The sequence below is a fragment of the Muscardinus avellanarius genome, assembly GCF_963383645.1.
Source record: "Muscardinus avellanarius genome assembly, chromosome: 6".
NCBI classification, from domain to species: domain Eukaryota; kingdom Metazoa; phylum Chordata; class Mammalia; order Rodentia; family Gliridae; genus Muscardinus; species Muscardinus avellanarius.
This window is the reverse complement of record NC_137791.1, coordinates 2155537-2226619: the sequence shown is the minus strand read 5'-3', so window position 1 is coordinate 2226619 and position 71083 is coordinate 2155537. Positions and strand designations below refer to the sequence as shown.

Below are 71083 nucleotides of genomic sequence, written 5' to 3'. Positions count from 1 at the left end.
CAACACACACACACACACACACACACACACACTGCAGACTTCTGTACATGAGTAAGCATGATGCAATTCTGCACTGTGTGTGGAAGAGTGGCAGAGGTCAGCAGGGATGAGACAGAGGTTAAACACTGAGCACTGGCTGTCCGCTGCCTCTGGGCCCTCCAAATTTCTTTACAAATATCCGGCCGGCCAGTCTGGTTTCTAAGAACCACAGTCTATGGCTCGAGGGGCGGTGCCTCATGTTTTTCATCCCCTCCCAAGTTCCTGTCCCTATTAATAATCTAGTGTAGGGGGCTCCTTATCCACAAGAGAGAGAGAGAGAGAGAGAGAGAGAGAGAGAGAGAGAGAGAGAGAGAGAGAGAGAGAAAGATAAGCCAGAGCTGACCCTACGGAGGCTCTAGCAAGGAAGACTGAGACCATGGGGCCATGGTCGTTTTTTTCTAATGGTACCCCTCACGGTGTACATCAACAAGCACTATTCTGAATACTTTTGCAAGAAAACAAACATTAACTAGTTACAGAGTGCTGACAATAACATGACTTAAGTATAAGACCAGGTCCCTGGTTTCAGAGTACAGAAAATAATTGGCTCAAAACCAAAACAAAGTGCACTTGTTTGGACAGAAAATGCCACTGAGGTTAAGACTCATGCCCAAATGTGCACACTGGCCTGCTCCATTCTGTGGTCACAGACTCTTAGCCCAAGCCAGCCTTCTCAAAGATGGGCTGTCCTGGAATAAAGGGGCCCAAAGGGTGTTCGGAGGATCAGCAAACGCTAGAATTGGAAAAGTAGGCAAGGAGCCTGTGTCATTGCCATGTGGCTACAGGAGCCTCCTGTGGTCTGGAAGCAGGGCTTCCAACAAAGGCTTTGAGGGTCTCCTGGAGCGACTCCTCAGCGTCAGTCTACAGGGTGAACAGAGCCCAGTTCTGCTTATGATGTATCAAGAATGGTTCCTGTAAGCTGGGTGTGGTAGCACACACTTATAATCCCAGCATTTGGGAGGCTAAGATGGGAGGATTGTGGTTCACAGACAGCTTCAGCTACTTAGCAAGGCCCTTTGCAACTCAACGAGACTCTGTTTCAAAAAAAAAAAAAAAAAAAAAAAGACTAAAGAAATAGGGCTGGGGTGTAGCTCGGAGGTCCGCCGCCCCTGTGTTCCATCCCCAGCACCACACACACAAAAAGAATGGTTCTTGCTTGGTTGTATTACATCTGTAGCACTTTTTTTCAAACTGAAGTTTAAAAATAATTCATGTACCATGGCATCATAAATCCAAAAGAGAATACTTAGAAGCCGATTGTTCGGCCACGCCAAAGTCTCCTTACACAATGGCCGTCTCATGAACACCGCGAGCGCCCTGGGGCACGTCACCAGGGACCCTGCTGTTCTAGGCTGCAACCGCTTGGCAGCAGCTCCCTCTAGGGCTCCCAAGGTGTGGTAATATCTGTGACTCATGAATTGTCCTTTCATGGCTGTGCCGATTCCATGGATTCCAGCATGAAATAAACTCTTGGTTTCTGACTTCATGTGTTTACTGCTTACAAGTAGCATTACAGGAAATATCGTGTTTATTAAGGTAAATTAGTGGGGTTCCTTTGCCAGATATTACCAAAGAAGGTGAGGGCAGAGGATCTGGTATCACTAAAAGGCTCCATTGACATGAAGAAGAGGCCAGATGGTTTCACCCTGAGCCCAGGAACACAGCCTGAAGCAACCCTGACCTGCTACAAACCCCTCAGAGGGCAGGGCGGGCTAGCTCAGCCTCCAGGAGCTGGCAAGCCTAAGCAACAGGGGTCACAGGGCATGCTCTGGGACTGGACAGAATGGAGAAAGGGCAGCGTGGAGGCAGAACAAGGCAAAGGGCTGGTGGGCCAGAAGCCGAGCCAGGCCGGGTGTGGTAGTGCACTCCTGTAAGCCGAGACAGGAGGATCGCAGGTTCAAGGCCAGCCTCAGCAACTTCACAAGGTCCTCAGAAACTTAGCAAGGCTCTGTTTCACAATAAAAAATATAAATAAAGCCGGGTGTGGTGGTACATACTTGTAATTAAGCTCAGCTCCCAGTATTTGGAAGGCTGAGACAGGAGGATAGCAGGTTCATAGCCAGCCTCAACTACTTAGGGCCTCCACAACTTAGTGAGACTCTATTTTAAAATAAAGAATAAAAATGGGTCTGTGTGTGTAGCTCAGTTGTAGAATGTGCCTGGGTTCAACCCTCAATATCACAAAAATAAATAAATAAATAAAATGGGTATAGCATACCTCTGAGTTCAATCCCCAGTACAAAAACAAACAAACAAAACCCAAAACTCTGCCAGGAAGGTGAGTTCCCAGACAGACATCTACAGAATGAGATCAATGAACCAGGGTCTCAGTGTGAGCTTCATACATTTTTGTTTTTACGACTGATGTCGCACAGAACGCATAGGCATCTAGAAGCAGGAGCTGAGGCTGACTAGGTTCCCATCCTGTTTCACGCAGAGGAGCAGGATCCCGGCCTCTCCAAGGACCCTCCACCCACAGAAGTGTGCCCCACTGCATTTGGGAGTCTGAGACGGAGGATCGCGGTTTACCGACAGCCTGAGCTACTACTTAGGCCCTTTGCAACTCAGTGAGACCGTGTTTCAAAATAAAAAATAGGGCTGGGGGTGATGCTTGGAGGTAGAGTGCCCCTGGGTTCCATCCCCAGTACTGAAAAAAAAAAAAAAAAGTGTGACCAGTGGTCAGCCACCTCCCGCGAGGAGCCCGAGGGCAGAGGCAGCGCTTATAACCACCTTCCTCCTTCCCTCCGTAAGAACATCTGGAGCGGATTTGGGATTAGCGCGCCCCTCGGCAGCACACGCTTCACTTGGACTCCATCACGTGTGGGACGTGCTGCTGGGGATTTAATGTTCTGAGTTTTGCATGGCTCCCTGCTTCAGAGCCTGCGTGAAAACTGCATTCCCAGGCGTGCAGAGCAGGCAGCCAAGCTGAGGCAGGCAGCGTGCAGTGTGGGGGGACAGAGGTGGAAACACATCTTGCTTCTACCAAGATGCACATCACACAGAGACTGTTCCAGGACAGTGGGCCTTTTCGAGGTTACGCATCTCCAAGGAGCACCCAGGGACGGAGGCCGGCGGCCCCGGCAGCCCTGCGGAGCTGGAAGGGCGCTGTTACGTGGTCTCCGCTTACCTCCCTACCAGAAAGTAGCCCCTCTTCCCCCACTCCTGGACAGGCTGTCTCTCCTCTGCTACACCCCACCTACCCAGCACCCCGCCGTGTAAACCAGTCTCCAGAGCATCCCTCTCCAACTCCACTGAAACGACACACGTTATTTAATTCACGTGAACTGCTAATATGTGAAAGCGGCTGGGCTCTGCCACCCAGAGTTACTTGCATTCTAGAAGACGTTGGCAGAAAGCGTCCTGCCGAGGGGCTAAATCTCCAGGGGAAGCTTTCACATCACTCAGGCCGAAGAGTGCAAGGGCAAGGAGTGAGGCCACAGGCTCAAGGTCTCAAACAAGTTCAGGTGCTAAGCCACAGTTCAGGCAGCTGTGCTTAGTGGGCACTCGGTCTCCAGGCTGGCCGGGTGGTTTTGCTTGGGGAGCACTGTCCAGGGGATGCTGCTGGTCATTCCCTGTGTTCCCCTATCTTTCCCATCAGTCTCTTCCGCAGGTCAAGTTATCAATGTACGTTCCACAGTGAGGAAAACACTGTAAGCCTATGCCCCGCTAGGACTTCACAGACATGACCTAGGTATGCAGTCTTGCCAATCTATTACCTGGTCAAGGTACCCCTTAAAAAGTCTATATAAGTCGGGATGAATTGTCATGTTCTTAACTTTTAACGTCTTGTTCTTGGCTTGGCATAGAGTTGGCAGGGTTCTCAACCTCAGCCCTAATTACATTTGAGGCCAGACACTTTGGGGGGGCACCCCCCTGCCGGGGAAGCTTACCAGTACCCCTTGTCTCTCCTCCTTGCCAGGAGCACCCTTCCAGCTCATGACAATTAAAAATTGCCCCATGCCCCCTGGGGGTTGAAACCACTCTCCTTTCAGAACCACTGAGTTCAACCAAAATTATGAAAACCCGATCCACAGTTGGAAGGAAAGTCAACAGCTGTGTTCAGAAAGGCAGTGATGTGGTCCTCACTCAAGAACTGTCCCATCCCGAGCCTCTGAAGCCTGTATCCTCAAGGAAAATGATTCAGCAACTGATAGAAAAAAAGAAAAAAGAAAAACTCTCCCAATAAACCTCAAACAGGAACCTAACTGGAGAATTTTTCTGTTACCATGCTTTTTCAACAACAGTTTGTGGTACTGGAAAAAGATGAAATTAATGGACTCACAGATGCACCTGCCCTAGCCAGGAGCCAGCCTGGCAGACAGCTGTGAAGCACTTCAGAGATACATTTAGTGCAATGTTCTCAGACACCTGAACAGAGATGGCGCTAGCCCGTAGACTAGATTACAAGCCTCTTTTCAGCTTTACTGGGCAAAGTGGTTAAGCTTTTTAACTATGGCAGACCTTTACAAATTACAGACCTGCATCTTCTGCTGGCTGCTATTTGGAAGCAGTAAAGACTCAGCTATGCTAATTTGCAGTTGGATAGAAGCAGGAGGGAAGCTCTGGTGTGCTGGAATGCAGAAGTAACAATGGCAGAAAACAGTAACACTGTATAATGTACTGCTCATGCTCTGAGACACTGCACTAGTGTATTAATATGCATAATTTTGACAGTCCATGAGCTAATCATTTAATTATAAAGAAGGGCCAGCAATTGTAGAAGGGCAATTCCCATTCCCAGGTGAACTCCTATGGAGTGGAGCAGTTCCTGGCTTCCTCCTGCTCTGCAGAGTGAATAGAATACCCCTAGCATCCCAAGACTAGAGGGAACTCCTGGGGAGAGGAGGACCAGGTGCTCTTTGATCCAGACAAATAGAGGACCAGAGGGTCTACCAGAAGCCCATAAAGGAAGGGAGGCCAGAAACAGTTCTCAAAGTGATGTTTTACCCACTTCAGGGCGACAGACTAAAATATATTCTGGCCCTCTCTCTCTCACCCCACGCCAGCCAGCTTCCTGCCCTTTGCTGCCTCTTTCCTGTACACCCACAGCTCTCCAGTGGTGGTACCCAATTAGCATCACCTGGGAACTCCGAAAGGGCAAATGTTCAAAGCCGGCGCAGGCCAGCCGCTGCGAGAACAGGGTCCAGGCAGCGTTATAACAATGCCCCAGGTGATTCTGGTCGCATCCCCAAAGCTCACTGATTGAGGCCACAGCGTATTTTTTTTTTTTTAACAAAGCTAGGTGTAATTACTTCATTTCAAACTCCTGCAAGGCAGGCTTTGCCCCAGTTCAGGGAGGCAGCAACTGGCCTTGGAGTTAAGCACTGCCGGAGGTCCCAAAGCTGGGCGCTGCGAGTTGGGTTTGGCGCTTTGCACCACTGAACCAAAGCTCTGTGGCACCTCTTTTTACAAAGTCTGGGTTTGTTTTTTGTTGGTCTGTTTTTGTTTTTGGCTTTCGGCTTCCATCAATAGTAATTTTTTAAAAATCGCAGTGGGCTGGTGAGAGTCCAGTGCCAGATGCCTCGGGTCTTACGGAGTCAGAATTAAGGGCAGGATTGTGCAAAGGAGCTTTTCCAATAAAGAACTCTCAGTTCTGCGCGGGCCCCTGTCTTTGGGCACTGGGGACTCCGGAGCGCACCTGGGCGCATCTGCACCCCACACCCCTTATCCCGCACCCCTTACCCTGCATCCTGCACCCCACACCCCTTATCCCGCACCCCTTATCCGGCACCCCTTACCCTGCACCCCGCACCCCGCACCCCGCACCCGCCTTCCCTCCTCCCCGCGCCACAGGTGGCGGCCGCCGGGACCGACACTCACCGTGGGGGTCGCTCTTCTCGCGGACCCCGTCCACGCGGCCATCCGGGTGGATGCGCAGAAAGAAGCCCCCGTTCTTGCAGTAGAGCCTCTTGGGGTCCTTGAAGTGGCCGGGCGGGAAGGCGGCGCCGGCCTCGGGCAGCGCGGGCAGCGAGGTGATGCTGCCCGCGGCCATGGTCCCCCCGCGGCCCCGCCGGGGCGCCCGAGCCGCCGCGCCCCGGCCCCGGCCCCGCCCGCGGCCCCGGCCCTCCAGCCTCCCGGCGGCGGCGCCGGCCTCGGCCCCGGCCCGGCCTCCGCTCCCGGCCTCCGGGCCCCGCGCTGGGACGAAGGCTGCGGCCGCGTCTGCCCCGCGCCCGCCGAGGTCAACGCTGCATCCCCGGCCCCGCCCGCCCGGCCCGGCCCGGCCCAGCTCAGCTCAGCTCTGCTCTGCTCAGATCTGCTCGGCTCAGCCCAGCTCAGCTCAGCCCAGCTCAGCTCAGCCCAGCTCTGCTCGGCTTGGCTCGGCTCGGCTCGTCCCAGCCCAGCTCAGCCCAGCTCAGCTCAGCTCAGCTCAGCTCAGCGGCCCGGCCCGGCCCAGCGCGCTCGGCCAAGGCACGCACGCGCCCTGAGCTCGCCCCCACCCCGAGATCACCCCGCCCCGCACCCCGAGATCGCGCCGGCCCGGCCCAGGAACCAGCTCTGACCCGGCCCCTAAAAGTTTAAACGCAACTCTCCCCCCATCCCCTCCCGCCCGCGCCCTGCCGCGCAGAAGCTCCTTCCACCCGGAGGGCGGAGGGTCGGAAGGAGGGGAGGATTCTGGCCCGGTTCGGAAACTCCCCCATCTCCAGAAGAGGAGACGCGGGGAGAGCGGCGCAGACCCGGGCCGGGGGAGGGTCCGCTTCCCCTAAGCGCATCTCCCACTTGCCCCGCTGGCCTGTGCCTGGCTGAAGTTTTGTAGGCTAGAAAATGACTTTCTCAAAATCCCAGACTACGAAATGCCAGCTTAAGCACACCTTGGTGGTATTCAGTGGCATGGATCGGGTATTAGATACGCGTACCCGAAAACGTGCACACACGGGGTGTCTGCGGTGTGCAAAGCTCGGTGGACGCCATGGGCAAGGGCAGCTTGGCGGGTCTTCGCTGGCCGGGGGGGGAGCGGGACGGGCAGCGGGCACGACACGAAGCCGCGAAGACTGCGGCGCTGTCGGACAGGGCCACAGCTGGCAGGGTGTGGGCGCACAGCCTCGGCCCCTCCCTGCCTGCAGCCCCAGCCCTCCAAGAAGGCCTGCGGCCATGTGCATTTGTAGGACCTGAAGTCAGAGGGTGAGAGGAGCGGAGCATACTCTAGATAGATGGATGGACAGATACAGACATGTAGGTAGGTAGGTAGGTAGGTAGGTAGGTATTCATGCTATAGGTATATGCATACCTAGACATATATAGATAGCTAGTTAGGGATATACAGAGATAGATATTCATGCTATACGCATATGCGTAGACATAGATAGGCATAGATATGTAGATATTTATGCTAGGTTCATGTCTGAGGCCCCTAGAATCAACGACAGGTGAGCAAGAGAAAAATATACTAGTTTATTTAATACACATTTGATATATGTGGCACAGGACTTCTGGGAAATCCAGACCCAACTATCTGGGGCCACCTGTTTTATGCTAGGTTTGCTGGAGAGAGGGCAGACGTGGAGAGCCAGGCCTGTGCACTGTGAACTGGGGTGTGGACCCAGAGTCCTGTTCGCTTAGAGCGCTGGGCCCCGTGTCTTTGGAGAGAAGGCTGTTCCCCTGTGGGTGAAGGAGGGCATTTCTCCACAGAGGGTCTTCTGACTTGCTCGGGAGAAGGGTGGGGGCGAGGGTGATCTATCTCCTACCTCTGCTGTCTTCTCAGATGCCAAGGTGCCATGTTTGGGGGTGGAATATCCTGAACGCCATCCGTTTTCTGATTTCTGCCTCCAAATGGACTGCCTCCACCGGCACTGAAACTCCAAGGAGACAGCGCCCTCTGGCCAGCATCTGCAGGGTCCTGGGGGCTACTTGCTGTGTGGGACTGGCTTGTCCGCAGCACCCACGCAGCGCCTGCGTGCTCCCAAATCAAGGGACCAAGTCCAGGCACAGCGTGGCTTACAACTGGATTCGGAGTGGAGGGGGACAGCAGAAATGGGTCGTGTGCGTGGGCCAGGGGGTTATGGAACTCCATACCTCTTTTTATTTTTGTACTGAGGACTGACCCCAAGGACATTCGACCTCCAAACTACACTCCCAATCCTTTTTATTTATTCTTTTTATCTTGAAACACGATCTAAGTTGCTGAGGCTGAACTTGAACCTGCTAAACTCTTGTCTCAGCCTCCCAAGTACTGGATTACAAGCATGTACCACTGCGTCCGGCCTTTCCGCCTTACTTCCTCCTCTTTTTTTCCCTCTCTCTTTTTTCCTTTTTTCTTCATTTCCTCCTTTTCTCTCTTTCTCTCTCTCTCTCTCTCTCTCTCTCTCTCTCTCTCTCTCTCTCTCCTCTTTTTCCTGGAGATTGAATTCAAGGCCTTGTGTATGCTAGGCAAGTGCTCCTTCCCTGAGCTACACAAACCCCCAGCCCCCCCCCCTTTTTGAGAAGGGTCTCACTGAGTTGCCCAGGCTGGCCTCACACTTGTGACCCGCTGCCTCCTGAGTAGCTGGGACCACAGGTATGCAGCACTCTACTCAGCTATAGTGTGTGCTTTCAAAAGAACGAGAAAATCCACCCTGAGCACCGCATTGCCCACTCATGTGGAGCGCCCACGTTAGTTTCCTTTTCCTCTCTGTGTCTGTTCCCTCTGGGTCTTGTCTTTATTCCTTTCACCCTTCCTTGATCAGCTTAGGATCAGTCCCAGAGCGAAGCCAGCTCACTAGCAATGAGAACTATGAATGATATTGGAGCCCTGGCTGTAAGAGCCACACAGCAAACACGGACTCCTGCAAGGATGGGGTCAGCCACCATGCGTGCGGCCTGGTCTTCACTTAGATCTGTCTAATCAAAAAAGAGAAAAGGAACGAGGTGGTGTCGCTCTCTCAGAGCAGAAAGATGGAGTTCTTCATTTCTTCTTTGCATTTGTTAAGGAGAGTCATTTCTCCCCACAATCCACAATCCAATTCACGCCAATAATGGCGGCTCAGGGCTTCTAAGGGGCGCACGCGATCTGAGGCTTCTGCAAGTTCTTGTGTCACGATGAAACACTCAAGGGCTGAATAGAAGCCGACACTTCCAGAGGGCTGCCTCCCAGGGTACCTTCAACGTCCCTGTCTACCGTCAAAACAGAGGAGAGACAGCAATCCATCAACTCTATACTCCTAGACGGTTTGGCATCCCGACACTCTATTCTCCTTAAACTCCCAACAACCCCCACGTTCCAGCAGCCTCTGGCCGTGCTGATTTCACCGGGCTATTGGGTCAGAATAGAGTTTTCTGGCTGTTCTGCCCCCAGATGGCCACCACCCTCACCTACTCCCTCTCACTTTCCCCCTCCAGGGGAGATCTGCAGGCATCAAAGGCCAGCACCCTCCCTCTCTGGGGAGGTCAGGGAGAAGGGGTGGGGTCATTGCTCTGCCCACCCCATGACACCACCTGCTGCCACCTCTCCACTAAAGGTCTCTACCATCCGGGCTCCTCCCCAGGACTCTCCCCAGGTTCTGCATCCTCTGTCCCTCAGGGCCTAGGAGAGGCCGCAGCTCTACCTGCATCTGCCAAGGAGATACAGCGCTCCCTGAGAGAGGTTCTGCCCCAGTGAGCCTTCCCCAGCCAGCCTGCTGCCATGGACATCCTCTTTTTGAGACACTGTCTGCCTGTTATGGTGTCTGAGTGAATCTGATTTCCAAATTTTACCTGAGTATTTTTCCATTTTGACAGGAGAATTTCCCATTCATAGTAAAAATGTATGGATAGAACCCAGGGGCATTCTACCTCTGAGCTACATCCCCAGCCCTATTTTTTATTCTTTATTTTGAAACAGGGTCTCACTGAGTTGCAGAGGGCCTCAGTAAGTAGCTGAGGCTAGCTGTGAACTTTGATCCCTGTGCCTCAGCCTCCCAAGTACTTAAGAGTTGCATTTGTATTTAAAATATACCTAAAACCAGTGTGGTAGCACACACTTGTAATCCCAGCATTCGGGAGGCTGAGACAGGAAGATCGCAGTCTGAGACAAGAAGTTCGCAGACAGCCTCAGCTACTTAGTGAGGCCCTCTGCAACTCAGTGAGACCCTGTTTCAAAATAAAGAATAAAAAATAGGGCTGAGGGTGTAGCTCGGAGGTCGAATGCCCCTGGGTTCCACCCCCGGTACCACAAAAAACATAATAAATAAAATAAAATATGCCTAAGCATGGAAGTATAAGTGTAAACATCTGTATTAATATTCATAGTTATGTTTGTGCACATGCCTTTACACGTATGTACTTAATCATAACATGGAATCGGTCCACTCCATGGCACTGAAGTTCTACTAATGGTGGTCTTTCAGTTCCTACTTGCCATGATTAAATCTGTGTATTTCTATTGATGTATCTCAACTTCAGTAACAACGCTGACTTCCTGGACTTCTGACCAGATCACTAGTTTTCTGCTTCTTCCACTGAAACAAGACCTTTAGAACCCTTGACTGCCCACATTCTTCTTACCCCCGAATCTGGAGTCAGGACAACACAGTTACAGGATTTCAATCCAGCCGTCTCTCCTGTTTCGCAATCGTTAACAGATGTAATTCCTGGGTAATTACCCACCATCTGCTAGATTTAATCATAGATACTGTGGGGTTCCTTGCTCCTCACTGTTGGACTTTTCATCTTTCTTCTTGTGAGATTTAAATTTCGCCTGGTGAGAGGATTTTCTCGGGCACCTGGGCGCACGTTTGCAGAGAGAGACCTTGCAACCTGAAAAACGACCTTGCACTCACTTGTGAATGACGCTCTCCTGGGCCTAGGGATGCTCTCGGAACATAGGGACTCAGAATGTAAACACGATGGTCTGGCTCGAACAGACTCAAACGGGGTGCGGGTGAGGGGCCCCCGTAGTCCAGTCATCTTTCCTTTGTAATTACCTTTGAACGTCCTCTGCTCTTGGCCTTAAAATTGCATGAGCTTTTCTACTCTGGTGCCAAACGCTAGCTATCTTTTACTGTCATCGCTCCTGCTCTCGTTATTTGGAATTATACTGTAAGGAAAAGCCTTTTCTTTTCATTTATTTACTTAACGTCTATCGATATGGACCTGTGGATGATTATTTTATTCGGTTAGGCAATATCTGTTTCTACCACTTTTCTCTTTTTTTTTTCTTCTCTTTTTAGTATTGGGGCTGTGCCCCAGGGTCTTGGGCATGCTAGGTAAGTGTCCACCATCACATCTCCAGCTCCTTCTCAAAGTTGCATTTTGAGACGGGATCTCACTGAGTTGCCCAGGCTGGCCTTGAACCTGCGATCCTGCTGCCTGGTCCACCGGTATTTACCAGTAGTCACATCTTCCCAGATTTAGCTAGCTCTTTGGTTTTCACGTTCTTTTGACATGTCCCCATTATTTTTTAACACTTTTTTTTTAACTTTCTGATGCACACACAAATATTACAGGCTCATCTTATACTTTTCTGCCTCACCCTGAAAGTAGGTATTCTTAAAAAAATATTTTTCGGTACTGGGGATTGATCCCAGGGGCATTCTACCTTCGAGCTACACCCCCTGCCCTATTTTTGATTCTTTATTTTGAAACAGGTTCTCACTGAGTTGCAAAGGGCCTCACTAAGTAGCTGAAGCTGGCTGCGAACCCTGATCCTCCGGTCTCAGCCTCCTAAGTGCTGGGATGACAAGCGCGCGCCACCACGCCCGGCTCTCAAACTCACTTTGACCAGCTTTCACTACCTAGTCCAGTCCCGGGAGACCCAGCCCACCCCACTCCCTTCAAGGGTGGCGTCCCAGGGACCCTGCCTCTGCCCCAGGGCCCACCACCGCTCTTCAGCACCACACTGGGACCACGGCTCCAACACAGGTACCTCTGAGGGACAGACACATCCGAACCATCACAGGCAGGGAAGAGGAGGGAGACCGGCATGGAGAAGAGGTACCCAGCTGGACGCACTCCGTGGATGCAGCCTTCAGCTCGCGGCCTGCTTGACGCCCTCCTTGCTTACTTCACAGTTTTTCTTACCCCAGAGGCAAGACATCCAGGCAGCGTCACACTCCCAAGCAAAGGGAGGAGTGGGGGGGCCTGGGGTCCCAGCCCGGCTACAGGGTGGGGCCCTGGCAGTTGCGTGGGGCTCTGCCCTCAGAATGTCTAAGGTTTGCTGGCACCACCTTGAAATCAGAAAGAATTGTTGGACAAAGGTTCCTACATTTCTCATTTGCTTCTATATTCCTTGATAGGCATATGTTTATATTTTTATACTTCTTAAAATAAAGTCATGGCAGACTTGGTGGCACACACCTGTCATCCAGGACTGGGAGGATGAGACAGAAGATTTGTAGGTTCAGGCAAGGCTGCCTCGCCACAGAGTGGTCCTCAGCCGCCTAGTGGGACTGTTCCATAATATAAAGTAAAAAGGGCTGGCGGTGTAGCTTGGAGGTAGAATGTCCCGAGTTCAACCTCAGTGCCACAAAAACAAAGCAGCAAATTGACCTTGCTGAGTCTGTTTCCTCATCAACAAAATGATTAAAAAAAAAAAAAAAAAAAAAAACCTCATCTCGGGCTGTGCACATTGACACCATAGGCAACTTCTATTTTTTGAATTGGCCAAGGGCCCAGTTTGTGCTAGAAAAGCCCTCTACCACTGAGCTACATCCCCAGCCCTCCTGTGGGTATTTTTAAAAAGGTTTAAATGAGACACTACAATATAAAGTGCTTAGTACTTGGTATACAGTTCAATCCTATTTATTTTCCTTGGTTGTAAAATAGAAATAGTACATGTTACCACATGTACAATATATCTAATAAGCCCTCGGTAGATTTTAATATGATTACCAATTATAAACCAATTCAGTGCTAATTGATAATGAGTTGTCAATTAAAAGGTCAAAATGGGGAAAGATTAACTCAAAATTTATTTATAAACCACAAAAACGCAGCTTTTTTGTAAATTTCTAATGTTCATTTATAAATGAACCTGAGCTGAGGGAGGCTGTGAGCCCTCAGGGCTCTAGAACACACTGGACAGCTGCGCACTGCAGCGCCATTACGAAGGCTGTTTTTAATCAGGCAGTCAGGGCTACTGACTAGCGGGAAACCATCTTCATCTGAGCTTCCGGAGTGAAGAGAAGCCGCATTTTCCTTTAGCCAGTTTCGTATTCCTGGCTTTAAGTAGTTGACTGCCAGAGATATTCGAGCTGAATTCCTCTGCCTTTTAAATCGTGCTCTGCTGCGGGCCTCTGGGATGTTGGTTGAAGTATCTGGAACTGAGGCCAACGCGTTCACTGCTGCATAGTTTGAATATTTTGAATATTTTATTTCAAATGGTTTCTCTCCATCCTGGCGTCTCCCCCAAGGCCCAGGTGGACCAGCCTGGCCCGCCTTCAGATGGACATGAAGTGACCCAGGGATTTTCCAAGGGTCTCAGAAGCTGAAACTCGCAAAAGCCCACCCCACGAGTAGCCACGCCCATCTCACCCCAGAGTCGTCACGCCCACTCTCCCGAGTAGCCACGCCCCTTCCACCCCAGAGTCGCCACACCCAACCCCCGTCCCAGCCGCCACGCCCCTTTTGCCCCAGACTCGCCCCGCCCCTTCCCTGACGCCACGCCCACTTTACCCCAGAGTCGCCACGCCCCTTTCCTTGTGCCTTCCTGCACACCTGCTCTTCAGCGAGCTGAGTCTCTTAGGTCCGATCCTTACTTCAGAGGGCTTGACACCAGGCGGCTTCTTAGGCACTGCTGGCCCAGCCCTGCCCACGCTGCCCAGCTCGCCCGTCCTCGGCTGTGGCCAGCGCTGCTGGCCTCGCAGCCGGGAGCTGCCCACTTCCACCGTGCCACCAGGGCGCGCGCAGTCCATCAGCACTCCACCAGCCGCCCCATTTCTCCACTTCCTTCCAGGCCTGCACAGGAGCCCCTGCCTGGGCTGTGCGGTTAGACGTCTGACTCCAGGCACCCCAGCCCGGAGCTGCCTTGGAGAGCAGGGCGAGGGCTCCGCGCAAATTCTTGGACTGCCCGGGTGTAAATCAGAAATAAAGCCAGGCGTGGTGGCGCATGGTTGTAATCCCAGTGCTTGGGAAGTTGATACAGGCGGATCACGGTTTGCCGCCAGCCTCAGCTACCCCTCTCCAACTCAGTGAGACCCTGTTTCAAAATGAATAAAAATCAGGGCTGGGCATGTAGCTCGGAGGTAGATGCCCCTGGGCTCAATCACCAGTACTACAAAAAAAAAAAAAAAAAAAAAGCAACCTGAAAAGATTACACTGGAGCCAACGTACGCTTTAAGAGCCCCCGTGAAAGGCACACCTACGTCGTAGGAGGGTTTAGCTGCTGCTTTTCCCATCAGAGACATGGAGAGGAAGAGGAAGGAAGGTCAGACGTGCTACCCCGAACCCTCGCGCCTCCGTTTCCCCTAACTGAACTCTCCTGATTCAAAGCCAGCGTCCATTGGCCAAGAGACTACCAATCGAGGCTGAGGACTCCTTGCCCTGAGAGGGGCCCTGTGCCTGTGGGTGACTCAGCGGTCCCGAGGGGCCCGAGCTTGGTGTTGAGGATGGACTGCGGAATCTTCCAGAGCAAGCCAGGCTCTGGGCCGGCGCCGAGGCTGGCTCACCGGGGCCTGTGAGCTGACCTGCAGCCCGGAGGGAGGGCACGCTGGCAGGCGGGGGTGCGGGCATCCTGGCATTCTTGGGGCAGACATGGCGGGATGGCTGGGGACATGCTCCCTTGACTGTAACTCACAAAAGCATAGGCCAGCGTCCACTGGTCCAGAGCTCAGTGCAGCCGGTTCACAGAGAGCTGTGTGAGGGTCTCCATAAGGCCACTGAGGGGCCGGGCCTCTGTTCTCTAGGGTCAGAGGAAGGCTGTTAACCTCAGAGCATCATCAGGAGGTCACGTCGCCAAAGTGAGGCCCAGGACTGCTTCCCATGGGGGTGCAAGGAGGGGCGTCGGGGCCACTCCAGCGGGGCAAGGGGGAGAGGTGCACGGGGGCCTGTTTGTGTGGTGCCCTGGGCGCCCAGGCCCTGCAGCCTGTGGTCATCTGTGGTCACTGCCTATGACAGGCGTCTTAGGAATCTGGGCGATGGTGGGGATTGTGGAATCGGCCTTTCAAGAAATCTCTCTAGATTTGGAAAAATGACCCAATATGGAAAATGAACCAGCCAGGAAGCTAAAGGGCGGCTCTTCAGATAACTGATAAACATTTGAGCCACAGAGCTCTTTTGAAAATGTGTGATGTACTTTCTGCCTTTGAAGAGAAATTATGCCAAACATATGTGGCCTTTCCTTTCCTCCCTTCCATTTTAATTATTCATTCATTTATTCATTTCTTTATTCATTTATGTATTTATGTATAATGTATTTATACTGAGGATGGAACCCAGGTGATTCTGCCTCCGAGCTACACCCTAAGCCCTATTTTATTTTTTGAGACAGGGTCTCGCTAGGTTTCTGAGCGTCTCTCCCTACATGGCTGAGGCTTTCCTCCAACCTGGGATCCTCCTGCCTCAGTCTCCCCAGTTCTGGGCGTCCAGCTTGTAGCCTTTTCCTTGGTGACCTGGTGGATGGAGCCGCAGCCCTGCACCATGTCTGCCTCTGTTTCTGCAGATGCGGGCCTCGCTCATCCCTACACTTCTCTCTGGTGTCCTGCTGCCCCTGGCTGCCCCTGTGACTTCCCAGTGAGTCTACCTCTGGAAATGGCCTTCTGTTTGCTTTAAAACCTGTGGGTCTGAGCAAAAGATGCTCCTGATGGTTAAGACCCAGGACGAGCCGACACCTGGGGCGCTCCGCTCGCTGGCTGAGCCCCACGTGAGGCCCAGGATCACAAAAACTGCCCCAAGTCCAGCCCTCAGCAGATTAGAGTTGGCATTACGGGAGCTGAAACCATGGGGTCGCCCGAGCTGCCAGGCCCCGCAGGGGGAAGTGGCCCTCAAGCTAGGTAATTCGAAAAGAGTTGGAAAAGATTTTAGGCACAGAAGTCTGGCCTGGGCTTAAGGAAGCTGCATCCGCTTTCTGTGGCTGTGACAAAATGCCCGGGACAGTCAACTGGAAGGAGGAAAGGATTCTTTTGGCTCACGGTTTCAGAGGGTCTGCCGTGTGGGTCTGGGGTGCCTGGTTGAGCAAAGAGAGAGGGAGGGCAGGCTCCCGACACCCCTGCAGAGCACACCCCGCCCTGCCCTGTGACCTAACTCCCCTCCACTGGGCTCTACCTCTAAAGAGTGAGGACCAAACCTTTGGGTAACATTTAAGAGCCAGCTCAGACATAAACCTTGAAGTTAGGGACAGGGGTCATGATGACCTCTTCCCCCAAAGGAGCTGGAGAAAGAAGCAGTTGCCCCATTCTGGGTCTAACTGCTGTCAGGATCTGGGGTCCAGGAAGGAGCTCTGCAAACCAAACAGCCTGCAGGAGAGGGGCTGGAGACCACCCCGCCCCTCCTGCGCACCAGGTCCTAGGCGAGGTTGCCATGGTAACCCAGCCCCGCACCAGAGGCGAGACAGCCTTTGGGCAGAGTGCATACGCATCAGCCCACAGCACAGAGGAGGCAGAGGTGGACAGAGGCCACGGGAGGCTTCTAGGGCCTTGAAGACCCAGAGCAGAGGTCCCTTGGGGGTGCCTGGACCCCGCTGTGCATGGTGTCCAAGACCAGGGAGGCGGACGTCTTCCCCTAAACAGGTGGCGATAGAAGACCAAGGGAAAGGGGACGGGATCATAGCAAGAACCAAGTTCCCATAACCTAGGAAAATCCACCTTGTATGGCCAGTGCCAGCTCTAGCCACAAGCCCCTATCCAGGACTCTGGAGTCATGGGAGACCATGTATACTCAGAGACAGCTCAGCGCCATAAAACCCCTGGCTCCAACTCCTCCTCCTCGCTCTCCCCTGTTCTGTCCATCTGTCCGTCTTTCTGTCTGTCTGTCATCTATCTACCTACCTACCATCTATCCTTTCATCCTCTTGGTTCTGAATCCTAGAGACTAATGCAGATAAGACAGCCTTTTGGCGGCCTGTGACATTTTGCATTCTTGCCTAACTAAATCAAGACCTCACTGTGTGTGTGTGTGTGTGTGTGTGTGTGTGTGTGTGTGTGTGTGTGTATGGCTGGGAATGGAACCCAGGTGCTTTCTACCTCCAGGCTACACTCCCAGACCTATTTTATATTTTATTTGGAAACAGGGTCTCACTAAGTTGCTGAGAGCCTCACTATGTAGCTGAGACTGGCTTTCGAACCTGTGTGATCCTCCTGTCTCAGCCTCCCAAATACCAGGATTACAAGCGTGTGCTACCACGCCCGGCTGGATCCTGGCTCTGGGCCAATGGGTAGAGAGGCTGCCGCCAGGTTCCTGGGAGGCCTGTGCTACCAGACGCCCTTCCAGGCCCGCGTGGAGCTCCCACACTATAAAACAGCACCTTCCTGACTTTCCCACTCTATTTCCCGTCTTTCCTTGTCCACAGCTCCTCTTCAAAGACTTCCAACCCCTGTGACTCCACCCCCTGGCCTTTCCCCCAGAGTCCAGCTGTTCACCAAGTTCTAAAGAAAGACTCTGCTTCTGAACGGTCTCTGGCTCCAGGCCCCTCTTCTGCTTGCCCTCCGCTCTCCGGGCAATGCCCATGGCTGCGGATTGGTCCCAGCAGTCAGTGGAGCCTGCAGTCTCCTTGAAAATCATTTCCCCCAAGTGCTGCCTGAGCCCTGGCACTTGTCCTGCAGAGCCGCCAGCCACAGGCTGCAGGCTATGGGCAGAGGCTGGCCCCCGGGGGCTGTGCCACCTCCACAGCCTCCTCCTCCTCCTGCCCGCCCCGCAGCAGCCCCTGCAGGCTCCACGCCACGCCTCTCTCAAAACCCCACCATCCCGCGGAGCCCACAGGTAATGCTGCTGTGTGAGACCTTTCAGGTTCCCAACTGAAGAGCCATCTCTTAGACACTTCGCCGCTGGACTGCTCACCTAAGGGCTCACCCTGTTTCCCATTAGTTTGTCTTAAGCAAAATTTATTTCTCCTGCTAGACTGTAAGTTTCTGAGAAACCAGTCTTTTGTGTGTGTGTGGTACTGGGGATGGAACCCAGGGGGCGTTCTACCTGTGGGCTACACTGCCAGACCTATTTTATATTTTATTTGGAAGCAGGGTCTCACTAAGTTGCTAAGAGCCTCACTAAGTAGCTGAGGCTGGCTTTGAACCTGGGCAATCCTCCTGTCTCAGCCTCCCAAGTACTGGGATTACAAGCGTGTACTACTATGCTTAGCTAAGACCAGTGTCTTTTTTTTTCCTTTTTTTTTTTTATTGGTGCACTGTATTCATACATAATAGTGGGATACAAACTTTTGTAGACATACATGCACACATCGCCCAGTCAGCCCCCACCCGATCCCCACCCCATTCTCTCCCCATCCCTCCCTCCCATGTTTGGCTTAGTGGTTGACATCTAGTATTATAGCCATTTATCTAAAATTAAAAATGATAATCTCACATAACAGTTTCTGATACCAAGCTTTTGATGACTTAAAGATAACATTTCAATATTTCTTTTTGCTTTCTTTCATACCAGAGAATATTTTTTTTCTATTTTTTAGGTGAAACTATCATATATTTATATATTTATTTTTCAGAAAAAAAATCTATCCTAATATGGAATATGAACTCTAGATACCCAAAACAATCTTGAAAAAGAACAAAGCTAGAAGATGTATATTTTCTGATTTCAAACCATATAAAGCTACAATAATTGAAACAGTGTAGTACTATTCTAAAGGCAGATATATAAACCATTGGAGTTAAATAAAAGCCTAGAGCTAAATTCTTCCCTATATTGTCAAGTTATTTTTGACAAGGTTTCCACGAACATTTGGTGGGGGAAATAATAATCTTTTAACTAAATATTGTTGAAAAATAATAATTACATGGAAAAGAATAAAATTGGACCCTTACCTAATCCCATATACAAATATTAACTCAAAATAGATAAAAGACCTAAATATAAATCTTAAGACTATAAACTTTTAGGAGATAATCTGGGTCATAAAACCTCACAACATTGAAATTGGCAGTGATTTCTTGGATATGATTTCAATGGCACAGGCAACAGAAGAGTATACAAACTCCCTATAAAAAAAAATTGTATATCCAAAGATGATGTAAACAGAGTTAAAAGTTACTAATAAAATGGGATAAAATATTTCCAAATGCTATATCTGAAGGTATATTAATATTCCAACTAGAAATCCTAAAAATTAACAACAATAAAGGCAAACAATACCATTTAGAGATAGGTAAAAGACTAACATAAATAATGAATCTCCACAGATAACCAATCTTAGTTGTTTGTTGGGTGGAAAATCTTGTTTCTCTGGTTCTGGTGTGTGTTACCTATTTCTTCTTTGTAGTTAATCTCTTTGAGTATTTTCTCTAGTGCTGGTTTTGAAGACATAAATTCCTTCAGTTTCTGTTTGTCATGGAAGCTTCTTATTTCTCCATCTAATTTGATAGAAAGTTTTGCTGGGTAGGAAAATTTTGGCTAGAAGTTGTTTTCTTTCAGAGTTTGGAATATGTTACTCCAAGCCCTTCTGGCTCTCATGACTTGGTTTGGGAAGTCTGGAGTGATTCTAATTGGTTTGCCTCTGAATGTCACTTGGCCCTTTGCTTTTGTTGCCTTTAAGATTCTCTGCTTGGCTTCCACATTGGTCATTTTGACAATTATGTGGCGTGGGGATCCTCTTCTCCGATCCTGTCTAAAGGGAGTTCTATAAGTTTCCTGGACCTGTCTATCAACCTCTTGCTCTATGTTTGGAAAATTTTCTGCTATTACTTCCTTGAAGAGATTGTTGATCCCTTTGGTTTCACTTTCTTTTCCCTCCTCTATTCCAATTATTCTTAGGTTAGCTCTCTTAAAATGGGCCCATATTTCTTCAATATCAGATTCCTGCTGTTGGATATTTTTTTCTAGATTAGAAACTATGCGTTCATTTTTGGAATGATCATCTTCTAAGAGCGAGATTCTGTTCTCCATGTGGTCTAATCAGTTGTTTGTGCTTTGAATTGAGGCCTTTACTTTATTAATTGCATCCTTTATCTCTTTTTGTCTCTCTCTGAGTTCTTTTAGAAGCACCTCTATTATTTCTACAGTTATTTTCCTGATTTGATCTTCTAGAAATCTCTGATTTTCTGTTTTATCGGGTTCTGATGTTGTGGGGTTGTGGGCATTCATTGCTCCATTGTTATTCCTCTTTCCCATGATTTCGTAAGTTTGTGCCTTCTCTGGGTTCTTCCCTTGGGTCACTATGACTTCGCTTAAGGTGCTCTGGATCTCGAGTCTAGTATCTCTGACCCCACTACTCCTTTACTGGGTTGTATCACAGAGTCTCCGACCCAGGGAGTCGATAGAGGCTGCTTTAGACTATGGGGGGTGCCAGGTTGGGCGTTCTCCTATGGTGTGATATCTCTGCCACCGCCCCTCCCCCACTGGGTCAAGTCCCAGGGAGTACAGTACTGGGATTTCTCCTCTGTGGCCCACAATTTGACTCACTGTTCTTGAGTATGCAGATGTAGCTGTACTGGACTCGGTGAATTCGCTGCTGCCGCCGCCGGTGGCAATATGGCACCGCTGCTATGCCCTCGGCCGTGATGCCGGCGTATTTCTTCTTGGTTTTGAGTTCCACTCTGAATCCCTGCAGCGTGTGCTGAGCTCAGCCACTGGGAGCTTTAGATGCTCCCTGCACCGAGAAATCCCGCCTGGCTGTTCCGCAGTGGCTCACCTCGGCTTCCTGTAGCCGTCCCGTGAATTTGCCGCTGCCGCCGGCAGTATGGCGCTGCTGTCGCGTCCTCGGCCGTGAGGCCGGTGTCAAGACCAGTGTCTTAATGAACTTAACTCCCCGTGTGACTAACTACTCATAGAGGCCATTCAACTAGTATTTGTTAGCTGGGTGTAGTAGAGGGTAATGCATGCCTGTAATCCCAGTACCTTGGGCAGCTAAGAAAGGAGGATCACAGTCGGGCGTGGTAGCACATGCTTGTAATCCCAGCATTTGGGAGGCTGAGACAGGAGGATCACAGTTTGTGGACAGCCTTGGCTACTTAGTGAAGCCCTCTGCAACTCAGTGAGACCTGATTTCAAAATAAAGAATAAAAAGAAAAATATATGGCAGGGGTGTACCTCGGAGGTCAAATGTCCCTGGGTTCCATCCCCAAACCCGCAAAAAAACAGAAAACAAAAAACAAAAAAGAAAAGAAAAAAAAGAAAGGAGGATCACAGGACAAAGGCCAGCCCCAGCAACTTAGCAAGATCCTGTTTCAAAACAAACAAACAAACAAACAGGCTGTGGTTGTAGTTTAGAGGTAGAATGTTCCTGGGCTCAATCCCCAGTACTACAAACAATAAAACACACATTTGCAAAAGATAATTGACTCAAGAGATAACATCCTCTGGTGGGTAGGCTGAGCACAGAGAAGCTGAGCGTGTATTTGTAGGGAGGAGAGTCACACTCACAAACATATGTGAAGAGTCAACTTCCACGTCACAAATTAATTCAAGATGTGATTTGACCAGTGATGCTAATTTAGCCTAGAATTACTCCTTTTTTGGTCACACTGACAAATCTGATTTAGTACTAATCTACTTTAATTCATATTTCATTTACTTTTCTTCCAAGTTTCCATGTGTTTTAATTTCATTGTGTTACAATTTTATAATTAAATTTCCAACTTTCAAAAGTAATCTAGAGGACATTTTTCTGGTTTATTACATATGTTCCTTACAAGTATAATAGAAGTAAACTGTGCTCTTAACAAAAAGTTCCAAACCAAGTATTTTCTATTAACTCACCAGATTGCAGATTCGGTTTCCTATAACAAGTCTAGAATAGGGATGAGAGCTTTTGTATAACACACACAAGTTGCTGAGAGCCTCACCAAGTAGCTGAGGCTGGCTTCGAACCTATGTGATCCTCCTGTCTCAGCCTCCAAGTACTGGGATTACAAGCGTGTGCCACCATGCCTGGCTTTTATTCTTTATTTTGAAACAGGGTCTCACTGAGTTGCAAAGGGCCTCACTAAGTAGCTGAGGCTGTCCGCAAACCGCAATCCTCCCATCTCCGCCTTCGAATGCTGGGATTACAAGCGTGCAGCACCACGCCCAGGTTACTAATAGTAATTTTGACTATCAGAGCACATGGTCTCTATCTGGGAAGATGTGAGAGCGTTTCACTGGGTAGTGGGGTGCCCTTCAGTAGTCTTTATCTCATTTCCTGGTCCAGTGCCTCCCTCCTGACCCCTGTCCAAGGCAGGCAGTGAGACAGAAAGCAAGAGGCCAGCAGGTCAGTGGAACCGTTTGGAAGGCGAGCTGTGGGATACTGTGACTCTGGTCTTCAGAATAATCTTCCAGATGGGTCAGAGAGACAGAAAAAAACTAGTTTAAAAGAATCACTATAGCTGGTCTTGGTGGCCCAAAACCGTAACAGCAATACTTGGTAGGCTGAGACAGGAGGATCACAGATATTCACAGCCAGCCTCAGTAGTGATACGAGATTCTCAGCAACTTAGTGAAGACCTTGCTTCAAAAAAAAGCGGGGTCTGGGGATGTAGCTCAGAGGTAGAGAGTCCCTAGGTTTAATCCCAGGCACCAAATAATAATAATAATAATAATAATAATAATAATAATAATAATACCAGAGAGGAGCCATTACATCATGCCAACATTTGGCCTCAATGTGAACTCTAGAGTACGTTGTTCATCCTGATGGGCTTTTAAGATTGAGGAACAACATGACCAACAATAGGAAACAAAAACAGACCTTCAGAGGAAGAAATACTGTTAGGAATGCAGAACACTTTTATTGGCTCTCCCATGCTGGTCTCCTCCAGATGAGCCCACACTGAGCAATGAGGAACCCAGGCCAAAACCTTAAGACAGGTCTGTTCCACGTGGTATCTTTATTCTATTTCATAGTCTCTGATTTCAGCACCTCTTGTAATTGTGCACCTAGAAACATGAACGACAGCTACACTCAGCCCTTTCATTTTTTATTTTGAAGCAGGGTCTTGCTAAATTGCTGAGACTGTCCTTAAACCTGCCATCTTCCTGTCTCAGCCTCACAAGTACTGGGATTACAAAATGTGTGCCACCACACCCAGCCCAGCCAGCAGTTTTGATTATTAAGAAATTAAGAAGCCAGGCATGGTGGTGCATGCTTGTAATCCCAGTACTTGGAAGGTCAAGACAAAAGGGTGGCAGGTTTGTGGCCAGTCTCAACTAAGTGTTGAGATTGCAACTTAGTGAGACTCTGTTTCGGAAAAAAATAAATAAATAAAAGAATGAAAAATAGGGCTGGAGTGTAGCTCGGAAATAGAATTCCTCTGAGTTCAATCCCCAGTACTGCAAAATTAGTTAATTAATTAATTAATGATGAGGTAGGAGAAAAATCAGAACAAAGGGGAAAAAGATCTACACATCACAAAGTAATTTTGATAATGATATTTCACTTGTATTGGTATGATTCATTTTATATTTTAAATTAAAATTAATCACTTTCATATACAATGTCCTTTTTCTCTTTTGGTCTGTTGGGGATTGAGCCAAGGGGCATTCTACCTTTAAGGTATATCCTCAGCTCTTTTTATTTTTTGAAACAGGGTCTTACTAAGTTCCCTGTACTGGCCTAAAACCTATGATTCTCCTATCCCGGTCTCCCAAGAATTAGAATTAAAGATGTGCCATCATGATTGGCGTACAGTATCCTTTTAATCTTTTTAACAATCCTATATGTAGAAAAGGGTTTCACACATGGAATCTAGAAGAAGTAACTTCTTTATCTTTGTAACTGGGCAAGAAGAAAAACTTGGCTAAGACATACTACCTCTAGTCAAGGTACACGTGTTGGGTCTTTACTGTGCTGTGTTGTGTTATGGGGGTCACTCGGGAAAAGACAGAGTCCAACTTGAACTGGGATGAGCCGAGTTGGCCGGGGCTTGGCAAGCCTTTGCTTCGGTGCAAATGCCGGGATGGCGCTGGTCTTTGCTGCAGCAGTGGTCTCACGGAAATTCCGCTTGTTGGCTAACATTTAAGATTGCTTTTAATTCCCACATTCTCTTAAATGGTGTGCCTTACAGCTTCACCAAAGTTGAGTCTTCACCAAAGTTGAGTTTGAAAGCCATTCTTTTCTTTTTATTCACGTTCTCTTTCCTTTCTTTTTTCTCTTTTCTTTCTTTTTTGTTCCATAGTCGTTATCAATGGGGGCGGGAGTATGGATGTTTTTTCTCAATATTTGTTTTCTTTGAATTTCTGCACTTAAGCTATCACAACCTTAATCAGACCAAAAGCTATCACATAAGAATTCTTGGGGAAGGTACAAAAGATTATTTGTGCTCTAGAGAAAAAGAGCCAGGCATGAAAGTTTCGGTACTGTGAGTGCTCTGAGAGTCAGAGCTTTTCTGGCTCCACACACAAGAACGCCAGAAAACAGGAGCCGAGGGCGCCCGCTCGAGGCTGGCGAGAGGGGAAGTCATGGCCATTTATTGTTTTAGTGACTTTCGTGCACGTTTATTTTTTTTTTAAATGGTGGTAGAACAGAGTAGGATTGAAGCTACAAGGAAAGAGAGTGGGCTCTACCCTACTGGGTAATTTAACAAGATGCCATTTAAAACATTGGCATCACAATACTGAATTTTGGACTTTTCCCCTGGTGCTGGGGACCCAACCTGGGACTCACCTTTGGATAAAATAGAATCTCTGTGATGATGTACAACCCATCGCTTCTCTTGCAGTGGACACGGATGACTGCATTGGCCTGGCTTGGTATCTTAGTGTGGGCATGTACTGGGAAGTCCTCTGCTGTGTCCGATGCGGAAGGCACCCATTTGTCTGGCTCTTTCAGTGAGGCTGCTGTGTGTAGATGTTCTATTCTCTCCCATTAATCATTTAATCAGGCTCCTACCATGCTTTGCCAATTTATAAACAGGAAATCGTGTGTGTAATGCATTCCTTGGTCTGTGACTTCTTGTAATATTATACTTTGAAAGTGCTTCCTAGTAGGCGGATAGCTAAAAAAGCACCAGATAGAATAAATTCAAAGGATGGAGTACAAGATTACATCGTTAAGTAAAATACTCAGGAAACCAAGCCACCTTCGATTTATGTATGCCCCGGGCCTTTAGGAATTTCTAATCTTTTGGCAGTATGAAGAGACCAGCATGCCAGTGAAGGTTGTCCAAAGAAAGTAGAGACAACCTTTTGCTTTCATACCTACGTCACGTAGCCCCACACCATTAACTGTGGTAGACCATATGCCGCGGGACAGCAGTCATGCGACTGTGGCGGGCGTGTTGGAGGAGGCAGGTGCTCCCTTGGACTAATGGTGGGAGAGGGTGGTGACTGTCATAAACCCATGGATGCCCGCAACACACACGTCTGTGGAAGCTGCCCTCACACCAAGGTCAAGTACAGCTACATCTTACATGATAGCCTCACAGCGTGCACACACATAGAAGCCCTCGTGGGGCTGGGAGTTGACTCAGGGGTACAGTGTGACCTTTGCCTGCACCAAGCCCTGGGTTCAAGCCTCAACACCAAGAAAAGAAAGTAATCATATCTAAATAAATCTGGCTGAGCCGGGCATGGTGGCGCACGCTTGTAATCCCAGCATTTGGGAGGCTGAGACCTGGAGGATCGCGGTTTGCAGACAGCCTCAGCTACTTACTGAGGCTTCTGCAACTCAGTGAGACCCGGTTTCAAAATAAAGAAAAAATAGGGCAGGGGGTGTAGCTCGGAGGTCAAATGCCCCTGGGTTCCATCCCCAGACCCGCAAAAATAAATAAATAAATAAATAAATAAATAAATAAATAAATCTGGCTGAACAATGTTAACTGAGTTTGTTATGCAATGGAGGCTCTGGACAGTTTTAGGATCCTGAGAAGAAAAGGAATTCTTAAGATTCTTAAATTTGCTTGTTCTTTATAATTTTATGTGCTGCATTTAGCACTGATATTTTACCAAATGACACTCCATGCATGAAAGAATAGACACCATTATCATTAGCAGTCTTGGGATCTAGGGAATGCAGTCTCTCAATGTCCCATAAAAAGCTTAAGTTGAACACAGACTTCAATTATCTGTGTCCCTCATCATTAAGATGGTAAATACCTGTAATTCTAATACTCGAGAAGCTGAGAAAGGAAGATTGCAAGCTCAAGGCAAGCCTGGGCAACTTAGTGAGACCTTGTTTTTAAAATAAAAAGATACAATATAAAGGGCTGGAGGTGTAGCTCAATGGTAGTGTGCCCTGGGTACAATCTCTAGGACCACACGCACACACTACATATATAAAATATATGTAATATAATGTTTGCTGTTGAATGAGGTGAATTCCAAGGTGAAGACTTGAATAATAAAATACCCACAGGTATAATTTTTTTCAGTGGCAAAGGTCAGCCAAGTATTACATTATTCACATTATATTAATTATCTCATTTAACTTCCATCAGTTATGCAAGGTAGATAATAAAAATGCAAATTCCTGCTCGTGAATGTTGGCCAAGCCCTGGTTACCTGGCATTAATTTGCAGATTCTTTTAAGTGGCGAATCCCTGGCAGGTCTCCATTCTGATATTAACTAAAGAGGCTTGGAATGGGGTGGGCGTGACTCTGAGGTCTGGCAAGCACTGCTGGGTCACTTGGCCTGGAGAGATGAGACTTAGTACTCTCACTTCCTCTTGTAATACTTTCTGGGGCAAGCTTTTAGTAGCTCCCTTCGTTTTCTCTCCTGTTGGCATTACTGTGATTTTGCCGTAGTAACTAGAAGTAAAGGTGTTTGGGCTATAAGAAATTCTAATCTGAATGAAAGGCTGAGTCTTTTTCAGGGATGGAACCCAGGGGCATTCAACCTCTGAGCTACACCCCAGCCCTATTTTTCATTCTTTATTTTGAAACAAGGTCTCACTGAGTTGCAGAGGCCCTTGCTAAGTAGCTGAGGCTGTCCTAGAACCACGATCCTCTCTCCCGTCTCCGCCTCCTGGATGCTGGGATGACAAGCGTGCGCCACCACACTTGGCTCCCAGCCCTATTTTGGGAGGTTCAATGACCCTCCCTCGAGGTACTTGGTCTATTCTGGTTTTCTTCTTTTTGTGTTAGCAGTGTTGTAGGTAGAAAATCCAGGGCACCTCTTCTGCAACTTACCCCATGCAGGACTCTCTTCCCCATACCTGGAACCTGGGCCACTGTGTGGGGCACTTTGAGGAGAAGACGCTCCAGAAGGGAGTTGTGCACAGTCTGATCTAGCTGGGAGAGGCCGTGGGCCCCCGCTCTGTTCTCTGGGAACGCTGCCCCAGGATGTCAGACGGCTAGGCAGCCTCTGAAGACGAGGGCAGGTGGGAGAGCCAGTGTGCTCAGGGTCGCCACACCCGTTGCCCGGTGTGTCCTGGAGACTTGGCCTCTCGCTCTGTGCCCAGGGCGGACGGGGGAGGCACCCAGCCCGCTTGGGAACCGCAGGACATGCCTGCCGGGTTAAGCCACCAAGCTTGCTTTCTACAGGTATAACAGAACACCGGACTGGGGCATGTATCAAGAAAAGAAGTGAATTCAGCTCCCCGTTCTGGAGGTTGGGGACTCCAGAGGCCACTCGGGTATCTGCGAGGCCTTCCTGCTGTGTTATCTTCTCAGGGAACACAAGAGCCAGCTAGCGGACCACCCTGTGATGGCTTCACCAGCCAGCCTGTCCCTGCAACAGTTAACGCACTCCCACGAGCAGGGGCACTAGTCCCTGAGGAGAAATGATTTCTTAAGGAGTTTTTAAGAAATTAAAAATGAAGCACAATTTAAATTGATCTTCCAGGTGTGTAATCAAGTATTTGGGAGGTTGTGATAGGAGGATTGCAGGTTTGAGGCCAGCCTCAGCAACGTACTGAGATCCTGGTTTTCACACACACACACACACACACACACACACACACACACACACACACACACACACAGAGCTCAGAGGGAGAATGCCTTTGGATTCAATCCCCAGCACCCCCCCACACCGCTTTATAAAGAAAACCTTGCTTGTAAGATTGTAAATACACAGTGTACTAGTGGTTAGGAGAGTAAGTGCTCTGGAAACTAATGAGAAGACTTCTACGGGCCAGGACTGTATGTAAAGACTATGGATCAGTGTCTGTCTGAAGATGAGACCAGAGGCAGGGAGACCGGGCAGACGGAGCAGGACTGAACCGCACTGTTCCAGCCCACGGCAGTGCAGGGAGCAGACACTGTTTAGGAGCTCATGATGCTGTGGTCGCATCTGGAAACAGAAGGTCTTAGAAACTGAACAGAGCTATGGATGTCTAAAGGAAGGTCATGAAGCCATGAAGCCCTGGAACATCCGAAGTAAGAAAATGGGAAAGGACCAAGCCGGGTGTGGTGGGCACGCTTGTGATCCCCGCACTCGGGAGGCTGAGGCAGGAGGATCGCACAGGTTCGAAGCCAGCCTCAGCTACTTAGTGAGGCTCTCAGCAACTTAGTGAGACCCTGTTTCCAAATAAAATATAAAATAGGTCTGGGAGTATAGGCTGGGTGTAGAAAGCCCCTGGGTTCCACCCCCAGTACCACCTAAAAAAAAAAAAAAAAAAAAAAAAAAACCAGAAAAGAAAATGAGAAAGAACCAAACTCATGGAGCCTAAAAAAAGCAGTAAGTCACGAAAGAAGGGAAGAAGAGTCCAAGACCACCAGTGTGTTAGCAGCAATGAAGAAAACATATTAGTAAAAATCTAAAAGAAACAAAAAAACATAAGTTGAGTTTATGAAAATTCTGCTTGGTGAATGGTATATTATTACATCATGACAAATTTTGTGGTAACTAAAAATAAATGAATTACCCCCAGTCTCTTTAGTAAGGGTGTGGGAATTCAAAGACCTATGGGATTTTGTTTTCTCTTGTCTTATTTTTTTCCAGAACAAAAAGTAGAAATTAATTAAAGGTGTACTGGATTAAGTTTCCAATGTAATTGACCAGTTACCACGGGATAGCTCCAAAAGAGACGATAGAATTCCAAAAAGACAGATTCTATTGTCACCTTCGTGAAACATTCCAATACGCAAGCTGTCAAACTTACTTCAGAGGCAAGCTTTAATCTTCAGTTAAGATAGAACGCTGGCCAGTCTTTCTCCCAGCCTCAAATGGAGGGGCATTTGTCTTCTCTTTTTATCTTTGCCTTCTCTTGGTGTCTTAGTCTTCCTAAGCACAAATCAGAAACATGCAGCTCAAGCATGCTGGCCTGGCGACCCGTGTTTGGCAGGACCCCGGTGGGGAGGAAGAGCGCTGCCCGGGGCTCGGCTCGCCTCGTGGCTGCTGCTCCTGCCGCCCCCAAAGACAGCACCAACCCCACCGCCAACACTGGGGCTTAGAGATGCCCGCTTTTGAAGTGGCCGAAAGGATCTTAATATTTAAGACCACTTGTCTTTGTCAAGACGTAAAATTCACCACTTTTAAATGTACAGCGTGATGGGTTTTTACCAGGGCCGCCATGTTGTCCAAGTCCAGAATGCTTCCATTGCCCCAAGGAGAAACCCCGTATCCATCAGCAGTTAGCCAGTGTCTTTTTCTCTTTCATGCTGGGCTCCTCTCGCTCATCCTCACTCTGGTGAGATGTGGATGTTGTGTCCAGCAGCCATCCTGTTTTAGGAACGCCCAGGAGCGGGGAACAGGCTTTCCTTGTAAGTTTTGGTTCCATGCACAGGAAGCGTTGTCGGCCCTGAGGTCGCGCACACACGCAGATCAGCCAGAGAGAAAGCACGCTGCCGCGCAGGCCCAGCCAGGGTAAGACATGAACGTCTGGGCCACGAAGGGGCCGGCGAGGCATTGGCAGCCCTCAAACCTTTAAGTAGCTTTTAAGAACTACTGCAAAAGATTTACCTGAGCACAAGAAGGCATTCACTGAAAAGGGAGGCCCTGAGTCTGGGAACCTGTGCTTTGACAAGTGGCCCACATGGTGTGTGTGTGTGTGTGTGTGTGTGTGTGTGTGTGTGTGTGTGTCTGGGGATTGAACCCCGAAGTGCTCTACCACTGAGCTACATACACCCCTGCCCCAGTCCTATCTTATTTATTATTTTGAAATAGGATCTCACTAAGTTACTGGGACTGGCCGTGAACCTGTGATCCTCCCGTCTCAGCCTCCCAGGTGCTGGGATTCCAGGCGTGCACCACCAGGCCTGGCTGGTAGTCTGGCCCATGTGATTCTTATAAGGTAGTTTCAGAAGTATGTCAGGAACTAATGATGAATTGTAGGAAAATAAATGGCTTCATCTATAGAAGTTCCCATTGCTTTTAAACAAGAAAACTCTAATACTAGGTTAAAACATTTAATATAAATTAACAAAAAACCTGTCTTAGTGCCCGGTTCCAATCAGCAGCAATGGCGAGAGGCCTGGCACCTGCTGGGTTCTCGGAGCCCAGGCTTAGCCCAAGGTGGATGCCGCTGGGCGAGGCCTCCCACCCCTGCGCTGAGGTCAGTGCAGGAAGCAGGTCTACTTTTCTTGGACGTCAAACCAGTGCTCAATATTGTCAACAGCCTCTGAACCTCCCAATTTCCTCTCCTTCACAGTGAACAGTGTACAAAGAGTTTTCTTCATGCCACCAGATAAACACATTGGAAAATTTTCTCCTGCAATTGCCAAGAAAAATGGCAAAATAAATTGGAAAAAAATAAAAAAATAAAATTCAAAATTATCCGAAATAGACTTCCTTACATATTATAAATCCTCCCGACTCCATATTGGTAGTAAGAACATTTGGTAGAAGCTAGAGCTGGCATTCTGCCTTTGGAGAATGTTCCGATCTCACTTCAGTTGGAGATTACCTACATATGCCCGGGGCAAAGTTAAACACTGGAGACTGGCCCTCAACTTACAGCAGGGTTGGCTGCATCTCAATAAACCCTTTGTGAACTGAAGATGTGTGCCATAAAAGTGCACTGAGCGTCCTTACCCTACAGAACATAGCCCAGCCTCCCTACCCTAAACATACTCAGCGTGAACCCACACTTGGGCAAAGTCATCTAACGCAGAGCCTGCTTTTTACCCCGTGCCGAGTATCTTATGAAATATAACGAGTTACCTGTATCAGAAACTGCTGCGACCAGTACACCGTGGAGCTTCAGCTAGGCACCAGGTGCTGAAATGAGAGGTTGGAGCAGTCGTAGACACAGCTGAGGAAACCAGGGTCGTGGTGCAAGGCACAGGCCCTGGGCTGGATCCACAGCACAGGGGAGAAGTAACATTGAAACCTGGATGGCAAGGAGAAGCAAAAGGCTGTGTGCCAGCACGTGTGTGTGTGTGTGTGTGTGTGTGTGTGTGTGTGCGTGCGTGAATAGTGCAGTGACGTTCTGAGCAGGGCCCCCACCCCCCGTGCTCCGATGGAACTTTGTGACTTTGACTTTGTGACTTAAGGTGAGGCAGCAGGCCAAGAGAGCCTTCAGCACCTTCCCATATCACCAGATAACTGCAGATTCAGGACTACTAGCCCTGCTCATGTGGATTCCTCAAAACATACGGTCTTCAAAGAGGAGGTGCCCAAAGAGTTCCCTTTATTCTAAATCCCTTACCTGCAGATTTATGCTAACCTGCACTTGAGCAATCTCTTTTATTTTGTGGACTTTAAACCTGTTGGTCAAAAATTTGAGAGCACAAGGGCAGAAGTCTGTCACCTACAGGTGAAAAAAAAAGAAGACATCTTTAGGTTTCTCAGCAGCTTGGATGAAGTGACGCAAATGTGTTTTAAAACACTTCTTGAAGACAAAAACTCAACACAGGAAGATGTTATAAAAAGGATACTGCCTTAGATAGAGACTTTTAGTGCAACAAGTTTCTTCTTTCCCGCTCTTTAGTACAGCTCTATCGTGATAGGAAAAAGTGATAGACTGCAGAAGAGTTCGACCCTGTAATTAGAGTGGGATGGAAATGTTCCTTAGCAACCGAGAACACAGCATCTCGGTTTCTGCTTCTGCCCCATTGCTGAGAATTATCTGGATGGGCACTGAAAACACACTAAGGATGTTGTGACAACTAGATAACCATTGGGGGGAACTTTAGGATCTTAACTCATATAGTTTACTAAGGTAAATTCCAGGCGGGTTAAATATTTAAATTTAAAAGATAAATAAGGCCATTGTAGTGGTTTGGATTTATAGAATGCCCTCCTAGCCCTCACGGGAACAAGGAAGCAACACTGGAAGCCAGCCTGGTTGCTTGGAGGGCTCCCTGGGGGTGGTACAAGGTCTCTGTTCTCCTGCTCTCTCTCTTGCCTATGGTCTCCATGATGTGAGAGCAGAGCCCTTGCTCTCCCCTCTCTGCTCCTGAGAGGAAGCCATGCCCTGAGCTCAGCAGACCCAGCCTCACATGGACTGAAACTTTAAAATCTCCAAACACTGTGAGCAAATAGATCTCCCTTCCCCTAAGTTGTGTGGTCAGCTGCTTTGGATCATGGCAGTGAGAATGATAGCCGAGACAGCCATAAAAGCACCAAGAGCCTGTCCAGATGACTTCAACAAAATCTTCAAAGTTTGGAAGACATTTCTAAACACAACATCAAAGGTAGAATATATAAACATTTTTGCTGTTTACTTCATCACTAATACTAAAATAATTTAATCAAAAACTTGATTAGAAGTGGAAACCCTAAGACATTGCTGGTGGGATTGCAAATTAGTGCAACCACTTTGGAAACCAGTATGGAGAATCCTCAGAAGAATGGGAACAAATCTACCATTTGATCCAGCAATACCACTTCTGGGTATCTACCCAAAAGAAAAGAAACCAAACTTCCAAACTAATGCATGTGTATCTATGTTCATAGCTGCACAATTCACCATAGCCAAACTATGGAACCAGCCAAGATGTCCATCAACAGATGAATGGATTACAAAACTGTGGGATATGTACACAATGGAATTTTACTCAGCCATAAAAAAAACTCAATTACATCATTTTCAGGGAAATGGATGGAACTGGAGGACATTATGCTAAGTGAGATTAGTCAGTCACAAAAAATAAGAAATCAGATGCTTTCCCTAATATGTGAGCGTTAGGGAGAATTGGGTCATAGGAGGAACTCTAGATGAAAAAGGAAATCCTATGGAGGAGCAAACAAGGCAACCTAAAGGAGGAGAAAGGAGGGAGGAAGAGGAAAATCTCTAAAACACACAATGTACTTAAACATATCGAAGTCAACCACTAAGCCGAGCAAGGGAGGGAGGGACGGGGAGGGAATGGGGTGGGAATTGGGTAGGGGTTAAATCAGTGATGTGTACATGTCTGTACACACAAGTTTTTTACCCCAATATGATGTATGAATATAATGCACCAATAAAAATAAAAAAAACCTGATTAGAATAAGGTAGAAGCTGGCCATGGTGGTACACACCTGTAATTTCAGTGATTGGGAGGCTGAGACAAGAGAATCACAGGTTCAAGGACAGCCTCAGTAACTTAGTAAAGCCCTCTACAACTGAGACTCTTTTTCATAAAATATTTAATAGAAAGAGAACCCTTACAAGCAAATAAGAAATCACTGAATAAAGAGTGCATGGTGGCACATGCCTGAATCCCAGTACTGAGGAGGCTGAGACAGGAAGATAGTCAGATAGGGGCCAGCCTGGGGTGTGTCTCAGTGGTAGAATGCCCTGGGTTCAATCCCTACTACCAACACACCACACACACACAAAAAGTGAAACGAAAATGAAGTTGCATTAGCTCTATCTTCTATAAGTAAAAAAAAAAACTTGAAATTTTAAAAATAAAATATATTTAAAAAATACTTTCAAAAGTTATGGCATACTTTTCAAGTGAGCATTTAAAAATTCAGTACCTGCTGGGCATGTCACACACCTGTAATTCCCGTACTTGGGAGGCTGAGACAGGAAGATTGCAGGTTCAAGCACAGCCTCAGCAACACAGAGAGACTCTGAGCAACCTAGGGAGACCCTATTTCAAAACAAAAATGGAAAAGGACTGGGGGGTAGCTTGGAGGTAGAATGCCCCTGGGTTCAATCCCCAATACTAAAAATAAAAACAACAAAACCTAGGGTTTCTTCATTATTATAAAATGAGTTTCACCACTTAATATTGTGAAGCTTCTTTTTTTTTTTTTTTTTTGGTGGTACTGGGATTCCTGGAAACCCTTCTATTCTACCTCTGGGCTACACTCCCAGACCTATTTTCTATTCTCTTTTTTAATTTGGAAACAGGGTCTCTTAAGCCAGAGAAGCTGGCTTCGAACCAGCGTGATCCTCCTGTCTCCGTCTCCCAAGTGCGGGGATTACAAGCATGCGCCACCATGCCCAGCCCTATTGTGGAGCCTTTTAAACAGCTTAGATCTTATTTAGAGTGGAGGAACAAGAACAGGATGCGTCTAAAGAGTCCAGCGAGGGTAGTGGGTTCCCAGAGGGCTTTGCAGAGGCAGGCCTGGAGGAGTCCTAGGGTTCAGTACACGACTGTCCTAGCTTGCCAGAGGCTTCCCTACACAGGAGAGACCCCTGGCCCAGTCCCTGGCGTGCCCTGGTCTTCGTGGTGGTTATTACAGATATGAACGCGGGATGAAGACCTCGGTCTGCAGTCCCGAGTCTGGTTCTCATGAGGATCACCTGCTTTCTGGACTCGCGTGTGCATCTGCAGAGCTGGGGTCATGGAAACTATGCTGTGTGTTGGTGGCACTCTCCCAGGACCCTGGTCTCTCGCTGCCTTCCCTGCACCAAGGGGAAGCTTTAGCATGCAGCCCTGGCATAAGCCCAGGAGCCCAGAACCAGCCTCCACTGGCGGCACTGAAAAGTATCAGAGGAGCCAGGTGTGGTGGCACACACTGGTAATCCCAGCATTCGGGAGGCTAAGACAGGAGGATCCAGGTTCACGGACAGCCTCAGCTACTTAAGTGAGGCCTTTTACAACTCAGTGAGACCCTGTTTCAAAATAAAGAATAAAAAATAGGGGCTGCGGGTATAGTTCAGAGGTAGAATGCCCCTGGGTTCCATCCCCAGTACTGGGGGAGGGGGGGAGTATCAGAGGGTGCCTAGAGGGCTGGATTGGCAGAGTTGTCCCATGGGAAAGTTATCCTTTGTAGTCTGGACATTTAATCATTTAAAAAGAAAAATGACACATGGCAAATCTGTTACAAATGTCTAGCAGTTTTGTAAGTGGAAATTCCTGTACCAAGTTCCAGGGAATTCTCTTGCAGAATTTCCCAGAGTCTATGTACGGCCTCTGCTATTTGCTATTTTGTCCAGTGTTTCTTGCCTACCCCCCAATCTTTTCTGAGTCATGTGAATTCTTCCTTTGTAATTTGCTGTTTGCCATCTAATTTCTGTCGTCTTCGTTTTTAGCTTGTGCTGTTCTTTCAGAAATGTTGATCTAAGATGATTCAATTTGTTTTAATTTTTTGATGGTACTGGGGGTGGAACCCAGGGGCTTTTCTACCTCTGGGCTATACTCCCAGACCTATTTTATAAGGTTGCTGAGAGCCTCACTAAGTAGCTGAGGCTGGCTTTGAACCCGTGTGATCCTCCTGTCTCAGCCTCCCAAGTGCTGGGATTACAAGCATGTACCACCATGCCCAGCTCAACTTGTTTTAAACATAATTTTCAGCTGCTGTGTGGCTTTTTTTTTTCCTGGTGAATTTTCATTCGCTGTTGGAATATTACTTGGTTAGTGCTCGAATTTTTTTTATCTCCTCCCCCAAATTCAAGTGTTGGAAACTTAATCCTCCGCGTTAGAGGGCTGGGGGCAGACCTGTGGGGACATGTTTAGGAGTGGACTGCTGCCATGCTAAAAAGGGCTTGCCGGAGGGAGACAGTTTGTTGGCTTGGCTCTCCACCTTCTGCCCGGAAGACCCGGGAGCTGGGGGCACATGGCTGGGGCCGGCCTCCAGAGCTGGGGGAGCACAGCTCTGACCTCTAAATCACCCGCTCCCATCAGAGGGTTCTCTTGTAGCAGCACAAAAGGACTGAGGCGGTCTGTTTGACCCCACACTGAGGTCATCTGACGTCACACGCTCCTCCGTCTTCACGAGCAGTCTTCTCGTTCAATCTGTGCTCGGGGAAGTTTTCCAAATCCTGTCCAAGGAGGGGACTCCCGTGAAGGAGGCGGGATGGGCCAGTGTCCATCCTCGGCTTCGACTCCAGGTCCCTCCTGTTATTAGTGAGGGAAGGAAAAGAAACCCCCCTTTCCGCGCAGCCCTTCTCGGTCAGAAGCAAACCTGGTTGGAACGATTTCTACTCCCAGCTGTTTCCTAGAGGTTGAGGGACTTTTTGTAAAGTTTGGGGAGATTACGAAGGAGGCAAAAGACCCAGCGAGGTACCAGAGCTACCTTTAATCAGAATCACCTTAGCACCTTTGGGGTTCGGTCAGCGGGTGGGAAGGGACCGACCAGCCATCCATTGCCTGCTGGGCCGCCCACATGGGGGAGGACAGGGTCCTGCATTTAGGCTGGTGTTCTTGGAGTGGGGCTAGGTGTGGAAACGCTGATTCTTGGACATCTGTAGTCTCGGATGTCAAGTGTGTCTCGAGGACCTGACTCTCGCCATATCTCCCTCCCAGGGTTCTACCTCCTGTCCCCACCGTGGTCACTTCGGGAGGACTCGACCCATCACTTGTCTCCAAGATTACCTTGGTTTTCAGTGGGCGTATTCTCCAACCTCCCGCCACAAGCCTAGTACAAGCCGACGGGCCACTGGAGAGACTGCCGGACCTGGGCTCTGGACAGCACGGGCGCTAGGACCTGCAGCCCCGCCAGAGGCCTTGACCACCCTGAGCAGCCCTGGAGAACGTGGGCCAAGGAGCAGGGCCGTTCCTGCTTATGAGGCCGTGGCTCGCTGAGCGCGGGTGCACGCCTGCGACCCCGGTGCTTGCAAGGCTGGGACAGAAGGATGCAGGCTTGCGGCCAGTCTCCATCACAGTGAGACCCCTGTTGCAAAATAAAATCGAGCCGGGGTGTGGCTCAGAGGCAGAATGCTCCTGTGTGCCACCCCCCAGCACCAAGAAAAATAAGTGAGTAAGTAAACAGCGGCGACAGCACCACGATCCAGGGTAGGGTGTGCAGGCCTGGCGGCGCTGGCACAGGCGCGCTTCGTCCCGGCCAGCACTTCGGTCCCGGCGGATGGAGGCTGCGAACACGTTTATGGTTACGACCCGGCACGGCGCCGTCACAGGCGCGCCAGCCCCTCCGGCCCCGGCCCGGTGAGCACCTCGCAGTCCGTCCGCAGCACCAGCAGCACGAGGTCCAGCGCGCGGCGCCAGGCCTCCAGCTTGGGCGCGGCGGGGTCGAGCACGGCGCCCGGCAGCTTGGCGTCCAGCAGCCCCAGCCCCTGCGGCCCGGGGGCGCCGGCGTCCAGCAGCCCCAGCCCCTGCGGCCCGGGGGCGCCGGCGTCCAGCAGCCCCAGCCCCTGCGGCCCGGGGGCCCCGGCGTCCAGCAGCCCCAGCCCCTGCGGCCCGGGGGCGCCGCCGCGGCCCGCGTTGCGGCGCAGCGCGCCCAGGAAGGCCCGCCAGCCGCCCGCCAGGCCCCGCAGCGCCGCCGCCCGGCCCGGCCGCCCCGCGCGCTCCGCCCGCCCCGCCGCGCCGCGCAGGAGGCCGACGCAGCGCAGCTCCACGGCGCCGCCGCCCGGCAGCACGCGGCGCTCGGCCAGCGCGCACTGCAGCCGCGCCAGCCCGGCCCGGAGCGCGTCGGCGCGCGCGGGCAGCAGCGCGGCCGGCCCGGCCAGCACGGCCGAGCTCAGCGCCAGCCCCGCCGCGCCCAGCCGCACGGCGCCCGCGCCCGGCCAGCGCGCCACCCAGGCGCCGCGCCCCACGCCGCCCGCGCCCAGCCGCGCCAGCCCCGCCGCCGGCGCCGCCCCGGTGGCCTCGGCGAAGGCGCGCAGCGCGCGGCCGTGCACGCCGCCCAGCAGCAGCCGGCCGGCCCCCGCCGCGCGCGCGGCCAGCAGGGGGCACACGGCGCCGCGGGCCAGCACCAGCGCCGCGCCCAGCCGCGCCAGCGCCCGCAGCGCGCCGTCCGCCCCGGCCGCCGGCCCCGCCAGCGCGCCGTCCAGCAGCACCACGCGCAGCCGCCGGCCCTGCAGCCGCCGCGCCAGCGCGCCCAGCGCCGCGGGCACGGCCGCCACGTAGCCCGCGCACACGCCCGACGCCGCCTCGGGCCGGCCGGCCAGCAGGCACAGGCACACGCGGCCGGGGTCGGGCGCCCGCGCGCCCTGCAGCCGCAAGGCCGCCTCCGCCAGCGCCATGGCGCGCGCCTGCCCGCGGCTCAGCCCGGCCGCCAGCCGGCCCAGCTCGCCGCAGCCCCGCGCCCGGCCCGCGCCCAGGTGCCGGCTGTGGCGCAGCGCCCGCGCCCCGGGGCCCGCGGCGCCCCCGGGCCGGTCCTCGCCCCAGGTGCAGCCCTCGGGCTCAGGGTCCTCGCTCCAGGTGCAGTCAGGGTCCTCTCCCCAAGTGCAGTCTGGGGCCGCAGGGTCCTCGCCCCAGGTGCAGTCAGGGTCCTCGCTCCAGGTGCAGTCAGGGTCCTCGCCCCAGGTGCAGTCTGGGGCCGCAGGGTCCTCGCCCCAGGTGCAGTCAGGGTCCTCGCTCCAGGTGCAGTCAGGGTCCTCTCCCCAAGTGCAGTCTGGGGCCGCAGGGTCCTCGCCCCAGGTGCAGTCAGGGTCCTCGCCCCAGGTGCAGTCAAGGTCCTCGCTCCAGGTGCAGCCCGGGGCCGCAGGGTCCTCGGTGGTGGGAGGCGGCAGGCCGGCCTCCCCGGGCCCCCAGGCCCTGCGGTCCACCGGGTCCAGCACCACGTGGACGGGCACATAGAGGGCCGCGGCCTCCGCGGTGCAGGCCTCCAGGCCCTCAGCCATCACCTCCGCGATGGTGGAGACCGGCACGCCCTGCTGCAGGCACTCGGCGGCCGCCCGGGCCCACGCGCCCGCCAGGAACAGCAGCGTGCTGGTGCCGCAGCCGTGGGCGCCGCTCTGGGCCTGCACCGCCTCGAGCAGCAGCTGCCCCACCGCGCTGCGCAGGTCCAGGCTCTCCAGGAGCCTCAGCGGGGAGCTGGTCAGCACGCTCTCGCCCTGCTCCTCGTCCACAACGAACTTGGTTGCTTTCGCCGGGCCCAGGAAAGATCTCCCCGTCTCTGCGAGCGCGGAAAGCTGCTGAAGGCCCAGGTGCCGTCTTTCGTTCAGCACGCTGCAAGCCATCACCAGGAGTCACCATCTGTGAACAAAGTATAAACACGCGACTTTATTCAGGGTGGCCCCGGGTGCGGACGAGATAAGGTCCTGCCCTGGAAGTAGCTTCCAGCAGAGGTGGTCGCGCGAGGACGCTGTACTAGTCATGAGGAAGGGCTGGGCGAGGGCACAGCATCCACGGGAATCGATCCGGGCACGCAGCCACCAGGGACCTTTGCAGAAGGCAATCCCTAGGCCAGCCCTGAGGGGCAACTTGGAAGAGCTGAAGGCGGCGCCGCAACCCACAAGCCAGGAGGGAGGCCACTGCCATCACGCGGTGTCTGGGTGAGGAGCTGCAGGGGAACCAGGAGGGGCCTCCAGGGAGCGCAGGCCCTGCAGGCCTGGCCAAGACGCTGGGCTGGACCCGGGAACAAGCCACTGCCGGATTACATAGAGGATGAAGAAAGAAAGAGCTGGGTGTGGTGTCTGAGAGCATCCTTCTGCGCTAGCCCTGGCTCGACCTTGGCTCTACCGCTCTGGGCTGGGTAGACTTCAGCAACTTGGATGTTTAACTACTCTGACCCTCAGTTACACGCCTGAAAATGGGGCCAGGATTAAGACCTACGGCATGGGGTTGTTATGAAGGGTGAATACGCTTGACGCACCGTTTTATGAAAGCTTGTGTTAGCAAGCTTTGGATATATTACTGTTCCGGTGACAAGTTCAGAGATTGACTGAGCAGAAGGGAGGTAGCCCAGCGTCACGCACACTTGTCATCTCAGCATTCAGGAGGCTGAGAGGAGGATCGTGGTTTGTGGACAGCCTCAGCTACTTAGTGAGGCCCTCTGCAACTCAGTGAGACCCTGTTTCAAAATAAAGAATAAAAAATAGGGCTGGGGTGTACCCCGGAGGTAGAATGCCCCTGGGTTCCTTTCGCAGTACGAGGCCATGTCAGAACCCAGCACCGTTACCCAGACGAGACCGTGGAAGAGGGAAGGTGGGTGGACCTGGGGAGGGTCACTCACATTACGGAGAGTGTCCCAGAGAGATTCCAGAGCAAGTGAGCTTACTGCACTTAACATACTGGGGCCACACCAGCATGAGCAGAAAGTCCCAAGAGCCAGCCCCATAAGGAGAACTGTAAAGAACCGACCCTAACTGCAGAGGCACTGCTGGTGACACTGCCGCGCCGTGAGGTCTGGGCGCCTGCTTCTTACAGCACGGAGGCTGAGAGTAGAGGCCACATAGCTTCTCTAAGCCCTAGTGATTCTTTGACTAGCACTTTTTAATCACCCTTTCACATCTCACACACTGAAAAGCCAACGGCTCAAGCTTCTGCCTTCCTCTATTCATGGCCGCAGCGCTGGTCCATCTGTTTCTGTATCACCTGAACTGCGGGTCCCAGAGCAAGATCGGTAGAGGCGCCGCTCCCCCAGGGCGGCTCCCCAGGGCATTCCCAGGAGAGGAAGGCTGCTGCGGGCGGCTAGAAGGTATGCAACAGGCTCTTCAAACTCACTTCCGGGTCCTAGACAGCATCAAGTGGCAACTTCAATACTTTCTAGGGCTCCAGCGCCAACACCTGAGCCCCATGGTGCCTGGCAGCTGTCTGACCCCACCTCTTCCTCTCTTGCCTACCATCCACCGTGGCCCACCGCCTTGAATGCTGCCCCCTTCACGCCAGGCTGCTCACCTCCGGGAGCTGCCCATCTCAAGAAAACCCAGCCGCTGCCGCACGCTCACCAGGCACAGCCAACACAAACGAGGGTGCTCACGGAGTCCCTGACCCCAGACCTCCAGTGGCCCCGGACTCTGCCGCAATCTGCTTCTCAAGTCCGTTTACCTTGTTTTATTTTATGGTTACTGCTTTTTATGTTCTACTTTAAGTTTTGCCTATCCCTAAGTAGAAAATCTATTCTTCTATCCTTCCTCTAAAAGCTTTATGGTTTAAACAAAATGGAGGTGAAATTCACTTAATGTAAACTCAATCATTTTAAGTGTACAGTGGAGTGGCATCTAATACATTGCCATGTTGTACAACTCCTACCTCTGAGTTTTAAAACATTTCACCAGCTCCAAGGAAAACCCTGTAGCTATTAAGCACCTGCCCCTTTGCTCCCAGCCTCTGGCAATCACCAATTTGCTTCTAGTTTTCTATTTCCTTCCTTCCCTCCTTCTCTCTCTCTCTCTCTCTCTCTCTCTCTCTCTCTCTCTTTACAGAGGATTGGGAATTGAATGCAGGGTGCTCTGCCTCTGAAATACACTCCCCCCTTTTTACTTCTTATTTTAAAACAGGATCTTGCTGATTGCTGGGGGCCTCACTGAGTTGAAGCTGACCTCAAACCTGCAATCCTCTGGTCTCAGCCTCCCGCGTACTGGCTCATAGGATGGGCCACTGTGTCTGGCAGCCTTTTTCTTGATATACTATGTAGATGGAGTCATACAACATGACCTTCTGTGCCTGAGCTAGAGGCTCAACCACACTGTAGCAGGTGGCATTTCATTCCTTGTTTGTGGCTGAGTAACAGTCCACTGTACGCAGGACATTTTGTATCCCCACTCATCGGCTGGTGGACAGTTAGATTCTTTCCACCTTTGGGCTACTGTGAATTGTGCTGCTATGCATTTATGTACAAGCATGTCTGAGTAAGTGTTTTCAGTTCTTTTAGGTGGAAACCCAGGAGTGAAACTGCTGGCTTGTTCTGTTTAACATCTTGGGAAACCACCAAACTGTTCCATAGCAGAACAATCCCACCAGGGTGGTACGAGGGTTTCAATGTCTCCACACACTCACTGCATTAGTTCCCTAGGGCAGCCATACCAAACCATCACCAAGTGCTGGAAGGCTTAAAACAATGCACATCTTTGCTCTTGTGAGTCTGGAGAGGAGAACCAAAATTAAGCTGTGGGCGGGACAGAGGAGCCCAGTGCCCTGGGGACTCTCTTCTTGGCCTTCCAGCGGCCAGTCACTGCGGGCGGTCCTGGCCTTCTCATGGCTCAACTTTAATCTCTGCCTCAGCTTCAAATGGCCTTGGATTTAGGGCCCACCCTAAAGAGGTATGACCTCATCTTAACTTCACTGTGTGTGTGTGTGCTGACAATATTCAGTCACTAGTACACTCAACAAGTTTTTGTAAACTTTAGACATCGTCAAGTGTAAGTCTTAATGGAGAAATATCTATTTAAGTTGTTTTACACATTTTAAAACTGGCTGCTAGTTTTTTAATTGCTGAGTTGTAAGAGTTTTTTTTTTTTTTTCTCTTCTGATACTGGGGATGGAACCCAGGAGCATACTACCTCCAAGCTACAGCCCCAGCCCTATTTTTTATTCTTTATTTTAAAAACAGGGTCTCACTGAGTTGCAAAGGGCCTCACTAAGTAGTAGCTGAGGCTGTCCTCAAACGGTGACCCTCCTGTCTCAGCCTCCCAAATGCTGGGATTACAAGCATGCACCACCATGCCTGGCTCAGTAAGAGTTCTTCATGTACGCTAGATACCCGTTTCGGTGGGTTCAACACGCATGGATTTAATCAACTATGGATAGAAAATATTTGGGGAGAAAACTTGCATCTGCAGTGACCATGTGCAGTCTCATCTTGCTCCTTAAACAAGACAGTAAAACAACTACATAGCACTTACATTTGATTAGCTATTATGTTAATTCCAGAGATGGCTTGCAGTGTATGGGAGGATTATAGAGGTAATACTGAGCACTTTCATAGCATTCACATTTGATTAGATGCTCTATGTTAATTCTAGAGGGGGTTTAAGTATATGGGAGGACTGTGTGGGTAACGCTGAGAAACCATGCCACTTCATATACGAAGCCAACGTAGGCACCCGTGCGTGCTGCTGTCCATGTCCATGAGATGTTCAAACTGCGTAAGTAATAGAACCAGAGCTCCTCCCTTAGCAGTATTTCCTGCACCCGGCACGCTGTTTACTCCCTCTTCAGAGACACAGAGCCAGACAGGGCAAAAAACACTGGCGGAAATACTATCTTCCTCAATCCACTGTTGGGGCGTCCAGTATGACTTGTAGAAAATTCAGCGTGTGCTTTCTTGAAGGCCGGGAGGAGGTACAGAAGGGCCCTGCCCCGCGAGCGTCAGGGTGACAGTCCGGGAGCCTCTCCGTCCCGGCCCACCCGGTCTCCATCCTCCCCGCCCTTTGGGCTGACCCCTGCCCGGGGTGAGGCCCCCGCGGGGTGGGCCCCCGCCACCTCTGACTCGGTTTTCACGGCCACGGGGCGTTTCTGGAGCCGCCCGGGCGGCAGCAGGGGAGGGCTGTCCCCCGGCCTCCCCAGCGGCCTGGCCGCGGAGCCCGCCCGGCCTCCCGGCCCACCACCGCCCCGGCCCGCTCCCCGCCGCCAGGGGCGCACGCCAGGGTGGCAGAGGGGTTGGAGCCGCCACTGACCTCGCCTCGCTCCACCTCGAGGGCTGGAAGCCGACGCGCGGCGCCGGGAACCGCGTCCCCTCGCCTCCGCCGGGTGCGCACGTGCACGTCTGCGCATGTGCACGGGGGCGTGTGGTCGCCCAGGAAACCTGCGGGAAGCCCCGGCCCGGGCGCCACGCTATTGGCTGAGAGCCGAGAGGGGGCGGGACTCGGGGCGCTGTCTTCTGACCAACGGCTGGAGCGCCCGTCAGTCAGCGCGCCGGGAGAGGCGGCCCTAGCAACGGCGGGCGCTGCAGGGCGCGGTGGGTCCGGCAGAGGGCGCTGCGGCGACATGGTGAGCGCGGAGCTGGCCCGCCCGCTTCGCCCAGCCAGGCTCTTAGGGAAGGCCTCTTTAGGAAATCTATTGTCGTCTTGAATTTCATGACCCTTGGGTGTCATAGCAGCCTCTGTCCTGTTGCCAAGTAGGACGCGTTTTGCGGCCCAGAGGAGAGAAGAGCGGGTCTCCAGTTCACCCTTGCGCACCCAAGCTCCCCGGTCTGCAGCCGGCGAGGTGGACGGACTCCTGGAGGAGGGGCTCGAACCTGCGGTCCCGGCCGAGGCTATGGGTCACCCGGTGCCTCTGCAGCCGGAGCCCGGAGTCCAGCCTGGAGCTGCGGCCAGTCCACGCCAGCGCGCAGTGTCCTTCCTGCCACACCTGCCTCTTAACCGGAGCTGGAGGCAGAGGCCCAAAGGAGGCTGCAGAACCCGAAATAGCAAATAGCCTCCGTGCTCCGTGGTGCCAAGCACTGGTCCAGCGCTGGTGTCCGGATCCTGGGGTGGTTTTACACCTGGAAGACGGGGTTCCCCCATGCTAGCATGAAGTGGGAAGGAACACTGCGCTGCACATACAGCAGATTTTGTTATAAAGCAGATGGTTGTATATGAAGTCAAAATCCCTCGATCAATGCTCTTCAGATATGCCAAGAATAAGGCTAATTGGATTCTGATCTGACTCCGTCCAACTGTTCCCGCGCACCTTCCTGGCTGCTTCTGCCTCTCCGAAGGCACCAGTTTAAGAGAAAATATAAGTAGTTTAAAAATAACTTTCCCCCGAGTTATGAACAACCCAAAGCACAAATGTTAGCAAGGGAGGGAGGGAGGGGGGAATGTTGAGGCCATTGTGTAGCAGAAGACAGGAGTCCTGCCTATGTTCTTTACAGATTTGATTGGTTCACTGCCAGTTACTCTATTGATAGTTTATCTTTCACCTGCACGCGTATTTATTTCAGGCAACCAACTACCACACAGCTCCAGGCCAGTGGAAGAAAAGAGCAGCCAAAATTGAACTAAATGAAACCCAAAAGCAAGAAATTAAAGAGGCCTTTGATTTATTCGATGTCGACGGGTCTGGAACCATAGATGTGAAAGAACTGAAGGTTCTAAAATCATTTCTAAGTCTACCACGTTTTAAAAGCAGTGTCATTTATTTGTGGGCAACTTCAAACCTTTCCGTAACGGTACTCTTCTGAAAGCCTGAGAGAAAGTCTCTTCAGGACACATACCTGCACGGCACTAACAAGACCCCGTCTTGTTGAACATGTAAATTGTGTTTTATATATGAGTTGCCCAAGTCCAGGGTGTAACAATGGAGGACCCTAAGTGTGGTAGACTTGGGACTGGAATCTAGGACTGGGGACCTCATTTTCTAGGCTGATGCTCAATGAGAGAGAGAGAGAGAGAGAGAGAGAGAGAGAGAGAGAGAGAGAGAGAGAGGGAGAGAGAGACTGACTATGACTTAGTACATATTTGAAAAGCTCATGTCAAGTTTCTTTCCTATTTCAGATTGCAATGCGGGCTTTGGGATTTGAACCAAGGAAAGAAGAAATTAAACAAATGATAGCTGAAATCGACAAAGAAGGAACTGGCACCATTAATTTTGAAGATTTTTTTGCCATCATGAGTGTAAAAATGGTAGAGTCATGATTTGATTTTTCACAGATATACAAGCCTTCGGCGTTTGGGGGCTGAAGAAATCAGAGGTCGGATAGAAAAAGGACTGGAGCTGGGTATTTAAGGATGGGTAGGATTTATTTATTTATTTATTTATGGTGGTACTGGGGTTCCTGGAAACCCTTCTACCTTTGGGCTACACTCCTAAACCTATTTTTTTTTAATATTTTTTAAAATCTGGAAACAGGATCTCTTAAGCCAGCGAGGCTGGCTTCGAACCTGCGCGTTCCTCCTGTCTCTGCTTCCCAAGCGCGGGGATCACAAGCGTGCGCCACCGTGCCGGGCATAAGGATGGATGGGATTTAGATAGACAGGAATTGCGATGAATCTCAGGTTGGCAATGGAAACAATAGGCGGAGAAGGGGGTTGTCAGTCTATGAGAAGGCTGTGTGAGCCTAGCGAGGGGAGACAGGCGCTGGGAACCTGGTATTTGGCAAACTATACTGAGCGCATCTTCCAGCAGGCACCATTCTAAGGACCCCTGAGTGAGACGGCCTGTGTGTGTGGAGCTCATGGTGGGGCATAGGTCTGCATGACTGGGTGGGGACGGGCTTTCTTTACCTGCCTCTGCCTCTTCCTGCTTCCGCGAGTGCTGGTCCTCAGTACCGCAAAGGCATCTGTGAGTTGAGTGGGGTAATGGTTATAAGTCACAGCCAGCTTCCTGATACACTGCCGTTCTAGAATCCACGATCTCCAAAGTCCAGCTTGATAGAATAAATAAATAAAGACTAGTGGTACTTCTTCTTTGTGGTACTGGGGATGGGACCCAGGGGCATTCTACCTCCGAGCTACACCCCAGCCCTGTGTTTTATTCTTTATTTTGAAACAGGGTCTCACTGAGTTGCGGAGGGCCTCACTAAGCAGCTGAGGCTGTCTGCAAACCGTCATCCTCCTGCCTCAGCCTCCCGAATGCTGGGATGACAAGCGTGTGTCACCACGCCCAGCTCTATTTTTTTTTTAAGGGAGAGAAAGATGAAAAAGAAGAAATATTGAAGGCTTTCAAACTATTTGATGATGATGATACCGGAAGCATATCACTAAATAACATCAAGAGAGTGGCCAAGGAACTGGGCGAGAATTTAACAGATGAGGAGCTTCAGGTAGATAATATAATTTTGATTCACGTATAACTGTAGTTGTATCTAGCACTGACATATTGTAATATACTCTAACTTCAGCTGCACTCATACATGAAAAATAAGACTTGATCTCGAGTCGGCTGTGGAACATTCCCTTAGGTCACCATCCATTTCTACAGGACGTCCTACATCACGTCACTTTACGTTGCATTTTCTAGGAAATGCTTGATGAAGCCGATCATGATGGGGACGGAGAAATCAACAAGGAAGAGTTTTTGAGAATAATGAAAAAGACCACGCTTCATTAATGCTTTCTTTTTCTGCGTTCTGGAAAATTTTTTAATAAATGTTTACTTGTTGTACGGTTCAATAATATGTCTGAATGTAATCATTTTTATTTATAGTTTATATACACAAATTGGGCTCTTGATGTCTAATCTGTGTGAGAAGTTACATATTACTAACCAATATGTTTTTAAATCTACAGCATAAGTCAAGCATGGTGGTGCCTGCTTGTAATCCCAATACTTGGGAGGCTGAGACAGGAGGATTGCAGGTTCGCGGCCAGCCTCGGCTACTTAGTGAGGTCCTACACAACTTATGGAGACCCTGTTTCAAAATAAGTAATAAAAAATAGGGTTGGGAGTGTAGCTTGGAGGTAGAATGTCCCTGGGTTCAAGTCCCAGTACCACACTCACACACACAAAAAATGACAGCATGAAGAACAGTATTAATTCCAAGTGCTATTCTTAAAGCACCAGGTTCCAAGGGCCTAGCATACCTTTTTAGGTTTAATAAAGTTGGCCCCACAGCCAAATAAATTTAGTAAAAAAAAATTACTTTCCCTATTATTTTCCTTTTGTGCAATATCATTGAATGAACCTTTTCTTTAAATTCTTAAAATATGTCAAAATATGTTAAACCGGCAGACAACTAGCACTGCTTGCCAGTCCTCTTTCAGTTGTTGCTACCGTTTGGATGTGCCCCGTCCGAGACTCAGGGGTTGTCAGTATTACAAGGGGGGCCTCTTTCCTCGGCGGGGCTAGGTCTTCCTTTTTTGCGGTACTGGGGATTAAACCCAGGGAGTTTCTATCACTGAGCTGCACCCCTAGCCATTTTTATAGTTTTATTTTGAAACAGGGTTTCTCTGAGTTGCCACACAGTGGCTGCCCTGGAATCTGAGAGCCTCCTGTCTCAAAGTTATTTTATATTCAGAATGTTTATATATGTGGGTGATAGTCCCCCATCTTGAAACTTGTGTGTTGACTTCTCGCTATTGAAGTGATACGTATGCAAGTAGCCGAGGAACAATTCCAGCTATCAGATACTAAACAAAGCGCTCGTGGATTTAGCACAGCAGTGCCGTTTATTAAGGCTCTACTCTTCTCTGACTGTCCCCCTTAGGACACTTATCTGAAACTCAGGGAGTTCTCTGCTTCTTTCTGTAGCTTAGATATGGTGACGACCTCAGTCCATCAATGAGGGTTTTAAGGACTAAAAACCCACAAAACCCTCCCTTTGCACTTCTGTAGTGCGGTGACTGCCTGTTTGATGGTCAGTGGTTGGGACAGATGCCCCAGAGTTCCAACTGGTATGTTTTTGCTAAAAGCAGACGGTTAAGGAACCCAGCTGCCTGCTGGGCTTCTGGACGCACCAGGAGATGGGGTGAGTTCAAAGCTGGTGAAAATTCTTCAATATCTTTCTCACCTACTCTGTCCAGCCCTTTAAGGCTGGCCTTTGGGCAAGATGGTAAACATGGTCATTTTCTCCAAAGAAAGTTTTTTTTTTCCCCAGCAACAAACACGATGCGAGAGGGTCATTTTTATTCTTTTGAGAGGTAGCTTTAGCCACCGATGAAGCTCCCAGGCATGTCCCTTCTCCCAGGACATAAGGCATCTCAGCCGGAAGCCCGGGTGCCCTGAGCTGCCGCCCGCTGTCCTCCCTCCTGGGCTGGGACTGAAGCGCCCCCCTTGTGGCACTGCCCAGCTGCTCCCGGCAGCGTTAGCTCAGCATTCACTCTCTCCTATTTTCTGGAGTTTTCTGGAATCTTGCTCAATGCATCTGTCACTAAGGAGTGTTCCAGAGTGTGGAAGGGGGAGGTTGGGCAACTTACCCGCTTCCCTTCACCTTCAGACCCTGCTCTCTGTACTCTTTAATTCAAGTCTCAGCTGCTTTGAACTCCAATCCCATAACCCTCATCCCAGCGTCTACTTCCCCATGCCGGGCCGGGGTGAAGATTGCTGGGAAAGGCCCGGTGATAGTCGGTCTCCCCTCCCGGGCATCTCCAGCCCCAGGACTGCACCCTTCCCATCCAAGCCAGACTGGAGAGGGTGCTCCCCGCCTGCCCCCAGCCACTCGGTAGATTAGACGTTATTGTTTTCAGCTGGAAGATTAGTTTATCATCCCTGAACCAGAAGGAAATGTCAACTGTATTCTTGGGAAGAAAGTCTGGTGGCTGGGGAGCCCTGGGAACTGTGCTATCCTTTAAGCAGGGATGGCAGAGGCCTAAGCTACACCTTGTTTGAAGGGAGGGGCTCCATCCAGGTTTTCATTCCTGGTGTGGCAATGTATATACGGACTTTTTGTGTGTGTGTGTGTGTGGTACTGCGGATTGAACCCAGGGGCATTCTACCTCTGAGTTACACCTCCAGCCCTATTTTATTTTTACTTTGAAACAGGGTCTTGCTAGGTTAACATGATCTCACCACTTGCTGAGGCTGTCCTCCAACCTGCAATCCTCCTGTCTCAGCCTCCCAGGTTACTGGGATCACAGGTGTGCGCCACCACACCCGGCTCTGGTGTGGTACCTTTATTGCTGAGTGTGCGTGTGTGTATTCCTGCCTCCTTCAGGTGGACCTTCATGCTGTCCTTCTCTACTACTGAATTTACAAAGACTTGAATCTATTCTTTCACTTAAAAAAAAAATACCTGTACTTTAGTTTCATTCTTCTATTCCATGGATCAGATGCTAACTTCATTGTTGCCATGAGAAAACCGAGGTGAGCTCTCCATCACGTGGACAGCCAGTGGTCAGCTGGACTCAGCCAGTGGTCAGCTGGACTCAGGGCCAGGCCCGGCAAGCACCCTCTAGGCTGGGAAGCCCTGGATCCCACGGGCCGCGGTGGAGCGCTCTTTTCCATGGGAGAGGCCAGAAGCTGCACACCAGGGGGAGGAAAACAGAACGGGGTGCTGCCCTTGGGAGAAGTGGGGAGAGCAGTGCTTCAGTGTGAAACAGAAGCATGAAACTAAAGCCTGGGTGTTTTTTTTAGTGAAAGAATAGATTCAAGTCTTTGTAAATTCAGTAGTAGAGCGCTGTAATGTGGCCAAGAATGGGTGGTGAGACAGATACTTGGGGTAGAATCACCATGATTCTGCACCGTGATAAGTGAGGCTGGTTACTTGATAGTGGACTTGTTTTCTTGTAAAGACAAGGTGAGTGTTTGTTCCGAGAGTGGAAGGGGAGCGGGGCTCTGGGGTGAAGGGCTGTGCTCTGCCTGGTGGTCCCCGGCGGGCTCCCCAGGACGCCCGCCAGAGGGCGCTGGGATCTCATCTGTCCTGGTGAGCCAGGGGGCCTTTGCTTTAAGCTCATATTGTCAGTTGGACCCAAGTTAGTGATGTTTTTAAAGGAAGGCCACAGGTAGAGCAGTGATTTACCTAGCACAAGGAGGGGAAGATATGGGGAAATGGAATTATTCTTTAACCCAATTCCTTGATAACTATTTATGTTAACGAAAAGTTGAGAGTTTCACTTAACACCATACTGGGCCCTATTTGAACTGGAATCATTGAGTGATCAGGGAAAAATATAGTATTTAAAAAAATTTTTTAAACCAATTTTTTCTTCTCAAAGCCAGGTGTGGTGGCACATGCTTGTAATCCCAACACATAGCAGGCTGAGACAGGGGGATTGTAGGTTTGAGGATAGCCTCAGCAACTTAGACCCTGTTTATAAATAAAAAACTAAATAGGACTGGGGGTATAGCCTGAAGGTGGAAGTCCCCTGGGTTTTACCCCGAGTACCACAAAAAAAGCTTTTTGCCTTCTTAACTTCAATTTTGAAGATGTTGGCTGTTTTCCTCTGTCTGAAGTAGGAGCTGAATTATTTCCTCTACAGTGACTTAAAAAGAGCCGCGGCCAACAGCCGATGACGGTGACTCTGTCTCTCTCCAGTGTGACTGGAGAGAAGGTGAGGATGTTGGCTCTTTGTTCACCGAGCCAATGTCTCCCTTGAATTCTTATGAACGTAAAAATTTTCTAAATTTAAGACAAAAGAAGTAAAAGAAATTAATCGCATATAAATATGAGATTAGGAACTGGGCGTGGTGACGCACACTTGTAATCCCAGCATTTGGGAGGCTGAGACCAGAGGATCATGGTTCGTGGCCAGCCTCAGCTACTTAGTGAGGCCCTCTGCAACTCAGTGAGACCCTGTTTCAAAATAAAGAATAAAAAATAGGGCTGGGGGTGTAGCTCAGAGATACAGTGCCCCTGGATTCCATCTCCAGTACACAGAAAAAAATAAATAAATAAAATGAGGTTAGGAAGCTAATTATAAAAATGAATTTGAAATGCAAGTCCAACTATACATAATTTACCTAAATATAAAAACTATTGTGCCCATAGGAGGTGAGGAGCCAGATGTGGTGGTGCGCGCTTGTCATCCCAGTACTTGGGAGGCTGAGACGGGAGGATCGCAGGTTCAGGGCCAGCCTCAGCTATTTAGTGAGGCCCTGTGAGACCCTGTTTCAGAATAAAGAATTAAAAACAGGGCTGGGGGTGTAGCTCAGAGGTAGACTGTCCCTGGATTCAATCCCCAGTGCTGCAAAGAAAGAAAGAAAGAAAGAAAGAAAGAAAGAAAGAAAGAAAAGAAAGGAGAATTCCACTTTCTTATCGGCTCTGGGAGTTTATGTAATGAACAGCCACACACGGGCTCTGAGAAAGTTTTTGAAAATAAAATTGATCTGATTTGGTTTAACCCCAAAATGCATCGTTTTTACCTGACAACGAAACAGAGTTTTCTGTTTTTGTTTTGTACTAGGGATTGAACTCAGGGGTGTGCTCCCTCTGAGCCACACCCTCAGTCCTATTCTTTCTTTATTTGGAAACAACTTGCTAAGTTGCTAAGGGCCTTGGTAAGTTGCTGAGGCTGGCCTTGAACCTGCGATCCTCCTGTCTCAGCCTCCTAAGTACTGGGATTACAAGCGTGCGCCACCGCACCTCACTTCTTTTTTTTTTTTTTGGTGGTTCTGGGGTTCCTGGAAGCCATTCTACCTCCGGGCTACGCTCCCAGACCTATTTTATATTTTTGAAACAGGGTCTCTTACGCCAGCGCGGCTGGCTTCGAACCTGCGCGATCCTCCTGTCTCCGCCTCCCAAGCGCGGGGATTACAAGCGTGCGCCACCACGCCCGGCGTCGCACCTCACTTCTTGATATTTTATTTCTGAGAGTTTATTACAGTGATAGATGTTACGGAGCTCATTCATTTTGAGGGCTGCACAGAATTCGGGTACATGAAAAAACCGCTTATTTACCGGCCTCTGATCCCCTCTCCCCCATCCACTCGCTGCCCTCCGCCCAAGGTTAGCTTCTGCATTCACGGCTCTGCAGGGTTCCAGAACCTTCTCTCCCTCTTGCTAATGTGATCCTCCCACCAGTCCAACATGAGAAATTTTATTTGCCCACATACCTACTTGTGAATGAAATGAGAAAGGTCCACTAGAGAAAGAGGATGTCTGCAGGTTTTGATCATGTAGACAGTCTGTGAATCAACAGGGATTTTTCTGGGTGAGTTGAACCATCTGTTTTCACTCCCGTACACATCACCATTGTCCTGGAAACTCTTACTTACCAGGTAGAACGCTATTCAGGGAGGCTCCCCGGGGCTCAGTCATGCTACGCCCTCAATCCCACAGCGAAGCCAGAAGCCGGACCTGCGGTGCTCGTTCTGTAGCAACTGTCTGAGGGCCCAAATACAGGACCACTGATTCACCGTGGGACGGCAGAGAAGAAGGAACGGATGGCAGGGGAAACCCAGCTTAGTCAGAAGTTTTTCTTTTGGAGGTCAAGACCTTCGAAAAATTAATGAAAAAGTACCAAACAATACCTTGACATTAACACACACACACACACACACACACACACACACACACACACACACACACTGTATTGTTCTTAATTAGAAAATGTTACATTTATTGTCCTGATAAACCCATTTCTCCTCTTTCCCAGCTGCTTTCTCTTTCCCCATCTGTCAGTCCACTCAAGCCTGTCTCCTTGCTCTGTGGCTGACGCCCTCGGATCCAGACAATCCGCAGGTGGTACCCGTTGTGAGTAATTCCCTGCAGATGCGTGGCTCTCTGAGTGGCGACCTGGCACTGGGCACTGTCCAAGCTCCGTGGTGCCGGGTCCCTGCACTAGCTGGGAAAGAATTTCCCAAGTTGATCAGCAAGGCGTTGAGTAGCCCCCGTTCCTGGCCTCCGTCCCTGGCCTCCGTTCCTGGCCTTCCATCTCTGCATTTAGCCTCGCTGACCTTATAATGCAGTTCTCTTAGAGTCAAATACAATCGTAAAACTGCCGCCGTCTACTGAGGTTTGGGGGGGCTAGCCTACCAGTATGTTTGGCATGGAAAGTTGAGTGCGCTACGGCGCCCCCTGTGGGAGGCAGGTGGCCCCACACTGTTGGGCAACAGTAACACCCATGCACAGTTTGAAGACTTCAAAGGAACATTCTGCAGAGTTTGAACCTTCACACTGCAGACTTGAAAGGAAAACAAAGACACACGTGAGTCTTTCTACGGATCAAGCTCTTTGCCTGCTGATGGCCACACCTGGTTTCTATTCCTTAGGATATAAGAAGGATCTTGGAGTTTTGAAAAAAATGTAAGTGGCAAATAAACTTCATTCTTAGAGCTGGGAATTGTGTCAAAACACTATTTTTACTATGACCACTATTAGGACGCTTCTTTGAAGTCACTGAATGAACCGTTAGAATCTGTGCTATTTATCAACCTCTTTATGGAGGTCAGAGAGAAACAGAGATTTGAGGTAGGTAGTTGTCCAATAAGAGTGAAACTAGCTGGCCGTGGTGGCGCTCGCTTGTAATCCCAGCATTCGGGAGGCTGAGACAGGAGGGTCGTGGTTCGCGGACAGCCTCAGTTACTTAGTGAGGCCCTTTGCAGTTCAGTGAGACCCTGTTTCAAAATAAAGAATAAAAAAAAAATAGGGCTGGGGGTGGAGCTCGGAGGTAGAATGCCCCTGGGCTTCATCCCAGTACTGCAAAAAAAAAAAAAAAAAAAAAAAAGAGTGAAACTTCTTATTAGTATTAGTGCACCACAGTTACCTTTAATCTATGTTCTTAGCTCCCATTTCGCATCTTAGTGCTCGTGTTTCTTTACTTCCTGTCTCACAATTTATAATAATTTTTTAGGAAACACTGAGTAAACTCTGCCATTATAATCCGAAAGGGAAGTTCCCACATGAATGGACCCAAAGTCCAAAACCTAGGAGGTCACGTGGCGAAATTCTTCCCAAAGGAATCTTCAACTGAGCAGAACCCGAAGGTCCATCTCTAAGAGCTCAAACCCTAGCGTGGAATTGTGCATTTGAGGTATCCTCCCTTGGTACCTTTGTATGGAATGTGTATGTTAGTGTATGTGTGTGTGTACACACGTGTATATTCAGGAAATAAATGCCTTTTTCTTCAGTTGTTTTGCTTTCTCGGGCACATGCCTCTTTGTGCTTGTGCGGTAGGAGAATGCTCCCAACAGCCTATCTGAGACAGAAAAACTCCACAGGCCAGAAGTAGGCTATGCAGGTTCTTCTTTCAATTGACAGCGGATGGCCCAGGCCTGCAATTAAAGAAGCTATATTAAAGAAAGGCTGGCAAATCTCAAGGTTTTAAAGATTTCATTAATATTTATGGTTAAATAGATATGGCTATCAATACCATGCTTTTTGGATATAAAATTTAGAACTAGTTAAATAATAATTTACATAATCGTTTTTTAGGATGTGAGACAGACTAGAGCAATCCCTTTCAGAATGAACTTAAGAAGAAAATTCTAGCTATAAACAGAGAAATCACCTCTGTACTAGTTATATTTTTAAAAATTTTGGAGACAAAATTAGTTAAGCCTTAATAGAGAAAACATTGTTAGTTAGTGTAGTGATATGATTGCAGAATATCAGAATTCTCTCAGAAAAGTATTGGCAGGAATTTAAATCAGAATAAGTTGGTATCCACCAAAACTAAGGATGAAGGGAAGTTTAACTTGAGTTCTGAACTGAGAGAAATCAACTAATGCGTTTTATGCAATTTTTAAAGAAATGGAATGTGAACCTAGTTTCTACTTCTTCTCTTAGTGTCTCCAAAATCAACTTCTCTTCTAGAAAGCATGAGCGTTGTTTCTCCATGGAAGACCTAGCGCTCTTTCTAACACCGAATGCTGGTGAAATGGAGGTCTCGCCTTCAAGATCCGAAGGAGGCTGCCTACAAGACACGTCCAGTCGACCCCAGTTGGGACATAGGAAGAACTTTTCCAAGGGCGTGGGAAACCAAAGAGGAAAAGGTCTTTGGAATTCAGATACCATTTATCCCTGGTCCTTCTGGAATTCCACCCAATAAGAGAACTTAAGCCCTGACTTTGGTCTCTGCATACGCACGTCTTAACCTCCTTAGATGGAGGCTGTTCAGTCTTCTGCGATGGAGAGCGCAGGGCCGAGCCTCTGGTGGGGTCCCTACTGTGAGCTCAAGTGGGTCTTGGAGGGAGGGGGAAGATCGCAGAGACGGCTCCGAGGTCATCGCCGCCCTGAGAGGCAGCGGCTGGATGCTCACCGGTTATCAGAGCCATAGCCCACATACGAAGAAACCCCCCAAATGGTAGATGTAGCCCAAGCAGGAGAGCGGGCCCAACAAGAGGAGGTAGGCTTGAGCGGAGCAATGCAAGCTGTTCTCTTTTGTGTGCGGAGGCGACATTAATAAATCCCACTATGTTATGGGGTTAAGAGGGTTTTCGTGCCTTTGCCTGGGAACGTTACACTATTTTTTCCTTTGAGGAGTTTGAGTCAGGGCTCAGGGCGGCTTCCCCCGCATTCGCTCTGCTGTCCAGGGAAAGCACAGTGAGGCAGGGGAGCTTGTCTCTCAGGGACAAGAGGCACCTTCAAGGTATCTCAGGCTCACCGTGACACACTGTCATTTTCAGTCAATCCTGCTGCTCAAAGGAAGTCATGGCTGAATCCAAAGGCATTTTGTGGACAGATATGTTCTTCTCTCTGCAGGTGGGAGGAGCTAACATGTCAGTGGCAAAGATCACGGGCCCAGGAAGGTGCTGACCGGCCGGGCCAGCTCCCGGCTGCCTGGGCCTGGAGCTCAGCATATAATCGACCACAATCACTGCTGACCAGGGGAACTTCAGTGAGGTCTCCTCCTTGAAGAGCCAGGGGTCTGTGCAGCCATGGCGGGCCTGGGGGTCAGGAAAGAGGCAGGACAAGCCAAACACAACACCTAAACCTGCCACGGGAAGATCCAAGCCTCCCGCATCTGAGAGACCTTATACTGCAGATGAGGGGCTGAGTCTCCGTCCCGGGGCTAGGGCAGGGAGAGAGCCAGCCAGGGACTGCCCTGTTCTCACGACTGCATCAGACCTCGTCTTCTTCCTCCAGCTCAGGCTGGGTCTGCCTGAGGGGCAGAACCCTTTCTCTTCTACCTGGAATTTGAGAGAGGAGGGGCAGACTCGCAGACCCTGACGTTGGCGTTTAGCCTGCAATGCATGCGCATCTTCTTTAACACACACACACACACACACACACACACACACACACACACACACAGCAGACATTGCCTGAGGTTCTAGTCTCCGGATGGTCTCATCCTTCAATGAACAGTTAGGTCGGCAGGAATACCAGGGACTCATCGTCTAACAAATGCTGGCAGACTAAAGGCAGAATGGTCCTGGACCTCCTGAGTCTTTTCTGTCCATAACTCTGCCCCTACTCCGGTCTCATGGGGCTAAGCAACATATCCACTCTTGAAGTAAGTCCCCTTCATGGGGACATAAATGTTGGCTTGTCTCCTCCTCTTGTCAGCACTCCAGTCTTGAGAGGAAATTCTTTTTCCCTTTCCTTTTGGGGAGGGGAAATGACATCTCTTCCTTCTACAGCCCTCTTGGGTAGGGAGGCAAAGGTGGAAGGAGCAGAGGATTCGTGGCAGGAGAAATTCTGCTAGTTTACTACTTCAGCTGAGGGAGGACGCAGTTGGCTTCAGGTTCTGGACAACTTCTGGTTTATTTATTTATTTATTTATTTACTTACTTACTTATTTAATTTTTTGCAGTACTGGGGATGGAACCCAGAGGCATTCTACCTCTGAGCTATATCCCCAGCCTTATTTATTTATTCTTTATTTTGAAACAGGGTCTCACTAAGTTGTGGAAAGCCTCACTAAGTAGCTGAGGCTTGCCGTGAACCCAGATCCTTCTGTCTCAGCCTCCCAAGAACTGAAATTACAAGTATGGGACACCACGCCCGGCTCAACTTCTGATTTTGAAATGTAGGAGTACTTGCTGGTTTAGTTCTTTAGTTTGGGGTCCTAGCTGTAGTTGAAGCATGATGGGAAAAGTCTCATGATCTGTCTTATTGGCTTTGTAGTCAAGCTAAACTTGGTTCAAAACTGGGCTCTGCTACTTAGGACCAAGTTTCCCCTTTCTTCGTCTGTGAAGTGTCATCTCTACAGCCACTGCACAGGCTGCTTCAGTGGCAAGGCGAGGAGCGCGTGCGTTTGGCTCCTGCCTGAGAGATGTTCATGGCTCTTTTCTGCCTCCTCCCACCTCCTGCACTTGCAGCCACCTCTGTGCACGTATCCACCCCGGTAACCTCCGGGCACACCTGTGTCTGTGGGAAACCTAGACCTCTGACACTTGCCCCCTTGAATCCATGGTATGCTCTTGTTGCAATAAATGTTTATTCGGGACTTAAATCCTTAGCATGCAGTAACAACCCTTTCTTCTGTGACTCTTCTATGACTCACCGGGCCATCAGCTACCAGAGCTAGTAGGGACTCTTTCCTGCAGCGCTTTGCGTAGGAGTGCTGTTACCAGAAACCCTCCACCACGCTACCCCGTCATCTCGGTCTGCTTCTACAGAAATGACTAGGATAAAAGAAAAGGAAGACCGAAACAAAGAAATGTGATTGTTTTTATGTCTTACCATCAAGAACACCCTTTTAGTTAAAATGAAATCGTCCAAGCGAGAATAAACAAATTTAAATAAAAAAAGTTTTGATGCTGATTTCTAAACTGAACTGGGTTTTACCTGATACAATCTACAAAGCACAGTATTTACCCTCAAAAACTGATCAGCCCCACTGCACCATTACTCAGGCTTTTACACCTCCCAATATGATAGATTTTCTAGATCTTTCATAGATTGATGACTTTTTGGGTTACACGAGCTCTATGTTTAGAGACGGAAGAGTTTCTCATTCATTCAACAAATAGGTATGAAGTTTAAATTCAGAGCTAAGGAGCTCTGCTTTTCCACTGCTTTAAAGTTTAGAGGTTCCAAAAAAAAAAAAACTGGGCAAAGTTTAGAGGTTCCAGATTAATAGGAGAGAAGTTAAGTAAAGCCAAAGGTCACCTGGCAGTTTATTCTCATTCTCCTCTGGCACCAAATGCCGCCCCACCGGCCCCAGTGCATTCCCAACGTCCTCAGCTGTGAGGCTCTCTGCAGCAGTGAGCCCTCACTGGAAGGCAATCACGCTTCAACAGGTTGTCCCTCCCCATTGCGAGTTACCTGAAGTGGATTTATTACTTACAATGGGCAGAAAGGTTGACCAGAAGTCCAGGATTCCTTGTGAGCCATTTTCCCAAAGGCAGGAAAGCTGCCCGGGATCGATGGAGTCCCAGCTGCACCTATCTCACTAGCATCGCAGGCGAGGGACCCTGAGAAGCAGCCCGCCCCGGACGTGTGCCTCAGGGTCCCATGACTCACTGGGCTGAGGCATCACAGACATCCTGCCCTGGGGGCGGGAGGACTGGACAGAGCTGGGGCTGTTGAGGCCGGCGCCCTCCTAGTCCCCAAGGGTTGCATCTTAGCGCGCTCTATAGCTATTCTTGAGAACTACCAGGAACTGAGGCGCACTGAGTCAGTCCAAGACCACCCAGAGGGCCTGCGCTGACACTGTGACCATCGCTGCTCACACAAACAACCTTACAAAGATCCACTGTATTCGCCTTGCAGGAGGACGTCTACAAGAATTAGGAAATCTCCATTCATTGCTTCCAAATCTACGTCTACACAATATTTTCTTAGCTTGTTATATTAACCAAGTCGCCAGTGTCTTCTGCAGGGAGAGCTTGGTAAACAAATATTCCTAGGATACTTTTCTCACATTCTGCTTCCACTTATGTACACACACACACACACACACACACACACACACACACACACACCTTGAAAGTAGTGGGAAAGGAGGCAGAATTTTGATTTTATTTTTATTTGTTTATTTATTTCCTGGCACTGGGGAAGGAACCCAGGGGCATTCTACTGTGGAGCTACATCCTCGATCCTATTTTACTTATTTTGAAACAGGGTCTCACTAAGTTGCTGGAGGATCTCGCTAAATTCCTGAGATTGGCCTCAAATCTGCCAATCTCCTGCCTCAGCCTCTCAAGTACTGGCATTACAAGCATGTACTGCCACGCCCCACTTGATTTTGTCTTTAGATAAAACATGAGGCTGCAACTCATAGCTCTGGCTGATTTCAACTAATACAGATGACTACGCTAGTTCTGACACAACAATCAAGAGTCTATGAGTTTTATGTACACACACAGAAGGTGGCCAAGGAGTCAGAATAATGGCAGGTCAGAACTACAGGGCCCTCAGAAACCACTAGAACAAGGATCTCATTGTATTAGTAAGAACATCTCGAAGTAAGAAAAGTTGTGAAAGACATGTTAAGGGGGTAAGAAAATAAAGGGCATCAGGTGTCTGTCCATCACATTCTCCAGATTGTCTGGCTCTAGGGATCGGATATGTCAACCTTTGAGCTATTTTATAATTGAGTATGCTGTAGAAAACTTATAATAATGCAAATAATTCTTCTCCATCGACAAACAAATGAATATTTTTCATGTGGTTACGGTCTTGTGCCCAGTTATCTGTTTGAAATTCATTTCAGCATTCCTGAGAGCCTATGTATGGGTGAACTTTTGAAATGGGAAAGACCTTGCCCCCACACATCCCTTTTCTAGAGAATTTTAGAAAAAACAAAACAAAACAAAACAGCTTGGAATCTAGAATTCTTCTCTGGCCCTTTTGAGATGAGTATGAACTTTATAAAAAAGCTAAATAAGCTTCTTGCCAGTCTTACAACCCAGAAATATTTGGCCAAGCACTTGGAAGTGTCTCTTTGGAATGATTACAAAATAACACCATCATTTCATTTGCCAGAGGGCTGGTTCGTGAGGTGGTAATCCTCATTGTCTCAAAATGGCCCAGTCGTCCCTGTGTTGCATCCAAATTTATCATTGTCAAACAGAAGACGATAAACAGTCTCTTGTTAACCTGGAAATTCCCTTTTCCAGAATCTGCTCTGCAGACTTCTCTGGTGTTTACCCAGCCAGAATGGACTCGCTCGAGGAGCTTGACTGGGCCTACGCGGCGTGTCGGGGAAGGGTGAGCAGCCTCTCGCCCCTGCTCAAATCAATGCTCTGACCAGACTAGCATTAAAAAAAAAAATTGTGTTATATTTGTATCCTAATTTAAATTAAGGGGGTGGATGACTGAATTAGAGTGAAAGAGTAACATTTTATTAAGACGTTGGGTGGCCAGGTACAGGGCTGCACACCTGTAATCACAAGACTAGGGAGGCAGGAGGACTGAGAGTTCGAGGCCAGCCTGGGCAACTTAGGAAGACTCTGTCTTAAAGAACAAAAGGAGTTGGGGGGGGGGATAGCTCAGGACAGAGCACCCCTGGGTTCAATCCCCAGTACAGGGGCAGGAGGGGAACAGCAAGGAATCTATAAACAGACATTAAAGCAGAGCCCTCACCTAGATTCTTTGAGACTCGGGCTGGGACAGGGCCTCGATCACACGTGTCAATAGCGGATTGTTGACGATGCTCCTGCAAACAGGCGCCCAGGGCGCCACTCCTGACAGAGGGCATCGTGATGGGAAACTCCTTCAGCTCCGCGCTCAGTTTTCCCTGGATTCTTCAATGCGCCACAGACATCATTTCTTAGATTTGAAACTTATCAATGTCGGCTTATGAAATCCAAAAAAGACGAGCTAGTAGAAAGATTAGAAAAGCCCACACCTAATACTTCATTTTGACACCTCAGGGAGCAAGAGATAGTCAAGGAGAACAGCCTTCCAGGACAGGTGCATGACGATTACACCCATGTCTTTTCTGTCCCGTCATCTCCAATGGAAGCTGTGCACCCCACTGCACTCGATCCCAGAAACAGACACCCCTCTTTCCTGACCATTTTCTCTGTTCTTTTATCTCTCCAACGGCAAATATCATGGGGCTTCTTCCCAGCGCACTGGAACAGGACTTGGGCAGAAATTTATTTACCACAGGGAGGCGCTTTCCTGGGAGCGGGGCTACCACTGTATTCTATTGCCTCTGTATTAAGGCACAGTACAGCACCCGCTGGCCACCAATTCCTTCCTCTGCTGCTTGATTTTGCTCTGTAGGGATGGGCTTGCCGCCGGACCACTGGTTGTACTGGGGCATCGATAACCTGTTCCTCAAGAATAACATCCCCAGCGGCGCGCTACTAAACACACACAACAAAACGCAACGACAAAGCGCTTCGGGTAACTTTCATGGCCACCCTCGTGGTGAGAATGCACCTCTGTCCTTAAGTTTCATGCTTGCAGTTTGAGTTTTGCTTCGCGTATATGGCTAGGAACACGGACAAGCCAGGCCATGCTGTTGTCCGCAGGTATGGGCATTAAAGAGCAGACCGCATGGTGCTGGCTTCGTCAAATGCTTGCGCTTAGGAACCAGCTTCCTGCTTTAACGGGATGAAGACATGAACGGCGACTTGCACACACTCTAGATGGACCCGCGTTTCTAATACATTATGTAGAAGAATTGGAGTCACTCAAAAGCTCCAGAATGAGGTTATTTACCCAAAAAGGTAAATGGCTCCTGCCCTGTTATGGCTGCAGCCACACTGCTGCTCTCTCCGTCCCTCTTTGCCGCCATCCTGTGTTGTGCTTCCCTCCTGAAGTGGTTTCCTTTCATCTCTATAGACTTTCCTCCTGTCTCCCTTCTGACCTCAGCTCAATTGCCATTTCTTCATGGAGTTCTTCCTAATCCTTTCAAATGAGGCACACGGCAATCACCTCACTGTACCTTACGTGCACACAATAAAGCCCAGTGTGTATTTGTGTAAATTCAAGTACCCATTACTCAATTAACTCACGTGTGTCTGCTTCATGAAGACGGCGCTGCGTCAAAGACAATAAATATCCTTTAAGAATGAAGGGAAGACGCGAAGGTGCTCATGTTGTTATTCTAGGAGGCCATCGGGGGTCAGATCAGTCCTATTACCTTCACAACTTCCAGGAATGATTTCCCTGGAAATGTGGAAACGAATGGGGATTTCCCTTCTGCCCTCTGCAAGTTCACTGGAATCAATCAAGTAGGAGGAGAGGCGTACAGAGTTATTAACATGCAAAACGAGGGGCAGAAATCACAGCCCCAGGGAAAATCACAGGAGCGTGACTCTACTAGTCCCTGATTATTCAGAGGCACAGACCTCCCTTCCTCTATAGGGAGGACTTCCATAGGGACCGTCCAGGGATAGTCAGTGGTTTTCAGGAGAACCCAATGGACTTGGAGAATACACAATGGCTTGGTTAAAAGTCCGTTTGACCTGCCAGACAGACAGTGGTTTGTCAATGATTTTGTTTTGGGAAACTGAAACCTAAGGGGCATTCTATCTCTGAGCTACAACCCCCGCCATTTCTACAAGGGTCTTGCTAAGTTACCATGCGCTGGCCTGGAACCTGCTATCCTCCTGCCTCAGCCTTCCAAGTACGGGCATAAATGATTCTCTTTGGGACAGAAATAAAGGGTAATAGTGTCTGACAAAAATCTGTCCAGGTGTTCTGACGGGCTTCAGCTTCCTTTCTGTGGTGTGGACTTAGTGGATGACGCACCACAGAGGAGACAAGGGGTTGCGCTTCTTGGTGGCCCAGGCTGGAAGCTAACGGTAGGGACTTGGAAGGGGGGCACAGGGAAGGTGCGGGGGCCCGTGCATCTATTGCATCACCAAACTGCACTGCTTCGTGAGTTCTGAAGCTCGCAGGACCTGTGCTATCTGTCCACGTGCAACATCCTTCTTATCAGCATGCGTTCATGTCGAAAAGCCATCCACCCCTCCCTCAAATGGTTCCAGAAAGAACCACCACCCCCAAGAGAGTGTGTACCACAGAGATCCACAGACCCATCATTCACTTTCCCAAAGGGAAAGAACTTGAAAACCCCACAATAAATGTAAATGGACACGGAAGAGGAGAAAAAGATGCTGACTAATAAATACATCTGCATTGAGCTCTGACTTTAGCAGGGTACTTAATTTAGTTCTTACTAACCACACCTCATCGGTGTTAGTAAATGAACACAGAGGAGAAGCCTTAGAGACAGGGCTTGGCTTTGCTGGGATGAATTCACGCGGCCCTTGCGAGAAATCGCTGCAAGCCTTTTTGGAGTGTATCTCTGATGCCTTTCTGATGGTTCATCTTGTGCCAGCACTGTCAGGCACGATGATTCACGTCAAGGACATTTTATTCTCTGCTGTACTACTTAACAAATGACTGATTTTGTCAAGATGCTAACTTTTTACAATTTTTCAGGCCCTCATCTATGAAATGAATATAATAATTCAAAAATATAAATGAAAGTTATCTATTGCAGTGCCAGACACAGATTAGGTGGCAATAAATGGTATTAGTGTTTGTTTCTGGGGAAACAAAAATAATAACAAAGAAACAACAGTCCCCCAAACAAACAAAACCCAACCACAAAATCTCCTTCTCCTTCTTGGGTTTGCTTCCATTTGTTTAAAAATGCACATGTCTCAGCCAGGTGTGGTGGCACACACTTGTCATCCCAGTACTTGGGAGGCTGAGACAGGAAGATTGCAGGTTTGAGGCCAGCGTCAGTTACTTAGTGAGGCCCTCCTCAACTTAGTGAGACCCTGTTTCAAAATGAAGAATAAAAAACAGGGCTGGGAGTGTAGCTCGAAGGTAGACTGTCCTTAGCTCCTCCAACTTTCTCCAACCTCTAACTATTCGAAAACTTATTTAAGTCATTATTATTAAATAATTGCTCTTAGAAAACACATTAAATAACTCTCTAACTTACCCGGCATGGTGGTGCATGCGTATAATCCCTAGGGCTGGGGGTATAGCTAAGGGGTAGAATTCCCCTGGTTTAATCTCCAGTATCAAAAACCCCCCAAAACAAAAATACTCTCTAACTCAAAATAACCTCTCTCTCTCCTTCCTCCTCCTCCTTCTTCCTCCTCCTCCTCCTTCTCCCTCTCCCCTCTCCCCACTCTCCTCTCCTCTCCTCTTCTCCTCCTCTCCTCTCTCTGTCTCTGTCTCTCCCTCTCTCTCCCCTCTCTCCCCTCTCTGTTTGTATGTGTGTATGTGGTGCCCAGGGTCTTTCCATGTGTTAGGTAAGTGCTCTAGCACTAAGCCACGCCCCAGCGTCTGACTCTCTGAGTGTTACAGGATAATAGACAACCTAATTTAGCTCAGTATTCCAGGGGTAGAGTTTCTAAAAATGGATTTCAGTGTATATACAACCAATTATTGACATTAACACTTATTTGACTAGAATCACCTGCTCATCCCTGAGAGTTTGAGATGTTTTCAGACTCTGATGACTGTTGCTTGCCCTCTCCTAATGGTTAAACAACAACAACAACAACAACAACAACAACAACAACAACACAATTCGATTCCCTGCAGACACGCGCCCCTTGCTGCAGCCCACTTGTGAGGACCACCCGGCCTCCCTGGTGCTGCCTCCCTTGGGGAGAGTAGCGTGCATCTGGGATGCTCTCTTTTGAAATATTTTCCCTTCACCATCCCCTTGAGTACGCCTCTCCTGCCTGCCTTGCAGAGGCAACTACAAGTCTGGCAGGGTCCCAGCAGGAGTGCCTAGGGGGCAGACGCACGGCTCACACAGGTCTCGTTCCCTAGGATTCGGGTGGGGGACCACAGTGGCTGAGCCCCAGCTTTGCTACAAGAGGTGGGATTTGCTGAATTCACTTGGTCCTGAGATGGTAGGGTTCCTTCTGCAGGCAGGGAGGGCGCCTTCCAGGTTACAAGACGTGTGGCTCTAGGGAAGCCGATGGGTATTTACTCACATGTTGAACAACTTAGTGCCTACTAGGTACTGAGCACTGTTCTAAGTGTTGGAAACACGTTAAGTCAGCAAAATAAAGAAACGTTCTTTTATGTTTTTGTTGGTGCATTGTAGCCATCCATCTTAATGGGGGACAAGATGGTGGAGGCACACAGGCACACATCACCTGATTCCCACCCATCCCCCCCCGCCCTCCTTCTCATGCTTGGCTTAGTGATGGACTTTGGTGTGTTTGTGAATGTCCGTCGTGTACATCAGGGAGCTTCCCTCTTCCCCTCCCGTCCGCCTCGTTAAGTCGCCTTACTTGCTCATCTGTAGATTCCCCTTCTTCTAGAGCTCCTTCGATGGCCCTTTTTCTCCCTAGAGTCCACATATTAGGGAGAACATTGATTTCTTACTTTTTGTCTTGACTAATCTCACTTAGCATAATTTTCTCCAGTTCCATCCATTTCCCTGCAAACGTCACAATTTTGATTCTTTCTTTAGAAACACACACGGGGGCACGTGGGTGTTTAATAGCTGACTTGCTGGAGAAGGCTGTGTGGTGTTTGTTAAGTTCCTGTGGCAGATGCTCCCATGATGGCTGATTTCAAGTGTGAATATGGCATCACTATATGCAGACTTGGAAAGAGGTATACACAGCTGATGAGCAGTCCTCCTCACTCCCTCTCCTTCTTCTTCTTTCATTCTCTCTCTCTCTCTCTCTCTCTCTCTCTCTCTCTCTCTCTCTCTCTCTCTCTCTCTGTGTGTGTGTGTATAGTACTGGGGATTGAACCCAGAGGCATTCTACCTCCAGGCTATACTCCCAGCCCTTTTTATTTTTTTATTTTAAAACAGAGTCTTGCTAAATTGCTGACAGTCTCGCTAGATTGCTGAGGCTGGCTGCAAACCTGAGATCCTCCTGTCTCAGCCTCCCAAGTCCTGGATTACAAATGTGTGCCACCATGCCTGGCCACAATTGACTTTCTAAAACTGGTATGAGCTCCCTACAGTAAACAGTGGCAGAGACAGAGAAGAAGTGGGAGGATAGTGTCAAATTCAGAATAATTACATTTAGGGGAAGGATGGGGTCAGGATGAGGGAGAAATACAAGAGGAGGCTTCGGTTCCTGGTAATGTCTGGGATCCTGGCTTAGGTGGTGGTTTCATGATGTTCATCATGTGATGTGTGTGTGTGTGTGTGTGTGTGTGTGTGTGTGTGTGTGTGTGTGTGGTACTGGGGAGTGAACCTAGCAGCATTCTTCCTCTGAGCTATACCCCTAGCCCTATTTTTTATTTTTTATTTTGAAACAGGGTCTCACTAAGTTGTGGAGGGCCTCACCAGGTAACAGGCTAGCCGTGAACCTGTGATCCTCCTGTTTAAGCCTCCCAAGTCCTGGGATTACAAGTGTACACCACCACACCTGGCTCCAACAGGAGAGTTAATGAACAAATGAACAACTAAAGAAGAGGGACTGGAGCCAATACATTATTGGAAAAAAATAGGAAGTCCAATCCCCCCTTTATTTTATGTCCTCTCAGTTTCTGTTTACCTTCCCCCAAACACACACACACACACACACACACACACACACACACACACACGGAGGGAGGGAGGGAGGGAGGGAGGGAGGGAAGGAGGGAAAGAGAGAAATTTCCGTGAGCTGAAGCCCTGGGGATGAGGATGGGATTTCTCAGAGCTTTGGGAGAAATTAGGATCCAAAGAAACTTCTCATCTTACCCCAGCTCTGATTCAAAGCTTCCTGTCTTTCCCCAGCTCTAATTCAGTTGCTCTTATTACATATATAAGACACAGTTGGGGACAGATATTAGAAGCTCAGTGTAACTGGAGAACTGGAATTACCAGGAAACACGGGTAAACAGATGACTGTTACCCCTGGATTCACACCCTCGTGCTAAGGGTGAGTTGTAAAAGAACATTTCAGGACTGCAAAGCTTGGGGAAAGGGTTCTGCCAGCTTTGCGAGCAAAAGTAATTGCTATTGACTGGCAAAACGACAAGCAACTGGAGAAACAACTGCCCTTCTAAATGTCCTGAAATGGAGGGCGCCAAACTGCAACTTGTAAGATATATTTTAAAGCTTCTGGCTAATTCAGGGAGAGAAGGGAAGCGTGTCTGCTGCACTGTATCACGGGGCCAGTCTGTTTATTCTGACAAGGTTGGTCACGGGACACGGAGTGACATCTCCCTGCAGGAAGGTCCCGGCCACCATGATAGCTAATTTGATGTGTCGCCTTGGATACCCGGACCTCTGATCTAACTTTATTCTACAAGTTGCTGTACTGATTAACATTTAAGTCTCAGTGCACTTTAAGTAAAGCAAATTACCCTTAGAAATATGTGTGTGCCTCATCCAATCAGCTAAAGGCTTTAGTAGAAAAAGACTGATTTCCCCCCAAAAGAGGGGCTTCTGCCAGAGGCCAGGCTGCCTTTAAGGCAGGTTTCTACCTGATATCCTGCCCTGCAAATCTTGAACTCACCAGCTGTACCCCCATGTATGAGCCAACTCCTTAAAATTAGCTATCATCTATCTGTCTTTCTGTCTGTCTGTCTTTCTATCTGTCTGTCTGTCTGCCTATCATCTGTCTATCAACTATCTATCATCTATTTATCTATTGTTTTTCTACCTAACTTCCTTTTGGTTCTGTTTTTCCAATTTTCTCTAGAACCCTGACTAATACACATCCCACATAAGTCCAGAAACTTCCTTCAAGAGTAAACTGACAACATCTCAACAGCAACCCTACTTCCACTTTACCCGTGGAGGCAAGCCACAATACCACTTCACCTCCCTTGGAGAGAAACAACAGGCATTATCTACAGACAAGAAAAGAAAAGATAAATTAAGCCAAACACAAAAAGCCATTTTGAGAGCTGCTAATTTCGTTGTGGGATATGTGATTTCTTTGTGTAATTTTAAAGCCCATCATCTCAATGAAAAAAAGACTAAGGAGGAGGATACAGCGGAGGAGGGAGGGACTGAGAAGGAGCAGCTGAAGGAGAGATGAAATTATTAAAGTGAACAATAGGTCTTTTTTAAAATCTAAAACAAGAAATGGCATCCTTCAGTGATGATTCAGCAGGTCAGACAAGCCCTTTTCTAGTAAAATGTTATTCAGTTGAAAGAAAAGCGACCACAAGTTTCTTCTCTCTCTCTCTCTCTCTCTCTCTCTCTCTCTCTCTCTCTCTCTCTCTCTCATTTAAGCTTCATACACAGCAGTTTATTTCAAAGTCTTAAACTTTCTGTCCTCATAGAGAGAAACATAGAGTGGGTTCTTAGTAACCGCAGTAATTTGCTTTTTTAAACTATTTTAAGTGTTTAATGTTCTTTAGCATGCAGAATTAAGTAAATTTTCTGTTACTATTTATGAATAGTGTTAACTATTATAAACATTTTCCATAGATTTGAGTATTTAAATGGGATAAGAAAGGATACTGTTTGATTTCTGACATTCCTAAAAATAAAGAATTGATAAACTCAGAAAGCAAAATAACATTGTATAAAAAGATCTGATTTTTTTTTTTTTTGACAGTACAGGGGATTGAACCCAGAGGCATTCTACCTCTGAGCTATACCCCCAGCCCTACTTTTTATTCTTTATTTTGAAACAGGGTCTCTCTGAGTTGCAAAGGGCCTCACTAAGTAGCTGAGTCTGGCTTCGAACTGTCAGCCTCCTGTCTCAGCCTCCCAAATGCTGGGATGACAAGCGTGCGCCACCATGCTTGGCTACCTGTACTAATCTAAAGGCGTTGGTCTCCTGGGTGCAGGAGAGCAGCAGTGCCATGCCGGGGCTCCCGCGGGCACTGCTCCTTCACACACGGGTGAGGTGAGGCGTGAGTGCGCTCTTTCTCTTTCCCTTGAGATAATTACTTCCTACCTGGTCCCGCGTTTGGGAGCGATGCTTAGTCCACGTGGTGCTTGGCGTTAAGATGGTCCTCCTGCCAACACTGGCCTCGTTCTTGAAGCTGCTGCTGGGGAGCCTGGCATCTTGCAAAATGCTGGGGAGTGAGGGCCACGGCACCCGACCAGCTGTCTCCATTTTCTGTGGCTGCAACATCCTGTGCCCCAAGTAAAAGAGACAAAAAGAGGTCAAGTGTGCCTCAGTAGCGCTCACAGGTCTTGCTGGATGCAGACACTCCTCTACAGCAGGTGTCCTTCCTTCCCTCCCTTCCTTCCTTCCTTCCTTCCTTCCTTCCTTTCCTCCTCCTCCTCCTCCTCCTCCTCCTCCTCCTCCTCCTCCTCCTCCTCCTTCTTATTCTTCTCCTTCCTTCCTTCCTTCCTTCCTTCTTCTTCTTTCTTTCTTTCTTTCTTTCTTTCTTTCTTTCTTTCTTTCTTTCATATTTGGGATGGAACCCAGGGACATTCTATCTCTGAACTACGCCCCCAGCCCTATTTTTCATTCTTTATTTTGAAACAGGGTCCCACAAAATTGCAGAGGGCCTCACTAATTATCTGAGTCTGTCCTCGAACCTGCGATTCTCCTGTCTCAGCCACCCAAGTACTGAGATTACAAGTGTGCGCCACCATGCCCGGCTTAGAACAGGCATTCTTGCTTCGTTTCATTTACAAGGGGATATCGCCTCGTATGCCGACCGGCATGAATCTTATTTCCTGTTACTAAGTCAGATTTGTCTATTTATTTCTTTTTGTGGAACTGGAGATTGAACCCAAGGACATTTTACCTCTCACCTACACCTCTAGCCCTTTTTTAGTTTTTGTTTTGAAGCAGGGTCTTGCTAGGTCGCTGCAAGACTTGCCACATCGCTGAGGCTATTCTTCAACCTGAGAGCCTCCTGTCTGAGCCTTCCAAGTACCACGTTTATAGGTGTGCGCCGTGGACTCATTTATTGGTTTTCATATAACATAATGTATCTAAACTTAATATGACATTAAATTATTTACTATAACATATTTTTGTGGCATTGGGAATTGAACCCAGAAGCATTCTACCTCTGAGCTACACCCCCAGTCCTATTTTATTTTTACTCTAAAACAGGGTGTTAGGATGCTGCGAGTTTCACTATTGCTGAGGCTGTCCTTGAACCTGTGAGCCTCCTGTCTCAGCCTCTCAAGAACTGTGATTACAGGTATGCACCACCACGTCTGGCTAAAATATTTACTGCAATATTGATAATTTCTACAGCAGTGTGTATTATAAAAAATGTAGCTAAACCAGGCATAGTTGTGCATGTTTGTAATCTCAGTACTTGGGAGGCTGAACAGGAGCATCACAGGTTCGCAGCCAGCCTCAGCTACTTTAGTGAAGCCCTTTGTGACTTAGTGAGACTCTGTTTCAAAATAAAGAATGAAAAAAAAAAATAGGGCTGGTGGTATAGCTTAGAGGTAGAATGCCCTGGGTTCAATCCCAGTATTGCAAAAAGGAGAGAAAAGGAAAAAGAAAACAATGACAACAACAACAACAAAAATAGCTAAGAAGGAAAAAAAGGGGTTCTAGTTAAATTGACAAGATTTATATCCTTCTGAAAAATGAAGAAAAAGTTAAATTAGGTTCTCCATACAATTGTTTCTCATTAATTCTTTTTTGAACACTACAAGAATTAGTTGGAAAGAGAGTGCCTTTTAAGCATTTGTCATTTGAAATATACTCTTTAATTAGAAATGTTTCCAGTTAACCAAAATTAGATCATGCCAGACTTTCCAAAATATTACTTGTGAGATCTTGGTTGACTTTCAATATCTCTATATTGCCTACGTATAAAATAATGAGTAATTCTTATAAAAATTCTAGTCCTTTTATTCAGAAAAAAGCTACTCCCACACTTACAGTAGTTCTTTGCTCTCATGCGCACACACACACACACGCACACACGCACACACATTTTTTGTGAATGTGTTCACAAAATCATTTCTCTTTGAGAGCACTGTTCAAGCACGTTTCAAGCCGTTTTGAGAGCACTGAGCCGTTTTCCAGGCAGTCGCCCACTCCTCTCTCATGCTCAGGAGTTGTAGTATTTCACAAGTAAAAACATTACTTTTTCTTTTGGGTACAAAACCTGGATTTTACATATCAAGGCTCCGTGTAGCAGAGACTTCTGGGAAAGGAGAGAGAAGCCTGAACCCTTTCTTTGCCACCCCCCCCGCCCTCTGCTACGCGGACCTCAGATGCCTTCAGA

General features: G+C 49.0%; 3 protein-coding genes across 3 annotated transcripts in view; 1 reads left to right on the top strand and 2 right to left on the bottom strand.

Annotated features, from left to right (window-relative positions):
• Nucleotides 1–6031, bottom strand: part of FGF2 (fibroblast growth factor 2) — a gene marked incomplete at both ends in the record, with an annotated part of 46964 nt that extends 40933 nt beyond the window's left edge. The window contains one exon of the mRNA XM_080696970.1: nucleotides 5860–6031. Within this exon, the coding sequence (XP_080553096.1) occupies nucleotides 5860–6031 (172 nt within the window). The remainder of the gene's footprint in view (nucleotides 1–5859) is intronic.
• Nucleotides 6032–37121: 31090 nt separating this feature from the next.
• BBS12 (Bardet-Biedl syndrome 12) lies at nucleotides 37122–39131 on the bottom strand (the record flags this gene model as incomplete). Its single annotated transcript, XM_080697826.1, has 2 exons — nucleotides 37122–37400; nucleotides 37551–39131. The coding sequence occupies 2 exons, from the start codon at nucleotides 39129–39131 to the stop codon at nucleotides 37122–37124; spliced, it is 1860 nt and encodes a 619-aa protein (XP_080553952.1).
• A 4690-nt stretch (nucleotides 39132–43821) lies between these two features.
• Nucleotides 43822–46866, top strand: LOC308264516 (centrin-4-like; the record flags this gene model as incomplete). The annotated part of the gene is made up of 6 exons (XM_080697825.1): nucleotides 43822–43862; nucleotides 43956–44103; nucleotides 44759–44905; nucleotides 45312–45440; nucleotides 46442–46579; nucleotides 46777–46866. 6 exons carry the CDS (start codon nucleotides 43822–43824, stop codon nucleotides 46864–46866), a joined length of 693 nt encoding a protein of 230 aa, XP_080553951.1.
• Between the last annotated feature and the right edge of the window lie 24217 nt (nucleotides 46867–71083).